Below are 72,089 nucleotides of genomic sequence, written 5' to 3'. Positions count from 1 at the left end.
TAAAAGTTGAGGTAATTTAAAAAAAAATCACATGGGTGTAGAATGTCACGGGTCAGAAGAGATATCAACTAAATATAAAAGTACTTCAACCAAGCTAACCGGGCTCCAAACTGTATCCAAGGTTCATAGGAGCATAGAGAGGCAACTGGTTTCACAAGTTGATCCGAATGGGCAATTGCTAGACTTCATGAAGTGTAAAGACACAATTGTTTTACAAATTTTTTCTTAATGGCTATTATGACTTGACTTGCCATAATTGGTACGTAGTAAAAGTAGTTTTAGTGTTGAATACTTGAATTAAAGTGAAATTGATGTTGTTCCAAATCATAACAAGTTATGTTATTCTGCTGAACTTTCCTTTCCTTGGAGTATGTTGCAGCTCCCAATCATAATGATTATATAAATATATATATATATATATATTTATATATATTATTTATTTATTTTAAAAAGAGAAATATTCAAAAGTAGAGATGAGACCCACCCTCCCAAGTAGAACTCTTCGCCTAAAACAACAGAAGCCATTAAAGCTACAAGTAAGGTCTGTACAGGTAGATACACCGAAACAAATACCGGTCCAGCCCGGTCAATAACCCATGTTTGTACTGCAAAGGACAATGCTGAAGCCACCAGTCCCTGCAACCACCAATATGCTATGTCATTCCATAGAGTTCGTTTGGAAAAAGGATAAAACTCACCAAATTTAAAGTTGCCACAAGGATTATGAAACATGCTATACAGGTTGCTTGTGTGTGTACATATATACATATATACATAAATATTAAATAAGATGAAAAATGAATTTCATTTTAAATGAAGAGTCTGCTATGGTTAAAATTTTATTTCTCGAATTTATCACATTATTTAAAATTTTAAATAACATGACATTGAACAAGACTTTTTAATGTTTGATATGAAGCATGAAATTGATTGATTTCCAATAATACCAATAATTCGGGGGAAGGAATGCCAGGATTTGTTAACTTTCACTTATTTATTGCTAGCTACAAACCTATGGTCAAGTAACCAGGTCTTTGATCCCACTTAACTAGCTTGTGATGATCTTGAATTGAATTAGATTATAATCTTATAGGACAGTGACAAAAAGTGATACTTCTTTCATGCAGAAATACGTGGATATCAGATTCACTTACCATATAAAAAATACTGAAGAGCTCACCATCAGAGTGAACCTGCCAGGCTTGCAAGTCTCTTTCATAACTTGCTGCAATTACCAGAAACTGCAAAGTACTAAAGAAACAAGAATACGAGGTGACTGAAAGCCGAGCTGGGTATTTCTGAAAGACGGGTGCCTGTACTATAGCCCAACCAGACCAACATAGGCAGTGAACAATGAGATAGATGCAACCCAAGGTCCAATTCTTCCCCTTGGCATCTCCTAATGAGACCAAAAAATGTGATTGGTGTAAATGTGATGAATTTGGTGCATAAATGGTTGGCCCCTTATAAAGGGTAATGACTGAAGCTCCAGCAACAGAAGCAAGAGTTCCGACTACCTTAGCAATACCATCTTTTCTGTTCAAGTGCACTTGCTCAATTCTGCAACCCAACCATAACAGTAGACCAACCGCCAATAGTTTTATGTTAGTAAATAATAACCTATTTAGCTTGAAGATTTAGAGTTTAGAGGATGAGTGATAATTGCTTGCCTGAGTACTACAGCCATGAGAAAGGTAACAGCAGGAACAATATTCTCTGTGGCAGAGGCAAAGGTTGGTGAAGTATTGTCCAAACCCAAAAGATACAATCCCTGATTACATGTTATCCTGTGAGTACCAAAATCCAGAACTGTAAGACATATTTTGGGAATCATATATTCAACAATATAACTTCTTTGTAAAAGATCTTACCCAACAAATCCGAGGAGAAAGAATTGTACCAAAAACTTAGTAGTTAATGGTGGCCTGTCTTTCCTATATACAAAATGTTAGAAATTAGGCTGGTTTTGGTCCAACCCATAAACCATGGCCCATGGGTTATCTGATAAGTGAGTTTAAATTTGAACTTAACAGATATTGATATGAGTTATCAATATCAGTAGTGGAGTAATTTAAATTTAAAATATGAGATCTTTTAGGGATCACATATAACTGATAGTAAATGAATCTCTACTAGTATTTAAATACTCCTACATTAGTCAGATAGTGGTTAGACACAGTGAGAAAACATACGTATAGTTTTGAGTGCTCTCTCAAAATAAGCCGTCTCTCTGGGACATCATCTACTATTCCCTAGAATTTGGAGTGTGGAAATTAGGAGAGACTCTAGTAGCCTTTCCTGCGACTTGGAGGTGTTCCACCAAGGAGATCGTGAGGAGTTCGTAAAGCAAGCAAAGTGAAAAATCTGGCAATTTGGTGATCTGCTTCACCAAAGGTATGTGTCTACATGACCTCTAGTAAAGTATATATTTATTCAACATTTGTATAAGAGTCCCACGTTGCTTTCACCAAAAAACCAAAAAAAAAAAAAAAGAAAGAAAGGAGCCCCACGTTGATGTTAGTGTGTTAGTTACACTAGAACACTATCCTTGTTTCATATACACACAAATATAAGGGCCTCACACTACTTTATTAGTTACACCTCGATAAAGATAATGTGCATATCACGTTGGTGTATCACATATTGTTGTTGTTTCCTTCAACAAGGAAACTGTGCAAGTGATAAGCCACATGCGAGTGGTTGTGTGGGTTTGTAATATTGTTTACAGACAGTGGGCTTTTAATTTATATATATATATATATATATATATATTTTTTTTTTTTAATTTATAGTAAAACTATATATATTCTTAATTTTGTTTAGACCACATTTTTTCTAATGTGACATATGTGTACTTGTAGTGGCAATTTTTTTTAACTGTGATGTTAAAATATAATTGTGATAACATGAGAAAATTGTGAAATTAATTTTCTAATTTTCTGTATAATTATGCATGGTTTCAATCTTTGAATTAATTTATGATGTCTTTTTAACATATTGTGATATGATTGAATTGATATTATATGAATGCATTATGTGATGAATATGTATCCAAAGGGTTTATGAAACTCTTTGGCTCATCTCTATAGTTAAAGATTGTATTGGTAATTTATGCAACATGTATATTTTTTTATTTATTGTTATTATGGATGGATAAGACAATTTGGAAATTATTTGGTAACGTGACATCCTCAATTTTTTAATTATAAATAGAATCTTTGTAGTAGGATACTTGAATATGTAATTTTTTGGACCAATGTTTTTTGGCAATTTTTTGGGCCATTGTTTTTGGCAATGTAATTTAAGGCTATGTAATTTAATTTTGGAAGCCATGTAAGGGGATGTGTTTCATGGTTACTTATAATTTTCAAATTTTGTCTTAGCATGTTGTATGAAATTACCAATAGGGCTTATAGTGGAGCCCATGCACAATGTGTTGTGCACAAAAATGTATGGACACATGTTATATTTATGATTTAATATGTGGATGGTGTGAGGTTTTATTCTTCACAAAATTTTATTTAAAAATCAATTAGATGTGTTATTCCAATTTACATAGTGAGAGATGATTATGAGCTTAGCGAAATTTTCGATCTTACTATGTAGAAAGGAATATCATGGTCTAGTTGGATTTTTTGGAAATAAAATCTAAAAATGTATGTGCTAATGTCAACTTGTGTAATGAATGTAGTGAACATGGCCACTAAGAATGTAGTTGCTGATCTAACTAAGGGTGAGAAACTAGATGGAACCAACTATGATATGTGGCATAGAAAAATTCAATATCTGCTTAATGAACAAAAGGTCCTTGAAACCCTAACCAATGTGATGATGCAACCTGAAAATGGGAATACTGCCCAACATCGCCGTGACTTAGAGGCCTATGAGTCTTGGGTTAAGAAAGATCGTTGTGCACGCTTCACTATGCTGAGTAGCATGCACAATGATCTTATTGGGGAGTTTGAGAACTACCCAAATGCCCAAGAGATGTGGAACCAGCTTAAGATTGCCTTTGGAGGGACTTCAGCAACTAGGTTGCGAGCTCTTACTTTGAAGTTTGAGCAATATGTTATGGATTCAAAACATAGCATAGCTGAACATCTAAGGACAATGTCAACATTGATCCGTGACCTAAAGGCTGCTGGTAATAATCTCTCTGATGAACAACAGGTCACAGCGGTGATACGTTCACTGCCTGAACCTATTTGGGGGCAAATGAAGCTTGTTTTGACACATAGTAAGAATATCAAGACTTTTGCTGATATTTCTCGTCATCTCGAGCTTGAGGCAAAGCGCATGGGGGCACACCAAAACACCCTCCTTGTCGCCCAATCTGGGCAGCGGAAGGCATTCAGGCCTAAACGCAAAGGACAAGAGAGGAATGCCAAAAAAGCTGGTAACCTTGGGCCTAAATAAGGCAAGATAGCAAAGCGCCAAAAGGGCAAGCATGCTAAGAAGGACAAGGCAAAGATCAAGTGCTACAACTGTGGTAAGAAGGGTCACTTCGCTCGTGAGTGCACTGAGCCGAAGAAGGTATCCATTCTTAACAACTCTGCTATTACTTATGTTTGTACACATGTTTTTGTTGCTCATACTATTCCTGGGTGAATTGTAGATTCAGGAGCAACCAAACATATAGCCAGAGGTAAAGTTGGGTGTGTGGATTACAAAAGGATACCAACAGGCACATAGTACGTTATTTTGGGTAACGGAGCTCAAGAAGAAGTCATAGGAATTGGAACCTACCAACTCAAATTGCGTCTGGGACGTACGTTACTTCTTCATGATGTGCTTCATGCACCTGGTGTCCAATGTAATCTATTTTTAGTACTTACTATGCTTAGACTTGGATTTAGTTTCCGTTTTGATGGTCCTCAGTTGGATTTTTATTTAAATAAAACCTTGTATGGACATGGTTATTTATCTAATAATTTCTTTATGTTGGATTTAGATCATTCCTCTTTTTCTTTCATTGCTCATAATGATGATATTTCTGATTCTGTAATATGGCATGCTAGACTTGGACACATAGGAAAAATTGGCTAGACTAGCTAGAGAAGGCCTATTGGGGTCTATCACTAATGTAAGCCTACCTATGTCTGAACCTTGTCTAGCTGGAAAGGCCTGTAGGAAGCCTTTTGGTAAGGCTCCAAGGGCAACTCATCCTTTGGAATTAGTCCATTCAGACATATGTGGACCTATGAATGTTAAGGCACGCCATGGCGCCTCTTATTTTCTCACATTTATAGATGACTATTCACGTTTTAGTTATGTCTATCTGATTTCTCATCGCTTTGAAGCATTAGATTGCTTTAAGCGCTTTGTGGCAGAGGTTGAGAATCAGAAAGAAAGGAACCTAAAGGTTTTTCGAACTGATAGGGGTCATGAATATTTGTCTAAACAGTTTCAGGAACTGTGTGAGGAAAAAGGGATACGTAGGCAATTGACAATTACTGGTACTCCACAACAAAATGGTGTTGCAGAGAGAAGGAATCGTACTCTATTAGAGATGGTTAGATCGATGATGGCGCAAGCCAACCTTCCAATTTCGTTTTGGGGGGATGCATTGATGACTACTGCCTACATCCTTAACTGTGTGCCTTCTAAGTCAGTTCCCACAACACCATATGAGTTATGGACTGGTGCAAAACCCAATTTGGAGAACTTGAGGCCTTGGGGTTGTGTAGGTTTTGTTCACAGTACTTCCCATAAGTATGGGAAATTGGGCCCTAGAGCAAGTAAGAAAATCTTTATAAGATATTCAAAAAGCTCAAAGGGGTATGTAATGTATGGTGAACATTCTGATGGTGGAATGACTGAGATAGAGTCTCGTGATGTCAACTTCATTGAAGATGATTTTCCAAGCATCAGTGTAGCAAAACAAGATCTTCAGTTTTATAAGCTGCAAGAACTTGAAGGTGTCATACCATCTTTGGGCGAGGGTGGAGAATCACAACTTCATCCTGAAATCGCCAAAGATAGTGGGAGTGATTTTGCTCCTAGTAGGAGCAAACCACTAGATAGTGACACACAAGGATCCAAGGTACGTAGAAGTGAATGTGGAACTATTCCCCGTCGTCATTTTGAGATTGAGGGGGAATCTTTTATATGTGATTCACTGGACCTTGATGAGCCTACTTCCTATGAGGAAGCATTAGCTTCACCTACTTCACATGAATGGATAGTTGCCATGAGGGATGAGATGGATTCTATGGCAAAGAATCAAGTTTGGGAGTTGGTTGACCTTCCGCCTAGGCGCAAGACCATTGGAAACAAGTGGGTCTTAAAAATAAAGTGCAAGGCAGATGGATCGATTGACAAATATAAGGCTCGTCTCGTGGCGAAAGGCTATACCCAAAGAGAAGGGATAGACTATGAAGAGACTTTCTCCCCAGTAGTGAGATTTGTCTCTATTCGCCTTATTCTGGCTATTGTTGCACATTTGGATTTGGAACTCTTCCAAATGGATGTAAAGACTGCATTTCTCAATGGAGAACTAGACGAGGAGATCTATATGGATCAACCTATTGGCTTTGAGGTCAAGGAACAAGGGCGCAAAGTGTGCCGCCTTAAACGTTCTATTTATGGCCTAAAGCAAGCGTCTAGACAATGGTATTTCAAATTTCATAAGGCTATTATTTCGATTGGTTTCGAAATGATAGAAGAAGACCATTGTGTGTATGTCAAACGATCAGGAAAGAGTTTACTTATCCTGTCTTTGTATGTGAACGACATTTTGTTGGCTGGAAATGACATGGAGATGATTGTCACCACCAAAATGTGGTTGTCCTCTATTTTTGAAATGAAGGACATGGGAGAGGCTAATTATGTGCTTGGAGTTAAGATCTTCAAGGATCGCTCAAAGAAGCTTCTTGGTTTGTCTCAAGAAACTTACATAAAGATGATCTTAGAGAGATTCCGTATGCATAATTCCAAACCCATAGACACTCCAATTGAGAAGGGACATACATTAAGCCTTGAAGATTGCCCTAAATCAGAAAAGGAAAAGAGAGAAATGGCAAGAGTTCCCTATGCAAGTGCAGTTGGAAGTTTGATGTATGCTATGTTGTGTACTCGACCAGACATTTGTTTTGCAGTTGGTATGGTTAGTCATTATCAAAGTAATCCAGGACCTGTTCATTGGCAAGCAGTTAAGAGGATTTTTCGATACCTTCGTGGGACATCGGATCTCATTCTTTGCTATCAGGGTGGAGATTTGAGATTGAGAGGATATTTTGATGCTAACTGGGCCAGTGATAGAGATGAGCGCAAGTCCACTACAGGTTATGCATTTCTACTTAGTGGTGCAGCTATCTCTTGGTGCAGTAAGAAACAGTCTTGCATTGCTTTATCCACAATGGAGTATGAATATATTGCTTGTTTAGCAGCAGCACAAGAAGCTATTTGGTTAAAGAGATTTTTCCAAAGCCTAAGGGTGACATCTCTTGCAGATGAAGCTATAAAGATGTATTGTGATAATATGGCAGCCTTGTCTCATGCTAAAGATCCTAAGTATCATAGCAAAAGCAAACACATACAGACTCGTTATAACTACATTCGTCTTGGTATTACACAAGGAAAGGTGATCCTCCAACATATCTCCACTAGCAGGATGGTGGTTGATCCACTTACTAAAGCCATTGCTAGAGATGTCTTTCAGGCTCATGTTAGGAGTTTGGGACTTTGTAGGATTTGATATGTTTTTTGGATACCTTATGGACATTTATGTTTATTCATACTTTATGCAATAATGATGATATTCATTTTGATTCATCTTGTGATGTAGTTGATATTGCATACTGAGCACACGTTATTTGAGAATATGTCACCAGGCTTAGATCGGTCTACTCACATAGACGATCACCCTAGCGCTTGAGTAGCGAGCAGGATGAGACATAGTGATCACTTTGTTTTTTCTGTAAATCAAGTAAGTGATCATCTTGACACTTAGGGAGGCGTGCAAGATAATATAATGAATGTCGCCTTAGCTAGGCTAAGATGAGACTTATGGGAGTCGCACTTGAAGTGTATCCACAACTTCATGAAGCCTGAATAAAGCCAAATGTGAGATCTTGGATAGGAACTTGATGTGTAACTGTGCTGAGAAACTCAGGTTGGTTGCTTTTGTGGCAATTGGACTAAGATTTGTACGGTGTTTGAGTGTGACAAGCCCAGTTGAGTGGGCGCTCCACCGTAGCATACAAATTATACTGTATGTGCTATAGCCGACCAATTAAGGGAGTGATTGGACAGATCCCTACTCCGTCACTATGTGAGCCCTAGTTGACCATTATATGGTCCATTTTGTGCCCTTTTTCGACCTAGAACTATGTCATGAAGTGAATGTTTGATGTCGCTACTTTAGCATGTCATCTCAGGGCCATGATATATACGGTCTCGCGGAGCATGTCTAGGAAAGCGGTCAAGTGTAAATGAATTGACATGAGTGTCTGGGGAAGATTATTTGGAACACACCATTTATTTTATGGCTCATAGTCCGGGCGATTATGAGGAATTTGTTTTTCAACATAATCATGAGCATATTATATGATATAGGATCAAGTGTTGCTTTGAGTTTTGAACTCATGAGGGATTAAAGAAACTTGATCGGGTGTGATCAAATAATCTGGGGCATAGACGAGATACAATTAGTGATGTACTATGTTAGTTTAGATGATGACTTAATATAGTACTCCTACCCTACACCTTCTCGTCAGGTCGCACACTCCATTTTTCTGTATAAAGAGAGGATTGGACAAAAGATTGAGAGGAGCTAGTTCTGACTGTAGTACCCAATGTGGACGAGTGGGAGATGTTAGAAATTGGGCTAGTTTTGGTCCAACCCATAAACCATGACCCATGGATTGTCCACATGGGTTATCTGATAAGTGAGTTTAAATTTGAACTTAACAGATATTGATATGAGTTATCAATATCAGTAGTGGAGTCATTTAAATTTAAAAGATGAGATCTTTTAGGGATCACATATAACTGATAGTAAGTGAATCTCTACTAGTATTTAAATACTCCTACATTAGTCAGATAGTGGTTAGACACAGTGAGAAAACATACGTATAGTTTTGAGTGCTCTCTCAAAATAAGCCGTCTCTCTGGGACATCATCTACTGTTCCCTAGAATTTGGAGCGTGGAAATTAGGAGAGACTCTAGTAGCCTTTCCTGCGACTTGGAGGTGTTCCACCAAGGAGATCGTGAGGAGTTCGTAAAGCAAGCAAAGTGAAAGATCTGGCAATTTGGTGATCTGCTTCACCAAAGGTATGTGTCTACATGACCTCTAGTAAAGTATATATTTATTCAACACAAAAAGTTCAGAAAATCCCAAGGAATTAGAACACAAAAAAGTTTTTTAACTTTCCCGTGCAATTGGAAAACTAACATGTACAATGAAATACTTCACAGAGGTGATATGTTAAAATAGAGCTCAACTGCTTACTTCTCTAGAAAATATGCAAAGGGAGCTAGTGCGAACAGCGCGATGATATTCCTATAAAGAGGGAAAACTAGCTTGCTTACACCTAGGGGTGGCAATTTTTATCCATATCCATGAACCCACCCATTACCCACCTTATTTGGATAAGTCTTAACCCAACCCATTTGAATATTTGGGTTAAATGGGTAAAGACTCATTTGGTTATTTAATTAGATGGGTCTAAATGGATAATCCTACTAATACCCACTAAACCCATCTAAAATTTAAATAAACAACATAAAATCTAAATTTCTAGAAAATGACTAAAATACCCCTGAAACTTAAAAAATGACCAAAATACTACCAAAACCCAAAAAATGACCAAAATACCCCCGAAACCTAAAAATGACCAAAATACCCCCCAAAACCTAAAAATTACCAAAATATCCCCAAAACCAAGAAAATGACCAAAATATCCCTGAAACCCAAAAAATGACCAAAATACCCACAAAATCCAAAAAATGACCAAAATACCCACAAAATCCAAAAAATGACCAAAATACCTCTGAAACCCAAAAAATGACCAAAATATCCCTAAAACCTAAAAATTACTAAAATACCACCAAAACCCAAAAAATTACCAAAATATCCCTAAAACCCAAAAAATGACCAAAATACCCCCAAAACCTAGCAAATGACCAAAATACCCACAAAATCCAAAAAATGACCAAAATACCTCTGAAACCCAAAAAATGACCAAAATACCCCTAAAACCTAAAAATTACTAAAATACCACCAAAACCCAAAAAATGACCAAAATACCTCCAAAACCCAAAAAATAACCAAAATACCCCTAAAACCCAAAAAATGACTAAAATACCCCTAAAACCCAAAAAATGACCAAAATACCCTCGAAACCTAAAAAAGACCAAAATACCCCCCAAAACCTAAAAATTACCAAAATACCCCCAAAACCAAGAAAATGAACAAAATATCCCTGAAACCCAAAAAATGACCAAAATACCCCCAAAACCCAGCAAATGACCAAAATACCCACAAAATCCAAAAAATGACCAAAATACCTTTGAAACCCAAAAAATGATCAAAATACCCCTAAAACCTAAAAATTACTAAAATACCAACAAAACCCAAAAAATGACCAAAATACCCCCGAAACCTAAAAATGACCAAAATACCTCCAAAATCCAAAAAATAACCAAAATACCCCTAAAACCCAAAAAATGACCAAAATACTCCCAAAACCCAAACAATAACCAAAATACCTCTAAAACCCCAAAAAAAGACCAAAACACCCCCAAAACCCACAAAATGAGAAAAATACCTCCAAAACCTCTAAAATGAGCAAAATACCCCCCCCCCAACCTCTAAAATGTCCAAAATATCCCCAAAACCCAAAAATGACCAAAATACCCTAAAAACCCAAAAAATGACCAAAATGCTTCCTAAACCTAAAAATTGACCAAAATACCCCCTAAACCTTAAAAATGACCAAAATACCTTTGAAACCTTAAAATTACCAAAAATATCCCCGAAACCTAAAAAATGACCAAAATACCTCTGAAACCTGTAAAATGATTAAAATACCCCAAGACCTAAAAAATGACTAAAATAACCCCAAAACTTAAAACAATGACCAAAATACCCCAAAAATCTAAAAAAAATGACCAAAATACCCCCAAAACCTAACAATTACCAAAATACACCCTAAACCTAAAAAATTACCAAAATACTCCCTAAACCTAAAAAATTACCAAAATACTCCATGAACCTAAAAAATGACTGAAATACCTCTAAAACCTAAAAAATAACTGAAATACCCCAAAAACCTAAAAAAAATACCAAAATACCCTGAAACCTAAAAAATAATCGAAATACCCCCAAAAATCTAAAAAAATGACCAAAATACCCCCAAAATCTAACAATTACCAAAATACCCCCAAAATCTAACAATTACCAAAATACACCCTAAACCTAAAAAATTACCAAAATACTTCCTAAACCTAAAAAATTACCAAAATACTCCATGAACCTAAAAAATGACCAAAATACCTCTAAAACGTAAAAAATAACTAAAATACCCCAGAAACCTAAAAAAAATTACCAAAATACCCTGAAACCTAAAAAAATGATCGAAATACCCCCAAAAACCTAAAAAAAAAATGACCAAAATAACCCCAAAACCTAAAAAAATGATCGATAAAAACCCCTGAAACCCAAATTATGACCAAAATGCCCCTAAACATGTAAGATGATCAAAATACACCTGAAACATCTAAAATTACCGAAATAGAGGTTTCAGGGTATTTTGGATGTTTCAAGGATATTTTTGACAAATTAAAGGTTCTAAGAGTCTTTCATTCATTTTATAGGTTTCGAGGGAATTTCGGTAATTTTTTAGGTTTCGGGGTTATTTTGATCATCTTTTAGATTCTAAGGGTATTTTAGCCATTTTTTAGGTTACGGGGGCATTTCTGTCATCTTTTAGTTTTAGGGTTATTTCGGTAAATTTCTAAGGTTCAGAAGTATTTTGGTAATTTTTAGGTTTTGGGGTATTTCGATAATTTTTTAGGTTTCGGTGGTATTTTGGTCATTTTTAGGTTTCGAGGGTATTTCGGTCATTTTTTGGGTTTCAAGGGTATTTGGTATTTTTTGAGTTTCGGGGGTATTTTGGTATTTTTTGAGGTTTTGGGGGGTATTTTGGTCATTTTTAGGTTTTGGGGGTATTTTGGTCATTTTTTGGGTTTCGAGGGTATTTTGGTAATTTTTAGGTTTTGGAGATATTTTGATCAGTTTTTGGGTTTTGGGGGTATTTTGGTAATTTTTTAGGTTTCGGGGTATTTTGGTCATTTTTTGGGTTTCGGGGGTATTTTGGTAATTTTTTGGGTTTCAAGGGTATTTTGGTCATTTTTTTGGGTTTTGGGGGTACTTTGGTCATTTTTTGGGTTTCGGAGGTATTTTGGTCATTTTTAGGTTTTGATGGTATTTTAGTCATTTTTTTGGGTTTTGAGGGTATTTTGGTCATTTTTTGGGTTTTGGGGGTATTTTGGTCATTTTTAGGTTTTGGAGGTATTTTGGTCATTTTTTAGGTTTTGAGGGGTATTTTGGTAATTTTTAGGTTTCGGGGGTATTTTGGTAATTTTTTGAGTTTTGGGGGTATTTTGGTCATTTTAGTGGTTTTTAAGCATATTTGGTGATTTTAGAGATATTAGGGGTATTCCGTATTTTGGTCATTTTAGAGGTTTCATGGGTATTTCACTAATTTTAGAGATTTTGGGGATAATTTTGGATGTCCAAGGGTATATTGGTAATTTTGGAAGATTAGGGGTATTTGCATCATTTAAGGTATTTATGGGTATTTTGGAGGTCAAGAGGGTATTCAAGTAGTTTTAGAGTTATTTGGGTCATATTGGGTTAAATGGGTGGGTTACTAATAAAATGGGTTGGGTTGGTAATGGATAATTAATTTATATATAAACGGGTCATAAATGGATAAATGGGTAACTATACACCCAACTCATCTATGACCCAACCCATTTATGACCCAACCCGCCCATTTGCCACCCCTACTTACACCCATATTAAGTGCAGCTCTCAAGATGATATGGTTCCCTGCATAAGCAAACTGCCAGAAAGTCATGACCAAGTGCAGCCTAGTACTTTCAGGCACCATAACCGTTCTCTTGGCAAGTGCTGAACCAAAATTCCAACAAAATATCTATGTAAAAAACATGCAAGCATAAGAACTGTGTGAGAAGTAGAGCTATTATAACTTTATTACTTTTGCTGCCTTGGCCCCTCGCCCCTTGAACTGAGAGAGTCAGAGAGACACAAGCTGCCAGTGAAACAACATTTTAGTCTTTCAGGCCTGTTAGTGCATTCACATCGATCTGGTTGGGCATCCTAACTTTTTAAGTAAAGTATGAAAACTATCATTTGATCATAAAATTTTAAGACAATTAAGAACTGATGAATTCAATTCTTTAACCATTATTCTAATTGTCATATAATCTTGTAGAACATTGTTCACTTGTATAACGATTTTAAAAAGATGAGGTTGCAATTTAAAATAAATAAATTATACTAGCCATGCGCCTCAGTTATATAAGACGAGTGGTATACATGGTTGGTTTTATCGATTATCATTTATTAGTGGTCTATTGAAGGAAATTTCTTCTAACCTAATTGGGAGGAAATCTTTATTTTTGACTAAGTAGTGAGTGATGACTAGGAATTCAATAGTTATTAAGAACATATCTGGCAGCCACGTTCAAACAAAATTATTTTTTTTTTTCGTTTGGTTTGATTGCTAGAAAGTGACAGTGAATAGAAAGCATCTTACTAATGATAATTTAATGTCAAGGATTACAATAATGAGGAGTGTTGCACGTGAGAGAGGACTCCGTGAGAGAAGACTCATGCACCCGATATCACACCAACACCAACCAGAGGCCTCTCTCACGTGAGAGAGGCCTTCAACATGAGGGTGAACTCCCACGTGAGAGAGGACTCATGCACTCGATGCATGATATACCTCATCCTCCCCCCACTCCGTGTAGGCTATAGAAGCCCTTGTAGCGAACAGAGCCAAGTGACTTTTGCTAAGGAAATCAGTGTGCACAGTCTTGAGTTTGAAGGTGACTCCCAATGCGTTATTTCTGCCTTGAAGAACAGCTGGCTACAAACTTTTGTAAAACAGTTGGTAACTAGAGCATTTTTCTTACTTTTATTATTGAGGAGAAAAAATATCTCTTTGCAATCGTTTACTTTTAATCATGATGATAAAAGAGAGGGCAATTTTTTGGCCCATGCATTTTGCAATGATTTTATTTTAAATCATTGCAATGTTTTACTTTTTTTTTCTTTTTTTTTTAAGGGAGTATAATTATCTCGCCCATGATCTTGCTAGAAGAACAATTATATCTATATTATATATAATATAAAAGGATTCCTCTCTTTCAACTAGACTTTTTTATGGTTCAAAAGTACCCTCATTAATGAAGGGTAACTTCATTTAGAAATAGGGTTATAAATGTTAAATAACAAATTTCATTTTTAATTCAAAAAGAGAATTCCTAAAATTTATGATTTTTTTTTTCCCTTTTACTACTTATCTCTTAAGTTTATCATTTTTATTTATTTGAAAAATAAAAAATATATATTTCTAAATTATAATAGATGCAAATTATTAACATTTACCCAAAAAAATAAAAGCGCCTCTAAGCCTCTGAGCACGCGAGTGAAAACGTGCTCAGAGGCTAGTATACACACACACACACACATGTATATGTGGGTTGGGTTAAAGTTACACTTGGTGTAACTTTAAGCAATATTACACCACTCAATATTTTTTAATTAGATACAAATTTTAACAAATTCATCATTAGATTATATTATCTTTGTATGTTCTCCATGCTTGCAAAATTTTAAGGCAATCAAAAATTAATAGTTATGTCATTAATCAATTATTTAAATTCAAGTTTTTGCAATTTAAAATAATACATAAAAGATGAATTTATGGATTAAATGGTAAATAATATCCAATTGACATGAATGTTAAGAACATATAGAACATGTAATTCAATAGTGGGATTTTCAAAATATGAATTCTATAATAAGTTATTAGGTGGTGTAATATTGCTTAGAGTTACACTAGGTGTAACTTAAACCTAACCTCATATATATATATATATATATATATATATATAACTGCATGCGTTATAATTAGCATAATGAGATCAAATAGAGTTATAGATTAATAATCACTCAACTCCTTTCTTGTGGGGTTTTTCCCCCTCTAAGAAAGATCGTCCTTATATATAGGGATGTACAAGTTGGTGAAATGGATTATTGAAGTTTGTGTAATAATTAGGACTATTGCACCATACAATATTTTTTCAATGGTTGAAGTAAAGTTAACATTTAGTGTGTATTTGGCAAAAATTAAAAAGTCAGCTTATTTTACTATTTGGCTTTTTTTTGCTACTATTCATGGGTCTCATTGCACTTTTGGTATTTCAACTAACTTTTACCTTTATCTATAGTACTTTCAGCAAAATGTTTTCAATTTCACCAAAATAAACAAATCCCAAACAAATCTTTAATCTTAACAATTGGATCTAAAAGGTTTTTTTTTTAAAGGTTAAAAGTTTTAAAAAAATTGAAACTTTTTATGAGCTATTTAGGGGTATTGCATGACACAATAGCCCTAGCTATTTGTCTAATGGTGTAGTTTTAGCATCATCTTTAGAAAAAATGAGAAATGTCCTAGTTTCAGTACCAACAAAATAAAAATTGTCAAAGGTTTCCTAAGAAATTGCAAAAACCTCAAAATCCCCTAATTTCACAACTAGGTTAACAAATTGGAAACACAACATACAATAAGCAACAACAACCAACTTGACATTTAGAATAAGGGTCTGTTTGGGAACAACTTATTTATTTGTAACTGAAATATTTTTCTAAAAGTGTACTAAAGTATGTTTGTACCTTGAAAAAATTTGAAAATATAAGAAAATGCGGGAAAAGAGAAGTTTTAAAAAATTGTACATAACAGTTAAAAAAAAATTAAAAGTTAAAAACTGGGCTTATAAGCTCATGTCAAACACACTCTAAATCAACCAACTGCCAACATTGTTAAAGTAGAGCGAATTGTATTGATTTCAACGTATAAAATGTACACATTAGAGCATTCACAGCAAAGCTCTTAAAAATTTTAGATTTTAACACCTCAAAAACCTACTTTATCTATTTTAACACTTCACTTTAAAATACACCCAACATCAAAAGTTCTATTCTTTTACCACTTCATTTAAATATACTTTCTTTATTATTTCTTTATTTCTTTTTAAAAAAAAAAAAATTCTTATTCTCTTCTCTTTCTCTATCTTCTTCTCCATGTCTTTGTCTTCTCTCCACTCACACCTACTGCATCTCTCTTCTCTGTTGTCGCTCACCCACTGCCACCAACTACCACCACTAGTTAAAATAAAAAATAAAAAATAAAAATCAAACAAGAACTCACAACCCACTGCCAGCCACCACCACCACCACCACCACTGCTGGAAAAAAAAAAAAAAAAAAAAAAAAAAAAAAAAAACTTTAACCATAAACAAGACCTACACCCCACTGACAACCACCACCGAAGGAAAAAATAAATAAATAAAAAAACCACAAAACCCATCACAACCACACCCACAATTGGCCACAAAATCCACCACATAAAAAATACAATCCAAACAAAACCAATCACAACCAAAGCCAATAAAATCCATCACCACCACACCCACAACCAGCCACAAAACCCATCACAACAACGCTCACAACTAGCCACAAAACTCATTACCACCACACCCACAACCGGCACAAAACCCATTACCACCACAAAAGAGAAAAAATTTTGAAAGAAAGAAAGAAAACAAGAAAAAAAAAGAGCAAGATACTTTCAGCCATAGATTAAGAAATTAAAAAAAAAAAAACAAAACAAAACAAAACAAAACAGAAAAAGGAAGAGGAGGTAGGCAAGAGATCTGGAGAAAAAGAGATGAGAAGAAGCTTGGAGAAAAAAGAGAGAAACGGATGGTCAGAGAAGAAAGAGAGGAAAGAGAAAAAAAAATTTAAGAGAAGAGGAGAGAGAAAGGTATAAAATAATTTTTTTTTAATAAGTTTGGAGCTACAGTGAGCTTCCATCTTTGGCAGCTTACTACAGCTAAGTTGCTATTTTTTTAAGTATAGCACCTTTGTTGTAGCTTGCATTTTGGTGTTTTAGTTGCTAAAATAATATTATAGCAATTATACGACCTTAGCTGTGAATGCTATTAGAACATACATATGGGTAGTGATTATTACACATAGTGTGTGCACACTTTGTATACAATAGGAATCACCCTATATAGAGAACTAAGCCTAATGCTAATCTAGTTGTAATAGGACTAGGGTTGCTTGCCTTATGGGTGGCAATTCATGTTTGCGGGTTAGGTTTGTGTCGTGCCAAGTCTTAAGTATTCGGCTATATGGGTTAACCCGAACCCAACCTGTTTAGTAAATGTATCAGAAATCCTTTACCCAAACACGACCTGTTTATTAAACAAGTCAACCTGACCCAACACATTTAACTCATTTAATCAACAAGTCATGTAAAAGTCAATACAAATGACCCGTTTAATAATCTATTTGCTTAATAGATCATACCTAACCTATATAATTTTTATAAATTTTCATAAATCTAAAATTAAAATACAATTACAACCATAAATATAGTAATAAACATATATAAAAATAATAAAAAATTAAGCAATAATATCAAAATCACTAATAACTTAATAAGATAAACAGGCTAAACCAGTCTGACGGGTTTGCATGTTAAACACGAACACGACCTGTTTATTAAACAGGCTAGCCATGTCAACCCAAGTATAACCCGAACTTGTTTAGGCTCAACCTATGACTTGTTTATAAACGGGTTAGTGGTGTTGGGTTTGTGGGTTGTGTCAAATTTTGCCACCCCTAGCTTGCCCTAAGAAGTATAGCTTTGGTTTGTATATTTTAACGTTTAAGTCCAATTAGCTTTAGTATACAGTGCTTCTCAAACTAAAGGGGACAAATCTAAGACAAACTTGAGTTTAGATAGAACAATAAAAAATGACTAGAAGAAAGGGACTTGGAGAATGTGTAAGCTAATTGATCCTCAAAAGAGTCAATAGAAGATGAAGAAGATCATGATAAATGAAATAACAATTAATCTCAATATGTTTGGTCCATTCACAAAAGAAATTATTGTAAACAATATAATAGTATTAAGTATTAACAATAGAGATGATTAACCAAATAGAACCTAAAAGTATACTCTTTCTTTTTTTAAGTGTCAATTAGTGGGTGCACTTTTTTACCATTTAGCATGCTTTTAGCAACTATTTCGTTAGTTGGCATGTTTTTGAAACATTTTAGTCAACTAGCATCTCGAGTCTTAAAGGCTTGAGTTCAATGAAGAAACTCAAATTTTAGAGACTCAAGTTTCAAACTGATGTGGAAGAAAAAATCCATGTGGAACTCAAGTCTTTAAGACTCGAGTTTCTCACACTAGTAAAACCAAATCCAACAAATTTTCCATCTCTGTGAACCTCTCACTTAGCCCCTGCCTTCATTTTTCTTAGAAATACCAGGAACCATTGCCTTTGTTCTTCACCCCAGCCATTGCCTTCGTTCTTCTCAAAAACCCCAAGAACCACTACCTTTGATCTTCTTATAAACCCTAGCCTTCGATCTTGTTTGGTTTCAATCTTCTAGGTATAGGATCTTTTTAGCCTTCAATCTTTGGGGCATGGGTGATGATGGTTGCTTGAGAAGAACAAAGCAGTGTGTGAGGCGTGGGTGTTGATGGCTGCTTGAAAAGAACAAAGCAGAAGAATGATAACACCTTTACATAACTTAAGTCTTTAAGGTTCGAGTTCCGCATGGATTACAATTCCACATCAACATTGCCAGGACATGGAACTTGAATTTCTTCATTGACCCCGAGCCTCTAAAATTTGAGATGCTAGTTTGTTAAAATGTTTCAAAAACATGTCAACTATTGAAATAGTTGCTAAATGGTTGTACGTGTAAGTTAGATTTGAGCTTATATAAAGGAATAAAATAAGTTATCTAACAGTACATCTACATGAAAAAGCTTCTAAGCGACAAAGATTCTAGTTTTGACATAACACACGTTAGAGAAGAAGAAAGTCATTGTAAGAATGTAAAAAGAGACACAAGATATGCGTGAAAAACTTTGGGAAAGGGATGAAAAATCACGGTTTGAGCAAGAATGGAATGTTCTTGCTCTGCTTAAATTTGTATTATATGAGGAAAAGAGACCATTCTTGTCAATAAGGATGTTCTTCCTTAAAGAGAGACCTTATTTTCTACCTTCCTATCTTATCAACTTTCTACTCTCTTCTCCAAATATCTACTTGGGTTCTTACCTTAAAATACAACTGCATGTTCCTCTTATAATTTGAGGAATATGGCTGAGTACAAAGATAGGTATCAAGTCATCATTTCCTTATTTTGGACATTTTCACAACTGTGCTATTATTTGTTGACTAGAAGATAGAAATTGCGCCAACGTGGCACTGGGGCCTGTGGGTAGGTGACTTTGCCACTGCTTGGGAAACAGCCCCTGGACATTGAGAAGGACATGAAGAGTACTGTAACTGATACATGTGTCTTTGAAGTGGTCCAACATACATTCAATAAATAAGGGGTATCCTTATAGTTGATGACCTTAGAAAGTCACTATCTCTCTTTTTGTGAGTGCTTGAATACCATGTTAAGTGCATATTTTACTTCCTTCCCAAGGCAGTCATGCCTTTAGCACGGACCAAGAATAGAATCTTTTAGTCAACACTTCCTCTTCCTTTGCTCACAGTTATTCCACGTGTAGAGTCTAGATTCAACCACATATGCATTCTCTCATGCCTTAATGGCGTAATGTACAATGGCAAAAAACCTCATAGTGGGTTGGATTAAGTTTTATTCAATTTATACAAAGCATGACTCTCTACTTGAGTGGGTTCAAGTTAAGCTCAATTAGTAAAGTCAATTATCACAAAGCCTATGTTATAATTTGAAATTCTATAGCTTCAATTTATTTACTTTATTTAAAATAAAATTTAAAAAAAAAAAAAAATCCTTTACTTTAACTAAACAAGCTAAACGCACCGTTTCTATTTCACTTGTCCGGTTGTCCCCCTCTACACTCCACTCTTCCGTTCACTCCGGCACCGGGACTCTCTCTCTCTCTTCTCTCGATTGGCAGCCATCTCCGGCTTCATTCAAACTCTACTTTTCACGCAATCAAGGTTAACAAGTTCACCACTTAATTTTGCTCTTTCTTTAGCTTTTATACTAAACTAATTTTCTAGGAAATGCTCCAAACCCCTAATCCTCGAAACTAATACGAATTCCAGTGACTCTTCACTCAAAGACTCCAAAAATGCGGCCCAAAGTAGAGAAAGAACCTGCCAAAGTCATTGAAGTTGATATCAGCGACGGTGAAGCCAATGACGGAGTCGGAGCAACACCAACCAACAACAAAACGGCGTCGCAATCCGTTGCACTCACGCCGGTCTCATCCAACAAAAACCTCGTCTCTCAAAGTTTCTGGAAAGCCGGGGCCTACGATGTGGGTCCCACCACAAGACCCCCTTTAGACCACGGTTGCGTTGCTTTTCAATTATCATATTGATGATGATATTCAATTCTTTCTTCTCTATTGTAACTTTTTGTATACTGAAAAAGCTGTAATGCAGGTCAATTGGAGCACGCCCGAGTTCACCCGAAGTTTCTTCATTCTAATGCCACTTCTCATAAATGGGCTTTTGGTGGTAAGCTTTAGGCTTTTGTTTTTAACATGAAAGTGCAATTCAATTGGTTTTTACTTGCGTAATTTATATAACTTGAAGTTGAGATTTAGCTTAATAAAATGCATGACAATGTATATAGAATCCGAAACTTGTGTTGGAATTGGGTGATTTTTAAAGTAATTTTAGTTGCTTTAGTTTATGCAATGACGATTTGTGCAACTTGACAATGTTGTTCTGAAATTTTAGCTCTTGTTTTTTTGAAATGATGAACAAATTGTGTATCACCGGAGAAGTAAAACAGTTCATATGGTTCTATTTTTTTTAGTTGTTATGAATTTCTATAGATAAGAGGCAAAGTTTGGAATAGCCAATGAGCTATAGCACAATTAAACCTTCCTCCTGTTATAATAATGGGGATGGAGGTGAGGTTTTGGGTTTAAAATCCACCGGTTGTGCGTGTAACCTAGCTTACTAATTAAAGAAATAATACAAAGAGACAAAAGTCTAGAATATTTGTATGTGAATGCTCAACATATGCAAATATTTATAACTTGATTTTTCTTGTTAATTGATTGATTGATTGATTGATTGATTTGTGGCAGCAATTGCTGAGCTCTTGGATAATGCTGTTGATGAGGTAACTCAAATATCATTTATGTTTTACTGTGTGACTGAAGTAGTAACTTGTAATTATCAACATCACACAATTGACTGTGTGTGAGTTGTTTTTAAAAATTGTCACAAAAGAGAAATTTTTCTTAGTTAAAATTTAGCTGTGCAAAAAGAAAAGTAAATAGTTCTTATATTGTGTCAATAAGTCTGTTGGCTAATGCTTTGCCAAAAATATAAAAAATAAAAGTCTGCTACCATGTGATTCTCTGGGATTCACAATTTGTATAAAAAATAAAAATCAGCCTTTGGTCGCCAATCTATAGTTCTCTATAAAAATCTTCATAGAATTGTACTATCGTGTCTTACTCATTCCTGTTTGTAAGCCAAGCGCCTTCCATGTCTAGCTCCATAAAATTTGACCTTCTGGGAATTAGCCAGCCATAAAAGAACCTGTTATTAACCCTCTCCCTTAGCCATACAACTTGGGACTTTTGATGCTAAAAAATCTCCTCTAATTGTTCAAGTTTTCCCAACTTAGCTTTTAATTCTCTTTGATTTCTTTACTCTTGGAATGGCCTTCACTTATCTCTTTGGTATCTATCCACTTGATATTGGTCAATATCCAGCTTTTTGGTTACTCCCACATCTCCAAATTCCTGCTTTGTCGACCTCTTCAAATCCTCCTTGAGTGCATTTAATTTATTGACTAACACAAAATGTAGGCATTCTTGGATAATAGAATCATAGCACCAACCTCTCAATATGGAACATGAAAGGACTGTTGGGGTTATTCAACCACATATAAGATCCTCCTTCCAATGAGAGGTCAATCAGAGTTTACTCCAAAATAAATTCCAAGTACTCCAACATGGCAGAAGAAATTCACCAACCTCTCACGAGGGAAATGAACTACATTGAAGTCCCCGATTATACACCACCCCACATTCCACTCTGAAACACACTAGAAAACTCCCCAAAGTACCTCTAAGATTGTCTTCATTTGGCCCATAAATGACCAAAAACATACATGCAAACGTTGCAGCAATTATCTATGTTTTCCAAAATAACCTTGTATGGAGGGAATTTGAGAGAGTAGTAGACAAGATGAGAAAGGGGTTACATCTTTATTAGTTAGATAGTATTAAATAAGGATATTATTACCATTTTAGAAAGAATAGAACATTACCTAGCTGTGAGAACATGGATATCCATGTTTTCATAAGAACCCATATTCCTACAAGGATGAGATTTGTTGGATCTGGATGCCTGTGAGCATCTAGATTCCCATGATTGGTTTGCAACTAAACAAGGAAAATGCCTAGGAATCCTATAGGAATTTTGAAACGTGAACCAAACGGTATGTTAAAGCCAATAATGAAAGAAAAAAAGTAATGGAGATTTTTAACTGGACAGAATTTCTCTCATGGTTGCCTCATCTACTATTGGCACACAAACATTTATTATTCTTTTTTAAACTGAATCCTCCATGCTTAAAAGGGATCAGTAATCTGGGTGGTATGTTTGAATTACTCAGCTGCTTAAGACTGTATTGTTTAAATTTTGATGGGAACTAACTGTTTTTTTTTTTTTTTTTTTTAATGTTTGGCTGTCTTTTCAGATTCACAATGGTGCGACTTTTGTGAAGGTTGATAAAATTGATATTATGAAGGATAACTCTCCAGCTTTGCTTTTCCAAGGTATGGCATCCATATGCCTACTTGTTGCTACTGTAATTATGTTCAGTGGTTTCATGCATGTGGTTTAATAACATATACAAATAGGAGATCTTTTGTCCTTTCAGATGATGGTGGTGGAATGGACCCCGCACGTATTCGGAAATGCATGAGCTTGGGTTATTCTTCTAAGAAGTCAAATACAACAATCGGACAGTGTAATCATTATGATCATCTTGTACCATTAATTCTAGCTTAATGGATTAATTTGCATAATTACATTGTCTAATATTTTTATGTTGAACTTCTGGTTCTTGTTTTTGATTGGTGTTAAGAAGCAATTTTTAGTGCCAGTGAGTTCTAGTTAAAATGAAACCTCCTTTCTTTGTAAGAGTAAGGTGGAGAGTTCATTAGTGATGCTGTGTAACTTACCCAAAAAAAGGAAAAAAATTTAGTGAGACTTTTGCATACATATATCATCAACAACAACAAGCCTTAATCCCAATTTTTTGGGGTCGGCTATGGATTCTCAATAGTTTAGTTGGGGTTGGCAACATGTATTCTTTTCCTCCATTCTATTAGACTTTTGAATACATATTCTGCCTTTATGTTTTTGCAAGTCACATAATCTTAAGTTTCTAATGGTATTGATTGCTTAAACACTATGGTCATTTTTGGATGTTTTTGAAAACATTTAGATTCGAGTGTTTTGACAAAATCCAAGTCTATTGCAGTGAGGGATCAATGTGGCAAAGTTGACTTTTGACATTGGTGAGCAAATTGGAATGCTATATTTTTTGAAGAAAGTGGCTTGTGAGTTTTGGAGAAGAAGGGGAGACATGGGAGTGTTGGGAAACTCTTCTAAACAGTAAACACTAAATAGACTTTGGCCTTTGGAGTGGTACTTTGTCTCTCTCTTGTTGGGTCAAAGATGTGCTTGTGGTGGATTTAGGTTTTGGAGAATTTTTGGATCGAGGGTTTAGAATTGTTGAAGAAATGGTTATGGGTTGTGATAGGACTTAAAATTTTGGTGAATTATTTGATGCCTGTTTGATAGAAGAAAGTATGTGGGTTTAGTGGTTTTGATTGGTAAAAGAAAGATGATTTGAGGTTTTAAGGAAGAAGAAAAAGAGAGGATTTTTATGGTGTTCAGGGGTTGTATGAATAGTACTTGTGAACAACACCACAAGAAAGAGAAGAAGAGAAAGGAAGAAAAGAACACACAAAGGCCGGGATGCCTCAATGTTCAAAACACTCAACAATTTCATTAATGAACTCCATCCCTTCTTATATAGAGGTTCTTTCCTATCCTATTAGCATTAGGAGTCCTACTTTGACTTATAAATATTTTTTTATTAAAAAAAAAAAAAAAAACTTGGACTGAAAGAAAATAAAATACTAACTTGGTTGGTTACGGTCTTTGCTGTCAATTCCTTCATTTTAAGGTCTGCTTGTTTCTATCAAGGAGGTTTTTTTTTTTGGCACTTTGTATGGTTGGTCTCTGTTGATAGGATTCTTTAAAAAAAAACAATTTTGAAGATTTTAAACTCTTTGTTTCTTTGTATTTTTAATCTTATATGTGGTCTTATGGGCCATTATATATATATACATACACACACACACACACACACGGCTAGGAGATGGCAGAGATTGAGGAGTCCTATGACAGTGGTAGCATGGTCCCTTTTTATTTCACCTGCTTGGTGCATTTTTTTTATTATTTCAAAGAAAACAATTTATGGAGTCTAGGGCTACGTGTGTACATTGTGATGTTAGGGTCTGTGGTTGAAATATACATCTTGTTTTTCCTTTTGCTTTCTAATGTATGTCTAGTGCATGTTTTTATGATTTCTGTGAATATAGTATTTTAATTGTCCTTTAAAACGAGAAGAAATTTTTTTTTCTTGGAGATCTAAGCATTATTTTATGATATTTTTATCCATAGAAGTTTACCTTGTGAAAAACTGGAGATTCAAAATTGCCTTCTTTTGATAAACCAAGCACCTTTGCAATCTTGTCCAGCATTTTCAGGCACATAAATAAGATATGAGGGAATAGGGTGCTCATATATAAATTCAGATGGTTAATACTAGTTGGCATTCCACCTACGGCTTGTTTGTGCACAAATCTTCTTCCACAATGCCTAATGTTGTATGAACTATTTCCCAATGTTTCCAAAAAGAAATGTTGTATGAACTATTTTCCAATGTGTTTAAAAGAATCCTCTAAATTTTTTCCACCTCTGAAACCATTATTATTATTATTTTTTCCTGTAAAATGATGTTCCAGCAAAGGAAAGTGACATGAATTTTATATAGACTGTTCCTCTGAACAGCTCTGGGGCACATATGTTTATCAACTTAATGTCTCTAAACCCTTGCTGAGCTCCAGAAGCAAATTGAGTAACATTGCAGCTAAATCTTTGTTTTTCAGATTTTTACTATAGTTTTGTTTATTTTCCTTTTTTTTTTATAACAAGTAATTTTTTTTTTTTTTTTACTTGCGTTCAACTTCAAGATCATTGTATGTTTTTCTTATTTTTGAACCAAAGGTTATGCGTTTGTTTTCAGATGGTAATGGATTCAAGACTAGTACCATGCGACTTGGTGCTGATGTTATCGTTCTCAGTCGTGCAACTAGTGCAAGGTATTTTTAAGCTTTTCCCCCTGTTTTGGCTCCTGCGTTATGCTTTAAATTCATTGAATTTTGGTCACAGGTTGTATGCTCGGAATTTTCTTTAATTGCATTCCATTATATATTGTAGTTAATTATATCACTCCAGTGGAAGGTTCAGTGAAATATTCATTCTTTCTAAACACTTTTTTATCTTGACTTGACATATTTATGTGTTTGTTCATGTGAGTGGATGTGTATGTAAGTCTGTATATTACTATTGAGAAGATATCTGCACTATCAATCCAACCTTGTATTTGTGGATTGAATTTTTGGGGATTATGGGCAACTGTATTAACCACAATACTTCACTCAATGAATCCTACTTGAGTAGCATCTATTTGAGAAAATACAATTATGCTATGTGAGATGCATTTGATGTTCTGGTTTTATGAGTGTGAAGGTAACCTCAAATCTCTATACATTAAGGTCATGTCTTTGTATGAGCTTATCTTCCTTTAAATGTGTGCTGCCTTGCTGTCAATACCATCACTTCTAGATGGTAGTATCATATGTGATTTAGCCTCTTTTTTTTTTTTGGTCATTAAGAAAATTCTTTGCTGATTGCTGGAATTAAGTTTTATTCTGCTGTATTCTATGATATTTTTCTTTTTGCATGTGTTTTAGTCGAGCAACTCAGAGTGTTGGTTTATTATCCTATACCTTTTTGCGGAGAACTGGGCAGGATGACGTAATTGTTCCAATGGTGATTCCTTCTATCCTTTATGTTCAAAATTTTTAGCCTTAGCAATTAACTTCTGTTTTTAGACTTCATTTCTTTGGCCTCACTATGGTTGCAGATAGATTATGATGTTTCTGGAAATTGGGCTGAACCAATTATATATGGCTCCCAAGATGATTGGTCTGCTAACTTGAAAATCATCCTCGAATGGTCTCCCTTTCCATCAAAGGAGGAGCTCATGCTTCAGGTTCATTTTACTACATTAAGTTTTGTTAAATTCAGACTGTATAAATAGGTTTTGTTGGACTTATTCCCAGGGAAACTAACGTTTTGTAGCATCATACCTGATTTTTATATTACATCCACAATGAGCGTCCGGCTCGCCTTTGGCTACCATGGCTGATGCTACCAGTGAAGTTGGAATAAAATATTCTCTGAGCTGTTAAATGTTGCTTATTTCTACTTATTGCACGTGTGCTATGTGCTTTCTTCGCTGACTCACTTGTTTCCCATTTTTCAGTTTGAGGATATCGGACCACATGGAACAAAAATAATAATATACAATTTGTGGCTGAATGATGAAGGCATTTATGAATTGAGTTTTGATGATGACGATGAGGTATGCTGCATTTATGCAGTGTTCTGTTATGTAATATGAGTTTTTTCTTATGGATCTGCATTAACTAGATGTTTTTAGGCAATCTGAATGGCATGAAAAGATTTAGAGTGCCTATTTGTTCTGATTTTTTTATTATAGTCAACTCTAGATGCAACTCTTGGAGGGTGTTTTTTTTTTTTTTTAATATGTAACTCTTGAAGGGTATTTATTTTTGTTTTATGGAACTTGTTCCTGTGGAATGTATTATGGATTAATAAAAATTTTATTTTTTGAACTCTTTATTTTAACTCTTGGCTTTGCTTGTTGAAGAACTCATTAATTCTCAAGTGTACAAAATCAAAAGATTAGGCAATTATTTTCTTGTGTTAGACAACCCCCCCCCCCCCTTCCCCCTCTCTCCCTTTGTTTGACCCAAATTTCAGTTGATTCCTTTATTATTATTTTTAGGTAGTTTCAATTGATTGCATGATTAGCCCTTACCAAGTTATGGAACAAGTTTTGATTGGGATTGATGCAATTAAGAATTTGATCTTAATCTTGTGAAAATTTCTAAAACATATGCATTTGAATCTGAATGGTCATAAATACAAACTTTTATCTACTTCTAATCACTGGACCATACTGAAAATTTATAAAATCGTAGGGGTTGATTGTTTCAAATGTACTGTGGGGCCATATTAAAACTTGGATTGAATAAGGACTGGGCAAAGAGTGTGATTTAACTACCGCTGTCCCACTGTGGTTTCTAATGTCAAGCATGCAATTTTCCATGGTATAAATATATTGATAAGTAAGTTTTGACCCCAAGGGGAGGGGGAAGGAAAATTTTTATTTATTTGTTTCAACTAGTTATCTCCGCTTCATGAGTTATGGTCCCCAGCCAATTGTGCTACCCCTTGGGGTCATGTATATTGGTTAGTTATAATATTTCTTAATGAGAAGTAGTATATTAATTCAATGGGTTTAGTAGAATAGTTGTAGGAAAAATTTTCCTGTTAATTTCTGTTCAAAAATTGAAGGGACTACAAATTTCAATTGATGTGGTCTATAATGAGTGTTAATATTTCCTTCTCTTACCATCTTTTATATCATTTGTTTTTCAAGGTTAATTCTTCATAACCGTGATATTATTATATATGGCTGTTGATTCAAAAGGATGATGAAGGAGCCCAAGTACCTTTTTACATGCTGCTCTAATCCTAGTTTGATTAACAATTTGATTTTATCGTTTTTATAATCCTACGAGCTTGAGAAAATACTACTAGACTGCCAATTATAGGACAACTTGGATCATTTGTAAAAACTGGGATTGTAGAATCAAGAAAAAAAAGAAAAAGAAATCTTTTGATCCTGATTGCTGTTTTATCAGCCATGGTTTTGGGTGGGGTCTATGCATGTGTGTATGTGTATTTCAATATGCTGGTTGTTTTCTTATTGTTGATTTGTTGTGGTTAATGATGTAGGGTGTTCTCATTTTGATATGTTAAATAAATTTAATTACAAAAGCAAGCATGGTCCTCATTTGATATTTGATGCAGGATATAAGGCTGCGAGATGAAGCCAGCCGTGGAAGCCTGACAAAATTAAACAAAAAAGCAGTGGAGCTTCAATCCCATATATCTTACCGCATCCGTTATTCCTTAAGGGTAACCTTTTATATTGTACTTTTTGTGTTTGGTCTCTCTCTCTCCCCTTTTGCCAGTGTCACTTGTTAGATTTCTTTCATAATTGTTGCTTACATATTTATTTGGCTAAAATGCAAATTACACCCTTTAAGTTTGACTGAATATTCGTTTTAGTCCTTTAACCTTAATTTCATTCAATTTAGTACTCTAAGTATCCGTTTGGGTACAGCTGAAACAGACTCAGCGTCTACATTTTGGTGTTTCCTTTTTTTTTTTAGAACGTGCACTGGCCTTTTTTTTGCTTTTCTAGTGGGTTTTGTGCACTGTTCACGGGACCCATAAATCTCTTTTTTCAACAAAAATTTCATTAAAAATGGGTCCCACGGCATTATTTACACATTTAAAAATTATTTTGCTATGTTGTTTTCAGTTTTCAGCAAAATAAGCGGTATCCAAACACACCATAAGTTTCAAATTTATTCAATTCAGGCATTTCATCCAATTCCATTAAAAAATTGCCAATAAGTATGCAATTAACCAATGAAAAAGATTTTTTGAAAAAAAAAATTCTCACATAAAAAATCTATAAATATTTTTCGTGTGAAAAATATTTTTTTAATGGCAATTTTTTAACAAAATTGGACGAAATTCCTGAATTGAATAAATTTGAAACTTAGTGGATTCAATTGAATGAAAGTAAACTTAGAGGACTGAAATGAATTTCAGTCAAACTTAGAGGATGCAATTTGCATTTTAGCCTATATATTTTCTATTTGTTTGTATCACTTGTTTGATTCCTTCAAATTTTCTAATTTATTTATATATCTCTGCACAGGATTACGTTTCCATTTTGTACCTAAGAAAATTTAAAAACTTCAGTATTGTATTAAGGGGGAAACCTGTGCATCAGTTAAATATTGCTGATGAGTTGCAACATTCAAATGTGGTGAGTTACAAGCCCCAGCTAGGCCTGGGAACAAAAGAGGTAAGAGTTGATGATACTTAGAAGTTTTTGCTTTAAGAAAGTTTGTTACTAATCAAAAAAAAAAAAAAAAAAGCCAAAAGAGGTGCAATGATTATGGTGGTAGATGTAGACAATATAAACATGGTTATTATTTAATAATTCTGGTCTCTATATGTTCCTTAATGGATAACTATCATAAGATGAGGACCCAGCCTTAAAGGAGCATCAAAATGGCATTTTAAATTTTTGGAATTCCTGATAGTTCTCCATAAAGATTTCTTAGAACTCTTGAAAATTTCATCAGAATGTCCTTTCATTAAGACAAAGAAGTGAAATAAAAATACAATATAGTAGGGTTTTTGCATCTTATTGTTATAGAATCTAATACTGTACCTTATTTGTCATGTGATGCTCTTCCCTATATTGAAATGTGTGGACAAGTGCAAGTCATAACTTGATAATTGTTTAAGCAGTCATCCATTACATATGTTATGTCAAAGTTTTAACAAATAAAATTGGAAGTGATAACTTCACCACTTATTCATTTTGGGGCGGTGTATTTTGTGACCCTTTCTGGTGTTATGGTTGCTTTGATAAGAATGGATGTTCACTTCTGTAATATACTTGGAAAGAAAAAATCTCTTATAGGTTCTATCAGTGGGAATTATTAGTCTTATCAAAAAAGAAGAATATGATAATAATGAAAAGGGCATTACAGTTTATACTCGTACTTTGTTACCTTTATTCACTATTCATGTTTGATGTTCCTTCCATCCCACAATGTATTCTCAAATATGCAACCTTACTTGTCTATAATGTTTGTCCTGGTCCAAGTATCAAACCATAAATTTTCTAAATTTCCCCTCAATACTCTTCACTCATACTTTTCCACCACATTCTCAATTTTTAAGAGGGTAAACTTGGAAAGTAGTTTTGAAGATTTGAGATGATTAAGAATTGATTGTCTTCTTAAAAATGTATGCATTTGACAACTAGGATATGTTTTTTTATTTTTTATTTTTTTTATTGAGATCTCAAAAATAGAGGCACCCAGGTATACCGGGCGTATACAACTTGGATATTATGGGATGACTAGATTTTTATGTTTCTCACTATTCATGTTTGATGTTCCTTCCATCCCACAATGTATGCTCAAATTTGCAACCTTACTTGTCTATAATGTTTGTCTTGGTCCAAGTATCAAACCATAAATTTTCTAAATTTCCCCACAATACTCTTCACTCATACTTTTCCACCACATCCTCATTTTTTAAGAGGGTAAACTTGGAAAGTAGTTTTGAAGATTGGAGATGATTAAGAATTGATTGTCTTCTTAAAAATGTATGCATTTGACAACTTGGATATGTTTTTTTATTTTTTATTTTTTTATTGAGATCTCAAAAATAGAGCATCCAGGTATACCGGGTGTATACAACTCGGATATTATGGGATGACTAGATTTTTATGTTTCTCAAGGATTTTTAAACTTCAACCTTGTGTCAAATTTTGGCCCCTCTAAAGGCACTATTAATTTGTGGAAGTTCATATTAGATACAATTATGTTGAAGTTGAAAATTTGATTAGTCTGTTTGGTTTAGGTTACAGTGGAAACAACTGTTGGATTTGCAAAGGAGTTTCCTTCAATCCCTGTTTGTGGATTCAATGTGTACCATAAAAATCGCCTCATCAGGGTAAGTTTTGGTAAAGCTGAAGTAACCCCTCCATGTAATCCGATATGCTTGTGTGCATGTGTGTATGTGTTTTTTTTTTTTTCTTTTGCTTCGTTTTTGTGTATTCCTATTTTTGTTTATCTCTATGTATGTACTTATATTTATATTTGAGGTTTTAACTTTTGGATTGGTTTAAACCTGGAACATTGTTTTGTGTGAGATGCTGTGTCAAACTTGGCTGTATAATACCCTGTTGACTTAGGAAGTTGAATAAATTCATGGAAGTTCTGCTAACTTTTATGCTGTTTATATGATAAGTGGAATGTGTTTCATGCTATAGTGGGACTGTTGAGATACAAGTTGATGTTACTGACTTGGTTAGTTCTTCATATTTTTTTTAGCCTTTCTGGAAAGTCTCTGCTGATGGTTCTTCAAAAGGGAGCGGTGTTATTGGTACCCTCTTTCCCTTGATTTCTTGTGTCAAACACTTCCATTAAATTTTCATTTATTCATTGTTTTTTCCTTTTATATTGTAGGAGTTCTTGAAGCAAATTTTATAGAGCCAGCACATGACAAGCAGGATTTTGAGCGATCATCGCTGTTTATCAGGCTAGAAGCTAGGCTGAAACAGATACTGAATGATTACTGGTTTGTTAACATGTGTCTTAATTACAAATTCTTCTAAATGGTCTTTTTTTTTTTTTTTTTTTTTTGGTTGATAAGTAAGAATATTTTATCAAAGAAAGAGGACACCACCTAGTACCCAAGATGTGTGCTTATATAGCGTCAAAACTCAAAAAAAGTTACAACAGTGTACAAATTCTAACACAGTGCAGTAAGAAAGGCAAGGAAAAACAGCCATGCAATCAAACAACGCTTGTTAAAGGATCATCTTTAGATCCATCATGGTCCTTTCCAAACCTTCAAACTCTCTATTATTATGCTCCCACCAAATAGTCCACATAAGACATAGAGATACCACATTCGAAATGTCACTATTCTCATGTTTAGAAAATTTCCCCTTTCAACATGCTAACAAATCAAGAACTCTATGAGGCATAATCCACTGTACCTCAAACAAACATAGCACTAGAGACCACAACTCTTAAGTGTATTCACAATGTGGCAACAAGTGATTTACATTCTCCCCATCCTTCTTACACATATAACACCATTCTACTACAAACATCAAAGTCGGTGTAAGTTATTTAACGTAAGAATTTTACCTAACAGATTAGTCCATGTAAAGAAAGCTACCTTAAGCAGACTTTAGCCTTCCAAATACTCTTCAAAGTGAAAGAGCCCACGTCTCCAATGTAAAGCACTTTACAAAAAGGTTTGACCTCAAATAACCCATTCTTGACAGGCCTTCAACCAAGTTGGTCTTCTATATCCCTCCTAATTTTTGTTGAATAGATGAGGTCCATAAAAGTGGTCTGTTAGAAGTATGTGATTAAATGATTAAATTTACCATATCCCAATAGTTTAAGCTTTTGGGACAACTGGTAATTTAACATGGTATCAGAGCAGGAGGTCCTGAGTTCAATCCCTGTCTTTTCCACTCTACCTCCCATTAAAATTCTCACATGTTGGGCCTCACCTATTAAAAGGTAGTTTCGGCCCACACGTGAGGGGGAGTGTTAGAACTTAGAAGTATGTGTTTAAATGATTAAATTTACCATATCCCAATAGCTTGAGCTTTTGGGACAATCGGTAATTTAACATGGTCAGACATATCCATCTCCCAATCATGAATAGCTCCCATGACAGTAATTTCCCAGTGCATAGATTCATAGAACCTACATTCCCAACATAAATAGTCTGCCACAGCAGCCTCCTTATCCTGAGCAGTACTATACAACTTTGGATATGCATTCTTCAGAGTACCTTCCCTGCACCACCAATCATGCCAAAAGCAAACCTTAGTTCCATGACCAATTGAGAATCTAATGCACCTGGAAAATTGACTCCACCCTAATCTAATATACTTCCATAAGCAAACACCATACCCACCCCCACCCTCCTTTGAACACCAACCACCCCATTCACTACCATACTTGCACTCGCTACTTTTGTCTAGAAAGCTCCTCTCTCTAGCAAAACACCATAGCCACTTGCCAAGCAGTGACTAATTGAATGACACCACATTTCTAACTCCCAATTCCCCTGTTGAATTGGAGAACATAGATGCTTCCAATTAAAAAGATGAAATTTAAATCCATCACCCATATCACCCCAAAGGAAATCCCTCTGCACCTTTTCAATGCGCTTAGCAATGTTGTAGGGAATGGGAAAAAGGGAAAGGAAATAAGTTGGCAAACTTGGGAGGTTACTCTTACTTAGTGTGAGTCAACCCCTTTTAGACAAATAGAGTTTCTTCCACCCTGTTAACCTCTTCTCCCTAGATTTAAATTTTGCACCCAATGGCAGCCCCAAATACTTAATAAGTGGATTGGAAACCTTACAGCCAAGGATATGGGCTAAAGTGCTCCACTTCTGGTACAGCAATAGGAACTAGTCTCACGCTTCCCAATTTTTTTAACCCCCAAAAAAGCCTCAAAACACAGCAAAAAATACTTCTTATGATGAATTTGTCTGGGGTCATTAACATAAAAGATCAAGGTGTCATATGCGAATAATAGATGTGAAATCATCATTAGATCAGTAGTGTTACTTGGCACAGTAAACCTCCAAGAATTAACAATACAATCCCAAATCTTATCCTTAGTGTCCCAAGTCCACTCCGCATTGGATAATTTGGCAATAAAGTTATTTCTCTAATAACAAGATGATGGAAAAACTTTATGTTTTTATCCCTTTCTTTAATCACGAGGCTCTTTATTTCTGTCACCAAGAGATTTCCTTTAAAACATAGTTTTCTTCAACTTCGCCAAAGTACCAACTCTCCTTGTTCTATCCTCCAAAGATGAGGGCCTGATTTCCTCCCTTTCAAAAACTGAATCTCTATTAATAACATTTTTTTTTTAAAAATCCCCACATCACCAAAGAACACATTGTTCCATTTCTTTAGATCCTCCTTGAACACTCTTAACTTGCTTGCCAAAACAAAGCTCAGAGGTTAAATTTGATAGCCCTTCCACCATGTCCACACCTTGTCTACAATGTCAGCCAGTTGTAACCACATGTTTTCGAACTTAAAATGAGATTTCCAGGAATGAAACCTTCCACTATGACGCACAAATGGAAAATGATCTGAAAGTATCTGAGGCAACACATTATGGATTAGATCATAAAAATGCTCTTCCTACTCCATGGAATAAAAATATGTTTAACCTAGACTTAGACGGAGGCTCTTGAATACTGGACTTGATGAATTTACCCCTATCAGTGGCAAATCCAACCAATCCAATTCTGAACTGAAATTTGATAACTCCCACATAGCTGTTATATGTCTTCCCTTGCCCAGTCTCTCACTAGGGCAACGAGCCACATTAAAATCGCTTTCGATACACCATGGCACTCGTCACCAACTAACACCCCCGCTAATTCTTCCCATAGACATTTTTTATTAGCATCTACATTAGGGCCATACACACCAGAAACTGCGTCCATAAACTGGCCTTTGACACTCTTAACTTTACAAGAGATTGGATACTAACCTTTGAAACAATCCAGAAGTTCAACCACTTGTTTATCTCAAAGTATTAACACTCCTCCTGTGACCTCATTTGCTTCCAGATACTCCCGGTCAACAAACCTATTACCCCAAAAACTTCTCACCACCTCTCTGTGGATTACCTCTAGTTTAGTTTCCAAGCCTTCCACATCTTGAGAGCATTTCTATGTTGCAACCTCTTCTCCTTGTTATTTAGACCTCTGACATTCCATAAGATAATTTTTAGATTCATTAAGTCAACACTAAACCCCTTGGTCTACGGCCATTCACCAACTGATTAGAGCCTTGTTGGTCATAGTTCACCAATGATAATAGGGTCTTTAGTTCTCTGAGCCCCATAATTGTTGGTTTTGAAATTTGCTTTGGACACATCCCATTACTACCCCTCTGTTGCCATTTGGCCATTATAACCTAAAAAATTGTCATCACCTTGTCTTTTAAACCTTCAAAAGACACCCCCAGGACTCTATTAAATCCTTGACTTGCTTTAGAAACTAGTCCAAGGGCTTGTTGCAATCCAGCTTTTGGTAACTAGTGTTGCCCCCAAGGGAACTTAGTGGGGGTGACCTTGAGGGCATCATTGCAATGAGGCACTGACAAGTGTTTCTGTGAGGGATCATACCTATTTCAGCTCCTGGCTCAGGGGATTCCTTATACACTACAATGGCTCGATCATCCAACTTCAGCATCATCTCTCCCTCCTTTGTCACCACTGTGATAAACCCTAGCTCCTTCGGCACACCCTCCAAAAGCCAGACCCCTGAGTCTGCCTTTTGGCTGTAAATTGCTACAGGTTGCTCCCTATCAACCTTGGTAGTGTTAGGCTGAAGGTATAGGGAATGTTAGATGATCACCCCTCCCCACAGTTCCTGTGATGAGATTCAATCCTCCTCACACGATCGACATCTTAATGGCCATTATCCCCTTATCTTGTAGAAAAGCAATGAGTGTTTTCTCCTTTGGCATGATGGTTGGATTTTTTTTCTTGTCTGTGTGTGTTTTGTTTTTATTTTAGGTTGTGGAGGGGTGGTGGTGGGGGGGGGAGGAGGGGGTTGCTAGTTGTTTGGTATTTAGAATCTTATTGTGTTCCTCTTCAAAATTTGAGGTTAAGGTTGTCTACCGTCAATCAGCTATAGCCCAGTTGGACTTCCTCCTTCTATGCTAATGGGATGGAGGGGGTGTGTAATTTAACAATAACTGGGAAAAAAAATGGGGTGAGGCTGCCTACCAACCACTTCAGAATCTTATCATGTGCTATATGTTTTGTTTTTTTGTCTTTTGTTTCTTAAATTCCTCTTTATTATCAATTGTGAGTTTTTAGGAGGGTTGGGTTTTGTATGTATGAAGCTTGACTATTATGCAGTGCTGTACAATTTCCTTCACCAATAATGTTTTATTTATGTCAATGTTGTTAGTTATAATAGATTATATCTTGCACTTATATTAACTATTTAGTTTAAATGGTCTTTTTTGAATGTCTTTGTCATCTTTAGAGTTATGAATTTGGACATTGTTTTAACTTGGTGAAATTTGTTTGGGCAAAACAGGAAAGGCCACTGTCACCTAATGGGATATCAGCCTCCAAATTTCAGATCACATCATGCGCAAAAGGAACCCCTTGTTCAACCTCTTATTGGACTTGCTGCTAATGTGGGGCAGGAGGTTGTACAGCCTATTGTTAGTCTTCCAGCTAACATAGGGCAGGGTTTGAGTAATGGACACGCTGTAAGTGGCCGCAAAACTATTTTGGAACAGGATTTACCTGCTGTACACTATTGTTAGATGCCCAACTATGAATGATTTAGATTATTATTTATTTATTTTTAGTTTTTTTTGGTTGAATCTCTGCATCATTTAACCCCCAAAATTTTGATGTGAATGTGCTCCACACTTCTTATTTGTTACCCTAAAAATGGTAGGCCCGGTGAGATTGTGCAAAAATTTGAGGGAATCTTTTGGTACACGGGATGATTACCTGTTGCTGTGGACATATCTGATACTGTGTGCTGGGTACATCTCGTGTGGACATGGCCCAGGCTCTCACACTATTCTTAAACCAATTAATTGTCATGGATAAATCTGCTGCCATGGTTTGCCTGAGTGAACCTTCCTTAGTGATGGTTCCACTGGGCCTAGATGCATGCTTTTCTGCTCACTCTCTGTACAGTTTGTATACATAATATTTTTAACATGGTATGTGCAATAGATTTTTTACCTAGCAAAAAAAAAGGTATGTGTTGCAATTTACAAACTAGTATTTATTAAAAAGGAAATTGTTGCAATTTTCTGTGGAAGCGGCAGCCAAAATTAATTGTCATGGATAAATCTGATGCCATGTTTTGCCGGAGTGAACCTTCCTTAGTGATGGCTCCACTGGGCCTAGATGCATGCTTTTATGCTCACTCTTTGTACAATTTGTATACATGATATTTTAAATATGGTATGTTTTAAAGATTTTTTACCTATAAAAAGAAGGGTAAATTGCAAAATATACTTGAAGTTTGGGGTTGTTTGGATTTTACACTCCGAAATTTTAGAAATTTGATTTTACGCCTTGAAGTTTGGTTATGTTAGCATTCGTCCCCTCTAGTTAGTTTCTGTTGTTAAGTGACACATCATCACACTGACGTGTTTTGCTTTTGCCAAATCAGCCCCAAGCGATGCTGTTTTGCCAAAGTGAAAACACAAAACTCAAGTTTAATTATAAGACACTGTTTTAGCCAAATTCCAAAGCTGCCAAACTCAAAAATAAATAATAAAAAAAACCCGATGGTTACCTATTGATATAGGGTTGCTGGATTGCTGGTGTAACTGCAGCGGCATGGTACTAGTCAAGTAAGGGTAATGGTGGTGGTGGCTCTTGCGGCGGCGGCGTCAATGGGATTTCAATGGTGGCAATTCTTGTAATCTGGGAGCTTCGGTTTACTGGTGGCGTGGGTTTGGGATTTTCATTTGGGGGTGATTTGGCAAAAACAAAACATGTCAGTGCAATGATGTGTCACTTAATAGCAGATACTAATTGGAGGGGGCGAATTGCTAATGGAACCAAATTTCAATGTGTAAAATCAAATTTCTGAAACTTTGGGGTGTAAAGTCCAAACAATCCCAAACTTCAGGGGTGTATTTTGCAATTTACCAAAAAAAAAAAGAAAATGGTATGTGTTGCAATTTGCAAACTAATATTTATAAAAAAGGAAGTTGTTGCAATTTGCTGTGGAAGCAGCTGCCAAAATTTGACGGTTGACCCCTCTTATTCATTCTAATAGTGTACCAATCAAACAGATGCAGTACTATCACATAATTCGCATGAAATCATGCATTTTCATTTTTCACATCTGTTCATATGACAGGTCTCTCTCTCTCTCTCTCTCTCTCTCTCTCTCTCTCTCTGTGTATGTGCATGAGTGTGTGGTTGTGGGTGTGTTAAATTTCAATTACTTAACATGTTTGCTTGATCTTTACCCATACCTATCTGTTATGTCAATTCTTATCCATGTGTATATATTTATAAATTTTATGTGGATGGATGGGCAATCATGCACCTCTGTTTCTGAGTAAAATTACCATTCATATTGCATTCTGTGGTTGGTAAAATACAATATTTAATTGTGAGTCCTTGTCGAATGTCTACATATTGCAGGGTTCCTATGATCAATTAGCATCTATGGATGGTTCAGCGCCTATTTCAGTTGATCAAATATGTGAAGAGAACATACAACTCTTCATGAGGTAAATGATTCCATATTTTATGATCTAAACGTTCAGAGGATCAGTAACATAGATATGGCCTGGCCTGTAATGTATGGTTAAGTTTTTCAGTCTTTCTAGTATTTATATTTCAAAAAGAAAAAGATGGGGACAGAAGGGGAGTGGGGGAAGTAAAAGCAGCATTTAGCTGAGGCTTGCTACTGGAGGTCCATACTTGCACTAATGGACAATGAGGTTTTCACCCTGCACTGTGTGCTTTTTTTGTTCTTTCTAATCTTTCTTCATACATCCCTTACCAGTATATGGACAGCTATCTTTCAAGTACTGGTTTATGTGTTTGATTTCTTTTGAGGCTTTAGGCTAATTGCTATTTGGCTCCTATGCTTTTGTTCTTAAACTGAAACCTGGAAACTCTTTTCTGCAGGTGTGAGGAACACATGCAGAAGGAGAATGAATTGAAACAGACGGTAGGTAAAATTTGCACTCATAGAATGCTTGTGGTTTAGAGTTGGAGGGGATGATTAATTTTTGTAAATATGAATAGATAATGTAATAGGGAATTTTGTTTGTGTTGCTGAAATGGAACAGATCGAGGGCTTGGAGAAGGAGTTGAAGGAAGCCAAAATGAAGCGTGATCAACTTTCTTTGTACCTGGAGACTAGGAAGAAGCAAAAGATTGTAGACCCACAAACTGGAGAAGTTTGAGAAATTACTTTCTGAAGCACTGAGCGCACTATAAAAATACCTTACTAACAGCCTCCCCTGAATATTGTTACGTTGCCTACGTAGTTTATCAGATTATGTACAGTATACTTTTTCATGTGTAAATAGTCAAGTCTTAAGAATGAACTAGGAAACCATTTTTTGTGATGTGGCTAGCTTCTTTGAGATTAGGCTTACTTGATCGAATTGTAAAGTTTATTTCTGTTGTCTGCTCTTTCATATGGGCACAGGATTGGTGCATGAAATACATGTGGTTTGTAGTGGGGTCTGTATAATTTGTAGTAATGAAATTGCACGGTAGGATAATTTTGACCCTGCGACTTGATGACCTTGTAAAGATTTTTTTTTTTTTGACAAATGACGGTGTCCAAACCTCTTTGGACCTCGTAAAGATTGAAATGCTGACAAAATGGACTCCAAGGTTCTTGCATTAATTTGCTCAAAGAGCGAAATGTACCATTTTCATCATAGATTCATAACACATGATGGATCAAATGATCTTGCAAGCTTCATTACTTAGTAGATTATTTCCTAATTCAATACTTAAAGTAGTAGCATTCTCTCATCTCACATGAATGACGGATCATGGATCTAAGAAATGAAGTGAACCGAATGGACCAAAATGGATAGAATGGACTGAATTGGATCGAAATGCTATGATAATGTAACTCGATAGGAATATAGCAACAATAAATGCTAAATTTTAATTTTTAGATATTATATAGATATATTGATATTGATATAGATTAGTGAGACCAATCATTCATTCGAGAGGAGTGAGTACTACATTGTATTGTATTGTAATAAGCAATGATATATTAAGTGCCAAAAAAAAAAAAAGTAATGATATATTATATTAGAGAATAAGACTTCATTTGTTAAAATATATTTTTATATTCTAACCCAAAGTTGAAATTCATTTTGTACCATTTGGAATGGCCATAATTTTTCTTATAATTGCATAAATCAGTATAACTAACCTATTTATTTTGTCTTGGTCAAAATTTTGACCTGTAAGGCAATGTACTAATCAATTCCACGAAACTCATATCATTTTGAGTTGTATAGATTAAATTTTGACGAAATTTTGGGTTGTACATATATATGAGATTTTATGAACTTTTGTATTTCTTATACCTTTTTAACATTATAAACTTTTTAATGAATTTTTGGTTGTTGATGAGATCTCAAAAACAATGAACTTCTTATAAAGTTATTGTTTCATATATATATATATATATAGAGAGAGAGAGAGAGAGAGAGAGAGAGAGAGAGAGAGAGAGAGAGAGAGAGAGAGAGAGAGAGAGAGAGAGAGAGAGAGAGAGAGAGAGAGTAATTCCAAAATGATACTATGGGATACAGAAATTTAATAAGGTAATAATACCACGTGTCATACTCAAGGTCGAGGAAGCCAATACAGTTCCGAGGAGTCCATACACCAGGACGGTAAAGTCGAAGAGGCAAGTTATGGCCACGTCAATAGCACATTACCAGAGAGGGCCACACTATAGAGAAAGAACTTCAGAGAGGGGGTTAGCCTTGACATGATTGGAGGGATGGTAGTTGCCACCACATTTAATGCACCCTACCAAACTCCCTGGTAGTATTTATATGGAGAAGACTCTTCAACAGTCCTGTCTTGGTTGCCGCAACTCACAGAAGACTTGAAAGAGTATCTGATGGGACAAGCACTTGAGTAGTGGCCTACATAATCAACAAATGGAGGGCCAAGATCAGGCAAAAAAGGCTATATAATGTGAGAGATCCTCTAGGGATGGGGAGGAGGTTCATTTGAGAATTGAAAAGAAAGTACTGTAGCATTAAGAACTGAAATTGTATTCAAGTTTCAAAGGAATATAATCAAGAACTACCATCCTCGAACTTTAACTGAGGAAGAATTTCTTTACATAAAGCTTGCTTGTTTTTGTCTTCTTATCATCTTTCCCATTATAAGTGTTGTCCCGGTCATTGAAGTCTAGTTTTCAGCCCATTTTCTACAAAAATTCATTACATGGCCTCTTTTGGCCTGAATCCATTTCCCTTTTGGGCTTAAGATTCAAAACCTGCCCTTACAGGTACATTGATAAAATATTTGTTAAACCGAAATGGCCCCTAAAATTCATCAAAGGGATTTATTTATTTTTGTTACGTGACACCAACGAGTAATATACTAATATTAGGAAAGAAGGAAAAAAAAAAATCATTTATTAATTTAAATTTGACATCATTTTTATTATATATTAATTAATATCCATTAGAAAATGATATATTAATTTCTCTAATAACATCTTCTATGTCAGGAAGAAGTTTTGGTTTTTTGATTTAATTTGTTGACAAATAACAGAATAAGGAGAAAACGAACATCCTAGACTGGTTGGCGAGTTTGGGCAGCCCGAACTGGTAGAGCTCACATCACACACAACACAGAGAGTGCATCACTCTCTCCCTAGATTGATTGAAGACTAGCTTTTACCAACTGCAGCTGAGTCCTGAGAGATAGAGGGAGAGACTCAAAAAATTGAATCAGTATGAGGAAGCGAGATTTAGCCATTCTCATGCTCGCCGCTTTCGCCATCTTCTTCTCTCTTCAGGTACCAATTTCAACTTCACTTCCAATAATTCTCTGTGCAAAACCCTAACTAAACCATTTCATTTTCTTTCAGCACGAAGGCGATTTCTCATTCCGAGAGGCGTGGATGCATCTCTCCGATGAATACCCTATCAAATTCGAATCCGAGCGCCTCCCTCCTCCAATCGTCACCGACCTCAACGGCGACGGCAAGAAAGAAGTCCTCGTCGCCACTCCCGACGCCAAAATTCAGGTCCAATTTCAAATTTTAATATGTGTTATCATGATCATTTGCAATTTGATAAATATTAATTTGATGAATTTTTTTTTTATTTGTGTGATGTGTGTGGGGGGTTTTAGGTTTTAGAACCACACTCGAGGCGTGTGGACGAAGGGTTCAGCGATGCGCGTGTGCTCGCGGAGGTGAGCCTCTTGCCTGAAAAAGTACGCATTTCGTCTGGGAGGCGTGCTGTGGCTATGGCTGCGGGCGTTGTTGACCGAGAAAGGCCTGGACAGAAGTTGAAACAGGTCCTGGTTGTTGTTACCGCGGGTTGGTCCGTGATGTGCTTTGATCATAACCTCAAAAAGCTGTGGGAACACAATTTGCAGGTTTGTGGTTGTGGTTGACTGGTTTCCATTAAATTATTTGTAGTGGGCTTAACTGGTACTAATGGGTCTATTGTGAGTTCTGATTCTTGTTACTCATTGGCAGAATGATTTCCCGCATAGTACTCACCACAGGGAGATAGCAATATCGATTAGCAGTTATACCCTTAGGCATGGCGATGCTGGATTAGTGATTGTTGGTGGAAGAATGGAATTGCAACCTCATGTATGTTTTTTTTTTTTCTTCTTCTTCTTTTGTAATGTAGCGCACAGAAAAGTCAGTAGATCAACTCATTGAAGTTATCTTTACTCTGTTTACTGTTAGAAATAGATAATGTTTTACATGGTCTAAGGAAATGGACCCAATCTAATCGGCCTGTGATTTTTCATATGATTAAAGATTTAGAAAAATTAGAAAAACAGAGTGAAGAAGCAACAAATAATACATATAGTCATGTATGGCCTCATTAATATGCCTAGCTGAGAAGATTGTGTCCTACCTTAGGAAAACCATTGTTTTTTGCCCATCCCTTCAAAAGAATCAATAAAAAAATTTGATTAGCGGATACAGTTTTCTTTTAACTTATACATCCTAGACACCAAGGTATTGCCTGATCTTACTCAAGTCTTTATTTATTTATTTCTTTTTATAAGTAACGGAAAAAATTATTAGAAAAAAAAAAAAGAAAAAAAAGAAAGAAGAAAACCTAGATTAAATTAAGCTTGTACATGCCAATCGGATTTTAGATTGCTGTTCCTGTAGTCCTTGTTTTGAGAAATCATTTCTTTGAGGAAATGAAAGCCAAACTCCTTTTCATGTTAATCTACTGACTTCTCAGCATTAACTATCTTTGGTATGGAACTTTATCTATGTGCAAAATTGAAGACTTGCAGTATCATTGATCTTCAATGCACTTGCAAATATCTTTGTTACTGTTTCAGATTTTCATGGATCCTTTTGAAGAAATTGGGATGGCAGAAAAAATTGCTGAGCAACATAGAAGAAGTGCTACTGAAAAGGAGGTATAGCATGTTTTTCTCACCTAAGGCTTTGTATGAATTCTCCTTGAGAAGTACAGTCTACAAATCCTGTCAGGCATAGTAAGAAAGATGGCAATAGGAGAACAATTAGTTTAATTGGACTCAAGCCAAATTTTTTCCTCAATTGGTTACCACTCACTAGTTCAACCTCAGGTCATATGCCTAAGTCTAAACATCATCCAATTATTTTATCAAAATTGAAATGTTTTTTTAGCCTTGTGGTTTTCCACTATTTATTTCATCAATTTTAGACACTTCTCAGATAATTATCTTTATGGGCAAAGTTTTGAGAATCAGACTGTTTAATAATTGGTGGAAGCTTCCACGTCCTGAAGTTTGGAAAGCAGAATAAGGAAAGAACTAGTGCCTCTTCAGGCAATTTTTAAACGGTGAAATGAGAAAATGTATTCTTTGTAGTGTACTTACCTCTCGATATATTAGCGTCCATGCTTTCTTTCCCAATTTCGAGCTACTCAATTCAATGTTCTAATTTTTGACGTATGGCGTATTCAATACCAGAAATAAAATGGTTTAAGTGACACCAATGAGCTCTAAATTAAATGACATCTCTCCTTGTAAGAACAAGGTGGAAGGTGAGGTCATGGGTTCAAGACCCCCCCCCCCCCCAAAAACTAGAGTGTGTAATTACCGATATATGTTTTTTTTGTGACAGTTCTCTTTATTTTCAGTAGTGAAGAAGATATATTGATACTTTGTGTTTTGTTTGTCCTACTTAGGCTCCTGAGAACGCTGGAACCGTGGATTTACGCCATTTTGCATTTTATGCATATGCTGGTCGGTCTGGTATACTTCGATGGGATAGAAAGAATGAGGTGATCTCTTTTGTAATTTCTTTTATCTTATATCTTGTTTGGGAATTTGTAGGCCATTTTTTTGGGGAAAATGATATCCTATGCATTATCATATCTTAGAGTGGGAAGTAGTGGGAAGGGGATGGGAGGGTTTAATGAGCCTTGTTTGGTTTTTTCATTTTTTAAATGGGGAGGTGGAATGGTTTGATGGGATATGGGGTTATCTTATTCCTCCAAACCCCTCATTTTTAATTCCTCCAAATTGAGGGAATTTGGAAGGGGGAGGGTTCCACTTATATTAAAGACAATTTTCAATTTTGCCATTGATGTCAATTATATCTATTTATTTAAAAATAGCAAATGACACTCATAATTGTCAATTTATGTGACTATTCCCCCTCCTCTTTCCTCCCCTACTTAATTTTTAAAAATCCAAATGAAGGGGAGGGATATCTTTTCTCCTTCCTCCTATTCAATTTTTTTTAAAACATCTAAATAAGGGTAAGGGTAGCCATTCCCCTCCTCTCTCCTCTCCTTCCCCCCCTTACTCTCTACTCTCCTCTCCCTTCAAACTTTGAAACACACGGTTAAAGTAACTCTTCTTTGAAAAACAGTTATGCTGATTACAACTCCTTGATTTTGTCAATGAGCTCTAGAGAAAATTGCGCTTCTCCCTCTCTTGTAATGAGATGGAGGGTGAGGTCATAAATTCAAGATCCACAGAGTGCAAGTGTAACTTACTAAATTTTTTTTTAATAAAAAATAAATAAATAAAAAACCCAAATTTTATTCACTTGAAATTATGTGCCATTCACTTTTGTTGCAAATTCTTGAGATCTAGCTGAAATGATAATTCCTCTTGCCACAAGAGTGGGCGAAGGGTGAGGCTATGGGTTTAAAATCCATTGGGTGTGTGTAACTCACTGCTAAAAAATGTTGCAAAAAATACTTGCATGTTCAAATTTTAGTTTACTTTATATGTGGCTCGTTTGACTATGTTGTTGTCATGCTGGCATCTAATTAATTAGTAGTGCCTTCATACTTCCATATATGTATATATAATTTTTTTTTGCCTTATCTAATTACTGATTTCATCTTTCGGTGGCTTAGAATATTGAAGCACAATCTTCCGATGCGTCACAGTTAATTCCACAGCACAACTACAGGCTTGATGTTCATGCTATGAATAGTCGTCGTCCTGGAGAGGTAATCATTGAAGCTGTTCAGTGTGCATATGTTCTATGCATTGTGGTTACTTAATATTCTGATTTGCAGTTACTTTATTTTAGCCTTTTAAATACAAAAATTGTGTTTCTGGCCTGAAATCTGACTGAAACAGCTTCCATGAGAGAATCTCTCTCTCTCTCTCTCTCACACACACACACACACACACACATTTTTGCATTTAATTTAAATTATGTAAGGATACTGCTTTTCTTCTTTGTGGTTTTGACATCTTGTAAGATTTATTGTTGGATGGCAGTAATTTTTCTAGGTTAAGGACATCTTCCTAATAATAGTGTCATATTGTAGTTTGAATGCAGGGAATTCAGAGAATCAATCCTTGGAGTAATGCCACATCACTGGGTAAGTATTTGAGTGATAAAAATTATCGTTGTTTTTTTATTATGATAGAGAGTGATGACATCATACATATTATTTTAATCAGGATAGGAGAGAAGATACTTTGTTGAAGCTGGGACACTTCAGGCGGCACAAAAGGAAAACCACAAAGAAAACAGCTGGAAAGTCCACAAACTACCCTTTTCACAAGCCTGAGGAAAACCATCCTCCAGGGAAAGACTCAACTAAAAAAATTTCAAACCTGATTGGACAGGCTGCAAATTATGCAAATTCAGCAAAGACTAAGAAGGTAAGATTTGCCATTTATCAATATATAGTCATTAAAATCACCATTAGAGGTTGGCTCATTAGAGGATTTTCTAGATTGATGTCATCTTGACTGATTGTCTATTGTATCCTAAGCACACAGCCAGTGCCTGTGTTCTTAGGCCTTTGGTTTTTTCAACATTAATGAAGTGTTATTACTTACCCCAAAAAAAAAAAACTCCCTACCATTAGAGGTTGCCTCATGCTTATATTGTGTGCGTAAGAAAATGCCATCAACAAAAGATGCATGAGTTGCCAAGTTGGTTCATTGTAGAAAATCCAAATAATATGTAGCAGTATGTTCCTTAGATTCTTTTCAATGGGTATCTAACAATATTTTTCATCTACTTTACCAATGAGCTGTAGCTCAAATGGCACATCCTCCACCAACTAGGAGGTGGAGGCTAAGATCATGGGTTCAAGACTTAGTGCAAATATAACTTACCCACAAAAAAATTATTTGTCGTTGTCTTTCTGTGTGTTGGCTAATATATAGACTGGTCACCTTTGCCTTTTAATTTATATAGTCTATGTTGTATGATTTATATTTTTGATCTGGCGATAATGTTCATCTTCATTTTCATCATCCTACCCCTTTCCCAGTGCAACCACATTACATAAAATACCAGGATGCATCATTCTTTGTAAATAGAAGCATGGCTCCCTAGTCCTATAGGGAATTACCCCATGGCCGCATGACTCATCTCATTTATAATTTGATTCCATTCTCGTAACATGTATCACTTTCTAGTCATGATTATACTAGATTTTTTTTTGGTGGGTACATGAATAAGGTGAAGGTACTAGTTTAATATTAGGATGCATTATTTCAATAAAATTAAATATAAAAAATTATATCCCCCTCTATATATTAGTCAATATAAGTGAGCCACATACCCACCGCCTTGTTACTTGAAATAGTGAAGAGCATTCGATTGCAGATATGATAGGCTCTTTGTTTTAGAACCTAATTTTCCTTGTTTGTAATTCTTTAGGAAAGCTTGCGTATCCTTCTGTATGCTTAAACCTTTTATTTATTTATTTTTTTTTTTTTATGATAATTTGATATTTTGGGGGTGGGGGGATTTGAACCCTTGATGTTTCCGTTGGAAACACCAAGAGGTGCCATTTGAGCTACAAGACTCTTGGTGTATTCTTAAAGTCTTTTCTCTAAACATGGGGGCTTGGATATTAGAAGCATGATATATTCAACCAAGTGTTGTTGGAAAAATTGCAATGTCATTAAGTAGTGGAGAGAGATGCACTAAGATATTCGATAAAAAGCATGGTAGTGAGTTTTAGGGGAAGGGGGTGTTCAGGGATGGTGAGTGGTCCATATGGTGTAAGCCTAAGGAAGCACATTAGAGGTGGTTGGGGGAGTTTTTTTTCTAGATTTATTAGATTTGAGGTGGGAAATGGCACTCGTATTAACTATAAAGCACGAACATGGCCAATTGGGTGACTTACCTCTGTATGACACATATTGGACATTGATACTGTGCAGACATGCCAGCCAACGTGTCCTGTTGTATCCAGATAATTTTTTTTTTTAAATCCAGATACTTAATTAAAAAAAAAAAAAAGGATACGGCCCAGACACAGTGGCAACACAGAATGATAGACACAGCAATGAAGGGGAAAAAATCCACACGGAGATCTCTCTCTCTCTCAATCTGGAGCCATCACCTCTTGCTCCTCTTTTTCTCTCCCTCTCTCGCTGTTGATCAGTGACTTTGGAACTTGATCTCAAATCCCTCCATCCATATTTTACGTTAAGTGCCCATAAGCTTGCCACGTGTGTTTAGTTCTTCTAATAAAAAGTTGCCACATTATTTTTATCATGCCATCTGGCATCATTTTATTGGATGAATTAAACACATGTGGCAAGCTTATGTGGCATTTAACAAAAAATATGGACGAAGGGGCTATTGATACAAATAAAATATAACTTTAGGAGGTATATTCAAATTCTGAAACTGCAGGGTATAAAATTCAAATACACCTAAACTTCAGGGGTGTGTTTTGCACTTTAGCCTAACTTTTATGCTACAACTTTTGTCACAATTCTGATGTGGCAGACTATGAGTGATTGTATGTCACTTTTACATGAACTCATCACTCAACCATATCCACATCAAAGTTGTGACAAAATTTGTAGGTTGTGGCACAAAAGTTTTGTCCACACATGTTCTCTTTTTTATATAATGAACACTATTAGTATTAGCACTCTTTTTTTTGAGTTACTATGTTTATTGTAGTTATTTTTTCTCTTGGCTTGTACTTTTAACATTATTTTGTAGGTCTCAATGTATTTCTTTACTATTTACTATTGCTTTTAAATGAAATCTAGATAGTTTTTTTTTATTCTTATTGATGGCTAATACTTAATTTTAAAACTAAAATAAACATAAATTATGTCCAAAAATATATATAATAAATATTAATTAATTATTGCCGTATTGTATCCTAATTTTTTCAAGAAATGCCATGTTGCCGTATCCTGTATCATGTCATAACCCATATCATGTTGTTTGCTTTTGGCATGATTTATGGTGCGGGTAAAATGTTCTAAATGAGGCTTTCCCAGAATTCTATTGAAGTGTGTGGTCTAAAATGTCTTATGTGGTAGGGTGAGCTGGAACAGTGTCAGTTTTCATAGGGATTTTACCTTCACTAGAGTTTTAGATGATTAAGTGTTGAAAGTTTTTTCTTCTTTTCTTGATATAATCTGTTCTTTTAAGATAAGGAGTGCAGGTGAAGGCAGGAAATGATGGACACCATACAGAAGCCAAGTTTTTAAATTTTTATTTTTTATAGGCAAAATTTTTCTACAATGTTCTACATGCCAGTAGTGATTCATCCTTCCTTTGGAAAAATATTTGGAGGGTCATGGTCCTCAAAAGAGTGGCATTTTTCACATGGACAGCAGCATTAGGAAAGATCTAGTGAGGGACAACGTAAGGAAGATGAATATAGTTTTTGTGGATTGGTGTTACATTTTCAAGAAGAGTGGGGAAACCATAGGTCATGTACTATTTCATATTGATATTACTTGAGGATTGTGGTCGATGCTGTTTTGTCCATTTGGGATCTATTGGCTTATGCCTAATAGGGTGTTGGATTTTTAACTTGTTGGAAGGGATGATTTGGCTGGCATTGGAATATAGATATTGGGAATGCCATCCATTGTGGCGTGGTGTACTTGGAGAGAAAGAAATGCTCATACATTTGAAGAGAATTAGAGGTCAATTTTGGACTTGAAAATGCTCTTTTTGCACTGGTAAGAAAGAGTGAATTGATCCAAGTGGAGGGAATGAAAAAAGTTAGGAAGACCAAAAATCACATTAGTAGAAGTATTAAAAAAGGGCATGTCAATCAAGGAAGTAACAGAGATTATGGCTTTAGATATAATAGAATGGAGGAAAAGAATACATGTAACCGACCCCAACTAATCTATTGAGGATCCAGAGCCTACCCCAAAATTTTGGGACTAAAGCTTTGTTTTTTTTGTTGCTGTATTGTTGGATGAGTACCTTGACTGGTCATTCCTTCTCAGTTTGAATTTCATGATTTGTTTAGTTTTAGCTGATATCTTTCAGGTGTATCTCTTCCTAGGAAGCACGGGTGTGCTGATTGGGCCAGCACACCCGAGTCGGATATGCATGGATGCACAGTGCGGCTGTGGACGTGGCTGCACGCACTTCCGTGGCTGGATTTTTTTTTTCATGCCGATACTGTCCGATTCGGTCCATAATGGGCTGAAACAGGCCCCTAATCAGTCCGAAATGAGCCGAAATAATTGTTTTTTAAAAAAAAAAGGTAAAATATTTCATCAAAACATAACGTTTTGACAATCTACTTTAAAGAAATAACCCTAAAATCATCTCAAAGCCTCTCTTGTTCTCTCAGTCTCCTTTCTCTCTCTCTAGCCTATGGCTCCAGCAGTCCAGCTCTCCCTTAGACTCCGTCCATCTCTCATTTTATTATCTACTAATGCTCTTAAATTGGTATATGTTTACCATTATATGAAGAAAAAAAAATTCTTAGCAATATATAGAAAATTTAAATAAAAATATATTTAATAATTTATTAATAAATGTATCCTGCCGCACCTATATCTTATTTTTTCAAAAATTTCCGTGTCGCCGCCCCACACCCACACCTGAACCCAAATCCACACTTGTGCTTCCTAGATCTCTTCTCTTGTATACTTCCCGAATACTTGGGTTCTACCCCTGTTTAGTGCTTTTTAAATAAATTGACATAAATTACAGAAATTTTTGATAATATTATTTTACAAGATAACACTATACAGCCCTGTTAAAGTATTGGGTTCATGTTGATGTAATGGCCTAATAGGCCCAGTTATCTTATTAGTCCATATTGGGCTAACCCTAGCTTCTAGTCTCTATATATACCCTATTAAGGGTTCACTGTAATTGATGACTTGAGTATGTAGTAAAGATGTAGCCGCTAAGGTTTTATTTTGTGGATGTAGGCCGTTGACCTAACCACATAATCCTTGTGTTCTTCTCTATTTCTTGCTTCCGTTTCTCTATATTATTTTATTCTCATCTTTAACTCCTCAAAAGGAAAGTCTTTAGCTCCCGCACTGGCCTAATGAGCCATTGCATGTATGCCTTGAAGACACTGGAATGCTTTTTATGAGAGTCTAACATCATTAAGTCTCATTTTGGACTTGAGTTGAAAGTTAATGACTTGGTAAGTTAAAATGAATTGGGGGAAGCTTAAGAAAGTTTCTAAACCAGTGTTTCCCAGATTGCTTTCGCTTGTTGTATCCACATGGGATTTTGAGCTTCATATTTGTGATAGTATTGATCACCAAGTCTTCCTCTGGCTTGGTCACCTTATAAATGTATATCTTGCTTATTCACAACTAAAAGAAGAGACTTATATTTTACAATTCCCTTTTTATATCCTGTTTTACTTTGCTGGTGCAGCCAGGACCTTATATTCCTACCATAACAAACTACACAAAGATTTGGTGGGTTCCTAATGTTGTTGTGGCTCATCAAAAGGAAGGGATAGAAGTCCTTCATTTGGCATCGGGTCGCACTGCTTGTAAGGTAATTAGCACAGACAGACACACATTCCATCAAGGGTTTTTTTTTTTTTTTTTTTTTTTTTTTTTTTTTTTTTTTTTTATAATATTTAGAAACTCAATCCATAGATTAAAAAAAATTGCATTAACAAGATATGCATTTTTTCCCCTCAGCCTCTTGGCTTAAGATCAAGTATGGAACAATTATGTTGTTGCTGATGTGAAGTCCTCTCCAGAGCTGTTAAACTTATTACATTATGTGTACATGGTGCAATTAGAACTCTAAAATGGCCAACTATTCATATTTGTCAAGTAAAGCACCCTGTTTATTAAAACAGCACTTCAATAGTCTAATATGTAGATCTTATGCATATATATGATATTTAACACCTTCCTGTTAACAAGTGCCATTTTGGCTTCATTACATTTGAGTTCTGTCATTTTGTTGTCATATTATCTTTAACAATTCCAAGGTTTTATGTGAAATTCATTGATTTCCACAGCTTCATCTTCAAGAAGGTGGCCTTCATGCGGATATTAATGGTGATGGAGTCCTAGATCATGTCCAGGTGAACTTTTGTTTCTTCTCTATCTCTAGTCTCATCTCAATTTCAGTAGGTTCTACAAAACTTTGAAATCATTAGTTGGTGTTTGAAATTAATGCCTCTTGCAGTGAGTCATATCTTGTTCAAGTTCTCTTCTTTAAGGTACTTATGCATTAATACTAGCCAAATAATTTCACGTTCTATCCTTAGGATGTGGTTAGTCTTGTCCCCAAATTACTGAATTCATCTAAATTTTCTGTGAGAGGGTGTACATTGATCAGTAACAGCGCTGACAACAATAAAAGATGACCACCATTTATTACAAACTGTTGGCTAGATATCTCGGTAATAAATGTCAAATCTATCATCTCTTCAGGCTGTTGGAGGAAATGGTGCTGAGCAGACTGTTGTTAGTGGATCCATGGATGTGCTGCGACCATGTTGGGCTGTTGCAACCTCTGGTGTGCCAGTACGAGAACAACTCTTCAATGCTTCAATTTGTCATCATTCCCCCTTTAACTTTTTACAACATGGAGAATTTTCGAGATACTATGGCCGAACAGCAGATGTGACTTCTTTAGAGGTAGCAACACCCATTCTCATCCCAAGAAGTGATGGTCATAGGCATCGTAAGGGAAGCCATGGTGATGTTATCTTCCTGACAAATCGTGGGGAGGTATGCTGCTAATCCTGATACATTGCCTTCTATTGTTCTCCCTACTTTGAAATTGGATCAAGGGGTTTCTGTTCTGGCACCAAATCAAAGTAAACTTTTCTGTTTCTACCAAATTATACTTTCACCTGGTGGGTCCTGAACCCACAACCTCATCCTCCACCTTAGGAAGGAGGTGCCATTTGAGCCAATGCACTTTGTTCTGTTTCAATTATAATATAGCATTTGGAGGCAGAAATATGGCCTTTATGGCAAGAGAGGTTGCCCCTAAAAGCTGATTGAATCTAATAGCATACAATTGGTGCATTTTTATTTTTTGTGCAATTTTATAAATTATGCTCAATTAGAAAAAATATGCTCATCACGATTAATGGAATGGGATTATTGTGTACTGTATACTAGTTGAACACCTCCTGTGGCATTACCCTGCATTACCGTTTCTCTGAATTGGAAACTCCAATATTCTATTCCTTTCAGGTAACATCATACTCCCCTGGCTTGCATGGCCATGGTGCTGATTGGCAATGGCAGCTCTCAACTGGTGCTACATGGTCAAATCTTCCATCTCCATCGGGTATGATGGAAGCTGGTACGGTGGTCCCCACACTGAAGGCATTTCCCTTGCGTGTGCATGATAATCAAGAACTGATTCTTGCAGCAGGAGATCAAGAAGCTGTAGTGATATCCCCTGGAGGAAGTACCTTAACAACAGTTGATCTTCCTGGAACACCAACACATGCCCTTATCTGCGAGGACTTCTCAAATGATGGACTCACTGATCTTATTGTTGTAACCCCTAGTGGGGTATATGGCTTTGTCCAAACCAGGCAACCAGGTGCCCTGTTCTTCAGCACACTGGTTGGTTGCCTTATACTTGTGATGGGAGTCATATTTGTCACCCAACACTTGAATTCCATTAAGGGGAAACCTCGTCCTTCATCTGGTCCTCGGTGAAACAAGTGTTACACTAATTGAAAATTGACAGCAGCTGGTAAGAGAAGCAAACATAATGGTAGAAATATTGAGTGAAAGTTCTCTTCTAAACCTGGGGAGTAGTGTGGGATAAAGGAGATTTGGGAAGAGAAAGAAGGTGCAGTGGTGTCTGAGTTTCTGGTGACATTTTGCTTCCCTTCGTACAACTTGTTTCTACTGTGGTGGTTCATTTACTTTGTAGGAGAAGTTGCTTTACAATATATAAATCTTATGTTGTCAGGGACTTAACAAATCGAGGTTTTCATGTAGCTTAAGAAATGTCCATGCATATAGAAAATTTTGGGATATAATTTTAAAATATATTTGTTTCCCTTGTATACTGTTTCTTATTCCAAAATTGCTGATCTCATCCTTGGAACCTACCATTTGTGGAAAACTTTATTGCTGTGATTAGTGGTTTTGGATGCCTTGTCTGCGGCAGTACCTACGATGCACTTGAATTAGAAAAGGCGGTATGTTGTGAAAGGGTTGACCTTATTTTCCGTATTTTTTTTTTTAAGGAACTTATTTTTGTTTTAACGAGAGAATGTTACATTACCTACTAACTAATGCAAATGTGGAGATTAAGGTCTTGTTTGGTTTGTCATTCGCTCATATCTCAACACTCATAACTCAGATTTCCTCACTTAAACTCATATCCCAATATATCATAGCTCTAAATAAAACCTCTAACTTACTCTAACGCTCGTTTAGTTGAAGATTTTCACAGTTTTCTCAAATTCAAAAATCCATCTTTCCGTAACTCAGTGGGTCCCACATAGCATTGATTGCACTGCAAAAGCACTACAACGACAACAGACTTTCCGCATTTAATACCTCTCTCCTCTTCACGCCCTTCCCACAAAATCTCATTAGCTTCTCTCTCCATTCTTTCCACAACTCCCACAATACATGATTATAAATACTAAGACATTGTTCATAATTCCATGGTTCTAACAAAGGAATAAGACAGAGAAACTTTTAAAATAAAAACATAAAAAGAGGCATAAACATAAAGAGTAAACACGAAGGGTATTCAAGAGTAAACAAGCATTCACAACCAACGCAGAGAGTAAACACAAAGCAACCAAAAAAAAAAAAAAAAATTGCTATAATGAGACATTGTTCTTAACCAAGCATTCATAGTGAAGAAATGGAGGGGAAAAAAAAAAATCAAGGCAAAACCCAGCAGCTTTGGGCATGTAAACAGATGGAGGGGGAGCGTTTGGGTCTCACCTGAAAATGGAATCGGTGAATGGAGTTTCGTTGGAGTTGGGCCTTGTGTTGATTAACGGAACTGGAGCAAAAGATTTTCTGATGGATTATAAGAATGCTTGTGGATCGGGTTGTGCTTCTGCTGTGGGTTTGGGAGAAGGGAAAAGGGAAAGTGATGAAGAAGAGTATGGTCTGGTGGTTGGGAAAGTAATGAGGAAAAATATTCGTTGCTCACAAAAGCCTGCAATGATGGGACGAGACATTGCTAAGGGACTCGAGTTTGCTGAAAATTTACAAAACTACCACTGATAACTCAAAACTCACTTGAAAACAGCCTCACTGTGTTTCTAAAACTGCTCACCCATCACTCAAGATTATGAGATATTATCACTAAGTTAATAGTTTGGAAATTCATCCAAACAAACATGCTACCCGTGGGCCCCACCGATTTTGGGTTATGAGTTAACAAAACTAGAATTTGTTAACTCAATTCAGGGAAATCCAAACAAAGTGTAAAACTCACTATCACTTGCCATCGTATATTTAAAATAAAAGGATATATCCAGTTTAAAAAGTACTGGAAGTAAGTTAAACTTGTTGTAAGATTGGGTGTAGACTTAAGAGTGTTTGCAAATATTTAAGTTTTGTGTCCTTCCAAAATGGCCTAAAGGCAAAAGGAGATAATTTTTTTTTTTTTTGGTGATAAACGAAAATATGGTTATTAGTGCAAAAAACGTTATTAGCACAGAAAACACAAGTCAATAGAAATATTTTTTGTGGTCAACGAAAATAAACTTATTAGAGCAAAAAACGTTATTATCCTTTTAAGAGTGGACACATTTTCAATGCATTATATATTTAACAGATTGTCGAAATTAAACTCTGCAAAAAACGTTTTCAATAGTAACTTTGACATATTTTTATTTCTTTTACTTTGACATATTTTTATTTCGTGTAGAATTTGAATATGAACGACACACATTATGAGTGAATGACGTGGCAGACGTGCTATCAGTGCGACCAAGACGTTGTCTTGCACTTTTGAGACAATGGACCCAATTCACTTACAACACACGTTTTGATCTTTCTCAAGAGTGGGTTGGACTTATGGTTAAGGACACCATACAATGATGGTCACGCCCCAACGGTTTGTTGTTATTGGGAACCAGAGATATAGGGTCATAGGCTATATCAAAATGGAGTACATCTATAATAACAATACAACTATAATTTTGGCTTATTCTGCATTAAAAAGTGGAAATTAGAATGATAAATAAGAAGAATTTAGGTATAACATTTTTGGTGATGCCCTTTTTAGAAATGTCGACATTATTATTTATATTTCATGCATTGTCACTTCTTTCTTCATTTTGGATTGTTACCTAGTTGAGCCCTATGTCCTTTCGTTTAATTTGTTGGTTAACTATAAACCGATTGATCAACTAATGGTTGATTGCCACATAATAAAGACATGCCTTAAAATTTTAATTTACCTATGTTATTGGCACACTCGTTATGTCTCATACCACACATGTCATTTAGCAATTGGCCAATGTTAGAATTTCTCATAAACACAAGTAATATATGTATGAAAAATGCTAAAGATATTACAACATTTAGTACATAAATTTTACAGATTGATATGATAAGGGAAGTCATTTGTGAAACTCAACAACATGAAAAATGAATATTTGAATCACTTTTATTATGATTGGTGACACATCAATTTATAAAAATTTCTTATAGTATGTTATAATTGTGAATCAATTTTATTTTATTCAATGATGAAACTATTCAAGGGAATATTTTTACATAGGCAGACACAGAAATGTAACACAGCACGTGAGTGCAGAGTCTTGTACAAATATAAGTGCATGCCCTACAAATGATATAAATGCAAGATAAATAAAATATGATAGGCCTAAAGTTCGTTGGGCTTATACACTAACATGGTAAAATTTAGGGTAAAATACACTCAACGGTCTTGAGATTTAAGTTAATCTTAATATTAGTCCAGTTCAACATACTTCAAAACTGATTAACCTCGCCCCTAAACTCGACTTAGTTTTTAAACCATTGCTCATTTTTATTGTCTTTGTCACAGTGATTAAGAATCATATTGGTCACTTTAAAATGTTTCAAACTTGACTGATATTAGCTCAGACAATAAAAGTGTTGGCTATATTTTATCCTAAAATTTATAATACCAGTAACATCAATTATCACTTAATATAATAATGTATCGTGATTGATTGTGAGCTCTTGATAATATTGACGTGGCTCATGGTTTCCTTTTCCAATTCGAATTCTCTCATTGTCATGTTATCTTTGTACGTCACATCCAGATAATATTCGCTGTAAGGGAAATGATGAAAGTATCTTTGTCTCTAGAAAATCCCACTCGTATTGACTGAAAGCCGTGTTGGGACGTCATGATTCAAAGTCCAAACCAAGATCATATATTTATATTCCCTTTTAGCATTACATTACCACAAAACACCATCAATATAAAGAGAATTCTAGCCCCCCACTAATATCGTCTCCTCCAAACCCATAAAGCTCCAACGCTAGCTTCTACATTTTCTTGCTTCTTCAATCTGATTTACTTGGTCATCAATAATATAATGGGACTTTGTTTACATGGAGACAGGAGATTGGCTTCATAGGTAAGAAATTCTACTATGGAATTTTTGCTTCCTGGGTTTTGATACCACTTTTTCTTTTCTTTTTTCCCTATTTTTATCTCTTACTTTAAAGAATGTGTCTGATCATAGCCATTTAAAATTCAACTTCTACTCTGATCATGAAGATTTATGCTTACTGTTTAAAAGGTTTAACAGGCTGATGTTAATAGCAAACCATTATTCAGATTATATAAGACAATGAAGCTTCAGAAACTTGAGCTGAAAGCCTTCAAAAAAGTTAATTAAATATGGAGATATCTCTGATTGTTCCCGAAAAAGATAATAAAAGAACAAAGAGAGTGATAATTCTGATAGAGTTAAAGCTGCAAAGAAGATTTGATTTAGATAGGGCTAGAAGGTTCTGTTAGATAATCCTAGTAATAGTAAAATTATTCAATGGGAGAAAATTTATCTTAGCCATTATGTTAAGCTAAATTGGCTGCTTGGTTCTGATTTCTCCCTCTCTTTTTTCCACTCATATCGAATAAAACATATTGAGTAAAATCTTCTTCATGTAAAAGCAATTTGGGGGTTCCTTTTTTCTTTTTTTATTCGGATGTTCCTTAAGGAACCACTTGTTATTTCTTTGAAGTTGTGAAGATTAGAAAGGCTACTAATACATATTTATATTCTATTGATGACACGAAATTGAAAAGTTACACTATTATTAAAGATGAAGTTATTGATTTTCACCAAATACTATTAGGTTCTTCTTCTCAAATCTCAAGCAAATTGTTACACGGTAAACTATCAAATTATTGAAGCAAGGAAAATTTTTCTTCACAAGCCAGATACTCAGATGAAGTGAAGAATACTCTTAAGTTTGCATAGTGGAAAAGCCCTAGAACCTTATGGGCATACCCCTCACTTCCACAACAAAGTCTAGGACATAGGTGATGATGATTCCACTTAATTATACTCTAATTGTATCTTTAAACAAGGTTTTACTCTAATTAGGGTTGCAAATTAACCAAGTCGAGTCAAATATTAAAAGTTTAAGATTATTTATTTTATTTTATTTCAAATATGAGTCCAACTTGAACTCATTAACAAATTAAATTATATGTTTAAGCTTAATTCATTTTCCCCTCAAACAAACTCGAACTTATTCATAAGCTACTTAATTGATTTATTATTTTTCCATGTATAGTAAACACTATTACTAAAAAAAAAAAAAAAAAACTTCAAAGATCAAGGTTAATAATTAATAATTAAATTATAGTTGAAATTATATTATTCAATTTAACTAAATAGAATAATTTTTACTTATAAACTTATAAAAATTATCAATTGATCTTGTATTGTTAAATATAATTTTCACTAATTACAAATTAGACTATTTATATTATCCATTAATTACAAATATTAATTTAATGTCTTTTGAATTTGTTTACAAACTTACATAATATCAAGTCTATATAAGTGCTAATAGTCTTATAACTTAATTAGCACTCTTTGTTTCTAATGGAAGCATTTATGGTTCAAATCTCTCTATTTCGACTATTAAATTATAAAAAATAAAAATAATTTACATAAGTATATTTTTATATATGTATACATATGGTAAAAATATATTATTTTTACATACTTAAATCAAATCTTATACTTATGAGTTTGTTCACAAACATATTATCATATTTGAATTTAAAATAGTCAAAATCAAACTTAAGCTTGAACTTTGCTCGTTTATTAAAAAAATAAATATAAACAAACATAGTTTTAGCTGAACTCTAACCATTCATAAATAGCTAAGATAATTGACAATCCTAACTCTAGTGCATAAATTTTAAGTACCCTTTCTGAATGGGTGACTTTATACCTATTTCTTGCTGTAACACTAGGTATTAGTGCATCCCCAAGTTGATGGCTAATGGATTAAATGCTTCTCTTTTAGATTTTAAAAGCACTAATCAATTTGTAATTTTGCATTCATTCAAGCAAGTAGAATAGTTAGAAATTTCTCTCAAAAGATGGTTAGGAAATTTGTATTATTTTAAACGCTCTGATCAAGTGGCTAGATGTAAATAAATTTGATTTGATGAAAGCTTAAAACTGTATTAATTGGAGTTTTATAGTGAATATTTTCGAAGCTAATCAATAGTATTCTAGAGGTGTTCAAAATTTTTTTGGTAGAATCAATTCGTGGACACCTAAAAGCTTCTGATAATTTTCTGGCAGAATTCAATATGTTTAATTTTTTTTTTTGGATAATCGTTTAATTTGTATTGAATACAAGAATAGTAAACTATCATGTGTTTATTTTCCCAAAAAAGGTTATTAATGAACTTTCAAAAAATCAATGCCTATGTTTGGAAGGAAACAACAGATTAAGCTAGAGTGGCACACGTAAGCTGACCGACAATAATTTAGTATTTACTGCTAAAGCAAAGAAAGTTTTGCAATTTGCCAATTAGGAGGTTAGATGATTGGGAATAGTAAAGCTTCTTTGGATTCTTTTCTAGTGGGATCTTGGTTGCTTCAGATAAAAGGCAGTATTTTCTTAGAGACAACAGTACAATAAAAAAATAATAATAAACCTAATAGTTGTTCACGGGGCTTGAGAAAGATTCTCAAACTTGAAAATTTTAGCACTACTTTTTCTTAAGCATCACATTTGATTTGGTCATTGGAGTTTTTTGCTGAGGATCCATGCTGTGTCAGTGAAACTAGGCCTTGGTTACATGGTGATGGATGCATTATCCCAGGGTTCTCCTATAAACACTGTCATATCCATGCTGGGGTGTTGTTTTTTCATTCTTCTAATTCAGCTTTGCTCTAGCATCACGTATTTATAGCCTATAACAACTTTGGCTGTGATTTTAAGTTCATTCCCTTTTTCTGATACCATTAAGTTCATTCCCTTGAGTTCTTACACTGTGTCATGTAGGTTTCTAGGATTCGTTTAAAAAACCATTATTACAGCTAACAAATATAGTTGGTTTTCTTTTGCAGGTTGAGAGGACAAGGCAAGGTTTCAGCAGGTACTGATTTTTCTGTTTACGTACGTGAGCTTTCTTTTATAAATATAGCACAGTTCTGCATTTGATTATTTTGAGCTTTTATATCAAAAGGAATAACTTCTTCATTTGATCAACAGTAGAAGTTGTTGTAGGTTAAGATGTTGATTGATTTGAGGGAAAACATTTAATTTGAAACTGAAAACCTTTTGTTTTGTTATTTATATTTACATTTTCCAGTTAAATGCTATGTTGGTATTTGGAATGTAGGGGTTGAGAATGATTTATTTGTTGAATATTCATGTGTGAGTGGTGTTGTTAGTTAAATAGTAAAGTCTCACATTAAGAAATAATGATGATAGTGAGTGATTAATTTAACATAATTGAGTTCAAAACTATTGACTTAACTTTTGTGTTAAATGGTATCCATATACTTTATATTAATGTCTTAATTGGAGTCTCCTCAATTTCTAATCTCCCCCACAATCTTCATTTTGAAAACCAATTAGTACATTTGGAGGTAGTGTGATATTTACTTTGTCCTTTTGGTTGGGCTCTAATTTGGGATTGGCATTATATTTGGGTGAATTTGGTGCTTATTAGCTTATTTGGAGGTAATTTTAGGTATTATGCACTTTGTTCTTTTGGTTGGGCTCTAATTTAGATTTGGTACTTAGAGACATTCGTGTCTTGAGAGAAATCTCACTAAGGTGGAGATTTGTTAAGAATTTGTATTTATTGGCTCAATTCTTTCCATGGATACGAGGAATTTCATGAACTTTGGTTCTTTGCAAATTTTGCCAAGGTGGAGAAATGTTGTTTAGTTTAGTTCAAGTTGTGACTCTTGTTTATGTATTAAGGTGAAATTCCTACTTTGACTTGGTTTGAAAGATTGCTTGGTGGAATTTATATAGCATTTTATTCAAATACTACCAATTTGTTGCGATATAAAAAACCTCAAGAAAGCAACTTTCACTCTAGATTGACAATGAAAAATACTGGGAACCAAGAAAGTTGAAAGAAAAATAGCACACACAAGAAAATATCAAGAATTTATGTGGTTAAGTTTTTGGCCTATGTCCATGTACTTTCATAAGGGGAAAATTTCATTAACAAAAATATGGAGATTATAATTAAAGGAAGATAAAATTACTCAAAAAAATCCAAACCCCAAATAAACTCAAAAGATTATCACTCATAAATACTAAAGAATAGAAAAATAAACATAGTATAAATTTGTGGCACACACTCAAGCCTAGTCACTAGAGAAACCTTTTTTACAAGCCTTCTTATGGCATATTTGGATTGAGGGGGGAGGGAGAACAAGGGGAAGTAAAATAGAGTTGGCCGGAAGTTAGGTTAATTTCTAGCCAATTCTACTTTACTCCCTCTCTCTCTCTCTCCCCCTCAATCCAAATAGACCACTAAGTAAAGTCAATCAAATCCTAGTTTAGTGAAGCAAACAAACATGTGAAAGATCCTCTTGAGTGAGAGTTTTTTTTTTTTTTGATAAATTCTTGAGGGAGTGTGTGACAAGCTGCTCAAGCAGCTCATTAAATCCAACTTAAGTGGAACATATGGCTAGCTTGAGCAGACCTTAGGTAGAAAGTTTTCGACAAAATTTTACAGAATACAATCTTTGTTGTCTCAAACGGCAGTAAGTGTCTTGTAACGTATTTTGGTGTTCGAATCAACTAAGGAGATTTTTAAAAGGTGCCTCTTGAAGGGCCACACCCCATTGTCTATATATAGTGTTTCAATATTCAGTTTTTTACGGAACTTTTCTATCATTACAAAGAAATCATATGAATTCTCCAAGGTTGCTACTTACTGAATTCTTGACTTAGTTATATCTTGATGACAAATTGACAATAACCCTTTAGCAAACATTGTGCTGGGGGCAAATATTACTTAGGACAACGTTGACTTGTGCCTCCAAGTCGTTGTCTTTTGTTTGATTCATTCTTTACCCCTTTGATCCCCAACACAAACACCTGTCAAGTCAAAGCAATGCTTAAACGTGTACAAAGGAGTTGGTATGTAGTCATCACTTCAGCTGGATTGCTTGTAGTCCCAAACTTTTGAAGAAGAATATCTCTCTCATCAACAATTTCACAAACAAAGTGAAAGCATACATCAATCAATGTGCTTAGTTTGAGAGCAGTGAACTTGGTTTTTCACTAAATGAATTGCACTCTAGATATCACAAAATACACAAATATGCTACTAACCCCTAAGTATTCAATCAACCATATAGTTAAATAGCCTCCTTAATAGCTTCAATCACAGACATTTATTCAACCTCAGTGATTGAATGGAACAATAGATTGCCGTGTTGATCTCCAATTCATCAGTGCTTTGGCTTTGGCAAATGTAAACAAGCAGTTTGTAGAATAACAAAACTTATCTCTATCATCAACATTGTCTAAACAACAAAAACAACCGTCTTATCTCCCTCAAATTTCAAACCCGAATCAATGGTTCCCAAAATGCATCTCAAAATCCATTTAGCAACTTGCCAATAACCTTTCTCTGGATCATGCATATAATGACTAATCATACTGACCACATGTGAAATTTTGGACCGAGTACATACCATTATATGCAGTTCACTAGTCCATAACCCTTGCTGTGGTTTTTTTTTTTTTTTTTAATTATTCCCTTTCTTTCTTTAATTAATTAGTATTTGGTTAGATTCAATTGTTTTTAAATTTCATGTGGGTTTTATGGCATGAATAATGGCTCATATATATTCCATTTATGGTCATAGAATTACATATAGCTCAGCCAGTTCTATGCAAGCTGAAGTATCTAGTGTACGTCATCCCACAAGGCAGTTTGAGACGGCTTATAGTCAGGTCTAAGGTTCTTATTCTTTTCTATATATATATAGGAAAGTTCTATTCATAGTTCATATATACAGTACATTTCCAGAAATTTTAGGTTCCCAAGAAGATTTTTTGTCACTTGAAACTTTTTTGTTATATGGCTAATTGCGTTCCAGGGGTTCATCTAAACGAACGCAATTAGCCATTTATTAGGGGTACCGACCAGTGGTAAATTCGTGGATCTTAATTGAGTTATCTAAACGATGCCCATCTTCAATTTCATATGTTTTTTTCCCTTTCATTTAGGTGTTCGTTTTTCGTTTTTCAAGTATATGATTATTGCTACAGGTATGTGTAGTCCCTCTTTCCGTAAACATCAGATAACTAAATGAAAAAATTTCTTGGGACTGACCCCAAGATATTAATCTAAAGTTTTTTCAAGACTTTATAGATATCATAAGATCTTAGAAATTACTAGACTAACCCCTTTAAATTACTTTTATATGGCTAGTTATTCATAATAGGCTTATTACTAGAGATAGGCCAAGGTCTTAAATACCAAAAATGTTGATCATTTCAAAACGGAGATTTCACTGAGATCAAGGTCGAAATTTTGGTAGTAACTGATTTTAATACTTTATTAGTATGATATTTCATTATATTTTCTCACAATACTTCAAGATTGTAACCTAATATATTTCAAATTTTCTATTTTTAAGATTTTAGGTAAAATTTAGATAAAGTACCTTAAGTGCAATACATTAGATTACCTAATTGAATTCAAACATTTAATTTGTATGAATTTAATTATTCTTGAAAAAGGTAATACTATTTTTATCTTATTGGTCAAATACATCCAAGTGTTTGAATTTAATTAGAAAATTTAATATATTGTTTTACTTGTAGTATGGAATATTGAGACTTTTTTTTTCTTTTTCTTTTTTTTTTTTCTTTTTTTTTGGAGATACGAGACTTCTTTTTTATGATGTGGCTTTTTTCATGAGAATTTGAAGTTAATTATTCAACCTACTCTTGACTGGTAGGTAGATTGGACACACAGCATTTCAATTATAGACTAGCAGTGGATATTAATCATCACATAGGGCCCAAGTGCCTTTAGACTACTATTATTGAAATAGCTCATATAGCTCTTATATATACATCTTGTTCGAAGAAATATATTCTTGAGTTTATTCACCAAATGCTTTTTTGATACATTTTTAAGTGGGAGTGAGGGGTTTGAACCATATATATCCCTGTGTTATAAACATCTTTGTTATAAATGTTAGAAAATGTCATTTGACCTAAAGGAGTGGATTAGTTGTGCTCATACCAAATTCTCAAAACTTCATGTCAAGTTATTATTTTAAATCCTAATCCAGTAAGACATAATAAAAACTTGATAGTTTTAATTAAAGAAATTCTGTTTTAAGACAACCCCGAAAAGAGAGATGGGAGTACAAAGAAGAAAAGGTCTTTTTATCTAGGTAGATGGTTTCTCTTTCGATTCTGTTGTCTTCTCAATTTCAACTTTACATCATCCTTATTTTCTATTTAGAATTTGCTTTTGTTTAGTGTGTCAAAGTGGAATCTTAACCACAACGTTCCTCGTGAAACATGCAACAGAATGAACGTCTCACAGCACAGCTCCTGCAACCAAAGAGTTATGCTGGCCCAATTGAAGAGACAATTCAGTATTTCAATCAGAGAACAAGCTCGGACCTTCAAAGCGAGCCTCAAAGACAAACCTCAAATATCACACTTTGCAGCCTTCTTTTGCTCACACACACTGCAATTTCGTGGAACAAAAAATTTAAGTATTTGCGACAAGGATATTCACACAGGCTGTCTCCTACTTTCTCAGAAGCAAATAGGGTTTTCTCTAACAGCAAATGAGCTAAGCAACCTTTTACAGCAGAAAAGCCTGAGACATTAACCAGACGAGTTGTTGGGACCACAGACAGAACCACATTATGGTGCATTAGACTCCTATCTTTATGGGCTCACTCTATACCACCCAAAGCTGAAAATGCCAACCATCTATATTGCCCTAATACCATAACAAGCCCTACTATTCTCTCGAATGGCTTTATTTGTGCCATGGCTTACAAGGAAATCCGCGTGAGATGCTTAATTATTACCGTATGGCTCTCTCTCTCTCTCTCTCTCTCTCTCTCTCTTTCACACACACACACACACGACTGTAAATTGGCTTTATGTGTATTTATACCTTTTATACCTAGAATACCGAGGACCCCATTTTCAAAAAATGGTGAAGTGGTGGTAAAGAAAATGTTGTGGGTTTATGTAAAAAGTAATGTGCAGAAAGTGTCCACCACTTATAATTGATCACTTTAATATATTGAGAAATTTAATTGAATCTAATGCACAAAACTCTTACTTTTATGAAGTCTGAGAAAGGTGTCTTGAACCCACGATCTGTCGCTTTTGACTGAAGGCACTTGCTAACTCACCAAGCTCCACCTCCATGTTGTGAAATTTGTGTTTCACTAAATTTATTGTTAGCACTTAAAAAAATTAATAATAAAGGAAAAACTGCCAAATAGATACTGCCAAACATTACCAGTAAGGCAGTGCCATATCACAGTTCTGGAGTATATGATTGCCCAAACAACCCACCCACCCCCCAAAAAGAAAAGGAAAAAAAGATGAAGCTAACAGCTAGTATCTGGTGGCAGGATTTGAGCATGGAAATACGTCAGGACAGGTGCCTTAATTAAGACCACGATACAAATGGAGGTGTTGGGCTTTGGACTTATGAGCTCTCCTAAAGACCAGAGATTTGTATATAGCAAAAGGAGACTACCATCGAGGTGGGTATATTTCCCCTTATAAATTCGTATACAATTATGTTATATAGTTCATATTTTTTTGCTGAGAAATACTTTCATGTTTTTTATTAACCAAAAACAAAATTCATCCAAGAAAGAAGAGTAACCAATTGAGCGTGCACTGAAATGTCTATATGATATAGGAAGCTTGGATATATAGTAAGTTTTGGAACGTGAAATAATATATAATTAGGGTTTTGGATAAAAAGATTCTCTACGATTTTGGAAGGACAAGTACCACAGAAAGTACATGACAAAACAATTTGATTCCTACTGTTTCCTTCAACGAATTTTTAGCAGTAAATGATCTCCCACACCGTAAATGGAGAATTCGATAAAGGGTTAGAATACTGGCGAGTTAAAATTTGCTGTCCAAGTTGTAGCAGCAAGGAATATCCTTTCTTTGTCAAGTACAGAGTTACAGAGCTCTTTAGCTGGTAAAAAATAAATGAGAATCTTGAAAAAAAGCAAAGATTTTGAGCAACAAAAGATCATCACTTCTGTGAGCTACAAATTATATACATTTGCATTAGAAAATGGAGATTATATATATATATATATATATATATGAATTTTACTAATATGTACTCTAAAAACACATAATATTAAACTAATTTTAAAAACAGTTTATCAGAAATTAAAAAAATTTTGATAACTTTTTTAATTCCTAATAAAACTTTTTCAAAAATAAATTTGTTAACCCTCTATATATATATACTACCTTCACGTCACATACTTCCTAGGGCTCCATTTCTTACAAAGCAAGTCTTTCCAGAAAAGTAAAACAGAAGTTGATCACTTGGTAAAATGTGAAATTTTTGTTTTTGAGGTTAATTTGGATATGTTTCCAATAAAGTAAGGCTTTGGTGAGTTTATCAGATAGGCCAGAATTGCATAGTCTAATGAAACGTGTTTTCCAGCTTTATGTCAGGAAGAGACATGCACTAAAATAAAAGAAACGAATAGTGAAGTGGATAAAGACAAAAAGTAATGACAAAGAATAAGATTGCACTGGAGTTGCTGAACTATGGCATAATAAAATATCACACACAACCCAATTCTACACATTCAGATAGGCATTGCACTCTTCTAGCCCAAATGCTACGGTTAGGATTCCTCATATATATAAGGGATCATTGAGGAACCCACTTCTTTCACATAAAAGTCATGTTAAAGTGTATGCAAGGTGGAGATTCCCTTTCTGGCTAAGAAAACTCCGAACCAATTACCAACCAGTGCTATTTTCTGGAATATTTCCATGCCGCACTAAATTCAAAATTGTCTCTGATATATCAATGATTTCAAATTGATATTATTCTATATATATATATATATAAAGGAATATGTTATCATATTCATTTCTGATTAATGATTTCAATCAAATGCAATGCAGAAAGAAGATCAAATCAAATCCTATATAAGAACAAATATTATTCTATTTATGCAACTCTATACAACTCAACTCATAATCTAGTTCTATCATTCTTGACCCCATCCTGATGAGTGATGGCTTTAATGCTGACTTTAGTTTTGTTTTCATGCTCAAGTAACATTATTGCTTCAACAGTCCCAAATCAGTTACCTAGATTAAACATATACAACTCTGCTTGAAGTATTCACAAGCAATCAAAATCTGATGGTAATAAACTATGGGCAGACAGGCCAGGAATGACTTATAGAGGAAATTGCTTGTGGAAAATTCACATATGTACTTTCATCACATTATGATATTAGGCATTATTTTTAGTGATCTTTCCTCCTTGTCCATTATTTCCTTTGTTCTTGTATAAAGCTTCTCATAAAGCAATTCATCTACTTATTAAAAAAGATAGAGACATGTTAAAAAAAAAAAAAAAAAAAAACTTACCAAAATAGGGACATGTAAGAAATTTATTACCATTGGAATATGAGAAAACATAAAAAGAACATTCTTTTTTATTCTCATGTTGCATGAAAGACGCGATTTTGCTACTATCTAAGTTTAAAACTAATTATTCCTTACAGATATAAATAATTACATGTGTATCTAAAATATCATAATTGAATCAACTCAATTAAGCCTTAAAACAGAACCACAGAGATTATTTGTCACCATTCAGCTTTGCTTGAGCCATATCATCTGCCAGTACATAAGGACCAAAAGTAAAATAGGAAAAACATGCCTTTTTCTTGTATTCTTATTACCATTCTTAACCCTTTCAATTGTTAGAAATAAACTTATCTCTACCATCATTTTTTGACTTCTTATCTCTACCATCATTGAAGATTGCTTTATCATGTAGAGTCCTATGTTATAGAATTAATCAACCTTAAAAATTGTTCAAAGTAAAACAGAAGGATTCTTGCCAGTGCACCACAATTAAATTTTCCTATAAAGCTGTTCATTGTTCATGTATCTTAGAATCAAATTCTCAACATCATCATCCAAAATAGTTTTAGGCAATCTATAATGTAGAGAAGACTTACCTTAAGAACCTTATTCATCCACATACATAGAGGCACCTGTGTACAAATGTGTTCAAACCCATAACACACCAAAATGTTGAGGAAATGGACATGTTATAATGTGCATACCTTCCTAAATATGAAGAATTATTGAAATGGTTGTATTGATTTGCTGTGGTAAGATTTAAGATTATTACATGTAAAGTTTTATTATCCATTTCCAAATTTACTTTCAAAACAAAACCAGAGAGATGGACCAAGATAATTTTAAAAATTTATACATATATGTATTCTTTTTTAATGAAACAGTTTTCTTTAAATCTCTTTTTCTCTTAAAACTGATGTCTATGGTGTATATATATATCAATCCAATCTTATCTTATACCAAGGAGATCAACAAGAAATCATACATATATATATACACTTGCACTTAATCTTGATTCCAACTAACATGACACAATACTTGATATATTTCAAATACATTCCTTATACTACTCATCATTACTTTTACCTAAATTCTTGCTAAAGAAGGTTAGTTCTATAGGGGATCAACTCATTTTATGAAAATACACTGATAGGATAATTATCCATAATATACAATAACCCTGCAGACTAAATTGGAGGCTCACTGAATTCCCAAATCTAACATATAATTTTAGTGATAGTAAAAAAAGAAATATCTCAAGAACAAGTAATTAGTCAGATAAAGCCACACACATATATCCAATCTTTTCTTCGAACTTGGGAGTGTAAGACCCTCCACTCTTCTTAAGGCTCAAATTGGAGTGACTAAGAGCTCATTTAGAGGATCGTTTAAAACCACACTTCCACACTTTTTCAAACTACAATATTCACACACACACACACACACACACACACATCCATTTTTTTCTTCTAACTTGGGAGTGTATGACCCTCTTCTCTCTTCAAGGCTCAAATTTGAGTGACTAAGGCCAGTTTAGAGGGTCGTTTAAAACCACACTTATTCAAACTACAGTACACACACACAGAGATATATATATATATATATATATATAATTTTTTCTTCTTCTAACTTGGAAGTGTAAGACACTTCACTCTCTTTAAGGCTCAATTTGGATTAACCAAGGGCCCGTTTAAAACCACACCTTTTCAAACTACAAATTTTTAAAATCATATACCCTATACACCACTTTTCCAAGTAGCCCATTTTCAAAGAGTTGAAAATAAGTTGTATTAAACAAGGCTATATGTTATGGTGCCTTCATTAATGCCTAAGTCAAATCTATTGACAAATGCACAATTATAATTTAAACAGTATTGACAAACCAATATTAAAAATGTTTTAAAAATTAATAAAAGAACGCAAGTGGACAAGGTCAGATTGGGCTTGTCTGGCTATGTTTTCATAAAATTATTTTTGAAATTTTGTTTTCAGATAACCAATAGAAAACTCATTTAAGATTTTCAATAGTTTTGTTTTCCTTAAAACGAAAAATAGTTTCAGGAAACACCATTTTTTGATCTCAAGAAACAAACATTTTGAATTAATTGATATACACGTGGCTTTCAATATTGGTGTGCTTTTTTCTTTTTCTTTTCTTTTTTTTTTCCGATGACTAATATTGGTGTACTTATATTAATAAGACTAAGAAGAGAACTATGATTTGCAGTTAAGAAATTCAGCAAAAAAAAGATTTGAAGTTAAGAAAGAGAGATTTTGATTTGACAGCAACTTTCATTTTTATCGAGTTAAAATCTTTGTTTATGTTGCTTGCAGCCTCTAAATTCAATCCCAATGGAACATACTTCATCTAGCTAGTAACGTCCCACTCTGAAATCAGTAAGGGTAAGCTGCAAAGATGACTACAATGGTCAAAGCTAGAATGCAATAAGTTGATTATCAGACATCAATAAGTTTAAAAATATAACAAATTTCATAACATCTTTCATAGTTATTATGGATGATGGCAGATTGCAGTTGGTGTACAGTAAAAGAAACTTTTGTAGTTATTTGAGTGAAAATTATGTTACTTTAATTATAATTTGCCACCTCAACGAATTGTGAAAAAAAAAAAAAAAAATTATCTTCTCTAACATTGTTTTTTTTTTTTTTTTTTTGAGAAGAAATCTCTAACATTGTTGATTAGACATTCTACACAAATTTACACTTAATTAAGCAACATATTGGTCATGCTTTATCTTAGTTAAAATAATGTGTATTTTATGATATAATTATTTATTAGCTTAAGGGTAATACCTCACCTTCTTGAAATACATGGTAAGGGTTATTATAGATTCACATTGACTAGTAATGTAAATCTTACATTGTAGACTAAATAAATATGTACAACATTGTACACATTTATTTAATCTACAATGTGAATCTTACATTGCAAATATAATGTAAACTAAATAGAAGAGCGTGTAAGGATTTCAAACAAAAAATTAAAAAAAATCAAAAATCAAAAAATCAAACAAACAAACAAATATAAAAATAGAAAGCAAAAGAAAATATGCAATCAGTTTCATGATCTGACAGCATACATTTACAAAAGAAAGTCTAAATTTTCATATAAATATTTTTTATATATTAAATAAATAAAACTACTATAACTTTTTATTTATTTTTTTTACTTAATAAAGTACTATAGGGAAGTGAGACATTTTCATTTTCTTTTGAGGCCATTAATGATAAAAAATGAGATCACATTACGCGTCTGCAGATAGCTTGTAAAAGGCCATTTCAGAGAAAATTTAAGTATGTAACCAGTCTCCATTTTAAAGTCTCGTCAATTTCACTGATGGAGAAACAGTCTCATTTTATATACTGTATACTAGTATATATCAACATATATACACAAAATATCTCTACCTAAATAGTAACAAATCTGCACCATGTGTATACGTTCCCACTAGTAGGTGCATTAAACAGGAGCAAAATGATAAAACGATAAACTCATTTATCATCAAAGTCACATCATGCATGCTTATTTAAGCAACATAAAACAACGCACTCACGTGCGTACGTGCATGCACAGATACAAGTATGTATGTATGTATGTATGACTATCACATTAATGTATGTATGTATGTATGAGCATATCACATGAATGTGCGTAAGAGAGAGAGAAAAGGAAATTTCCTTCGCCTTTTGAACTTAAATGCTCATGCATGGCTGGACCGCCATAGCGAAATGAAAAGATGTTTTTCCTTGTAGTTTGTCCAACCAAATATGAAACTAAATTCGTTCCCATTTCAAACCGGCAAACATACGGGTAAACAGGAAAAAAGCAGCTTCAAAGTTCAAAACTAGCCAGAAACGCGTAATGAAAAAATTCAAACCCAGTTAGAGAAAATTTTTAAAAAATAGAAACAAAATAACCGACAGACACACTAAGATCTCGGACTTGGACAGAATTTTAAGGAAGTAAATGAAAGAACAATAATGGCAATAATTAAAAAAAAAAATTTAAAAAAAAACTTGCATTGAAATTGCACAAAACAAACGACTTCGGCATCGGCATTTCCTCTTGTTTCACTTCTTTTTTTTCTTTTTCTTTTTTTAACTTCAATGGTTGT

General features: G+C 34.6%; 4 protein-coding genes across 5 annotated transcripts in view; 2 read left to right on the top strand and 2 right to left on the bottom strand.

Moving 5' to 3' along the window:
• LOC115950168 (protein WALLS ARE THIN 1-like) overlaps window positions 1-13,134 on the bottom strand; it is a 13,690-nt gene extending 556 nt beyond the window's left edge. The window contains exons 1-6 of the mRNA XM_031067410.1: window positions 13,023-13,134; window positions 9,453-9,534; window positions 1,872-1,934; window positions 1,671-1,787; window positions 1,155-1,560; window positions 485-636 (exon numbers count right to left, since the gene is read on the bottom strand). Of these exons, the coding sequence (XP_030923270.1) occupies window positions 485-636; window positions 1,155-1,560; window positions 1,671-1,787; window positions 1,872-1,934; window positions 9,453-9,534; window positions 13,023-13,119 (917 nt within the window). The 5' untranslated portion in view covers window positions 13,120-13,134. The remainder of the gene's footprint in view (window positions 1-484; window positions 637-1,154; window positions 1,561-1,670; window positions 1,788-1,871; window positions 1,935-9,452; window positions 9,535-13,022) is intronic.
• Window positions 13,135-20,167: 7,033 nt separating this feature from the next.
• On the top strand, window positions 20,168-39,699 carry LOC115950642 (protein MICRORCHIDIA 2-like). Its single transcript, XM_031067865.1, has 19 exons — window positions 20,168-20,287; window positions 20,396-20,644; window positions 20,738-20,812; window positions 21,394-21,428; window positions 23,022-23,100; window positions 23,205-23,294; window positions 25,647-25,722; window positions 26,377-26,455; window positions 26,550-26,678; window positions 26,952-27,050; window positions 28,589-28,696; window positions 29,511-29,660; window positions 31,238-31,330; window positions 31,711-31,762; window positions 31,846-31,957; window positions 36,494-36,671; window positions 38,587-38,675; window positions 39,079-39,121; window positions 39,243-39,699. Exons 2-19 carry the CDS (start codon window positions 20,422-20,424, stop codon window positions 39,357-39,359), a joined length of 1,827 nt encoding a protein of 608 aa, XP_030923725.1. The 5' UTR covers window positions 20,168-20,287; window positions 20,396-20,421; the 3' UTR covers window positions 39,360-39,699.
• Window positions 39,700-41,643: 1,944 nt separating this feature from the next.
• On the top strand, window positions 41,644-54,033 carry LOC115994456. Its single transcript, XM_031118623.1, has 13 exons — window positions 41,644-41,968; window positions 42,041-42,199; window positions 42,307-42,555; window positions 42,659-42,778; window positions 43,495-43,575; window positions 44,331-44,426; window positions 45,516-45,611; window positions 45,939-45,992; window positions 46,075-46,278; window positions 51,257-51,382; window positions 51,861-51,926; window positions 52,279-52,578; window positions 53,053-54,033. Exons 1-13 carry the CDS (start codon window positions 41,906-41,908, stop codon window positions 53,527-53,529), a joined length of 2,091 nt encoding a protein of 696 aa, XP_030974483.1. The 5' UTR covers window positions 41,644-41,905; the 3' UTR covers window positions 53,530-54,033.
• Window positions 54,034-71,901: 17,868 nt separating this feature from the next.
• Window positions 71,902-72,089, bottom strand: part of LOC115995274 (protein SHI RELATED SEQUENCE 1) — a 2,534-nt gene continuing 2,346 nt past the window's right edge. For both annotated transcript variants that reach the window (XM_031119779.1, XM_031119778.1), the window contains exon 2: window positions 71,902-72,089. This exon is cut by the window's right edge and continues 488 nt beyond it. The gene's annotated coding sequence lies outside the window, so the exon portion shown is untranslated.

The sequence above is a fragment of the Quercus lobata genome, chromosome 6 (genome assembly GCF_001633185.2).
Source record: "Quercus lobata isolate SW786 chromosome 6, ValleyOak3.0 Primary Assembly, whole genome shotgun sequence".
In the NCBI taxonomy this organism is placed as follows: Eukaryota; Viridiplantae; Streptophyta; class Magnoliopsida; order Fagales; family Fagaceae; genus Quercus; species Quercus lobata.
The sequence above is the reverse complement of the archived record's forward strand: the minus strand, read 5'-3'. Positions and strand labels throughout refer to the sequence as shown.

Bases quoted from the DNA above. Each gene is read 5' to 3' on its own strand.
- LOC115950642 (XM_031067865.1), top strand. From the start codon at position 20,422: ATGCGGCCCAAAGTAGAGAAAGAACCTGCCAAAGTCATTGAAGTTGAT. The intron at 26,456-26,549 runs GTGATTCCTTCT...CTATGGTTGCAG, and splicing joins ATGACGTAATTGTTCCAATG to ATAGATTATGATGTTTCTGG. The intron at 36,672-38,586 runs GTAAGTGGCCGC...TACATATTGCAG, and splicing joins GTTTGAGTAATGGACACGCT to GGTTCCTATGATCAATTAGC.
- LOC115994456 (XM_031118623.1), top strand. From the start codon at position 41,906: ATGAGGAAGCGAGATTTAGCCATTCTCATGCTCGCCGCTTTCGCCATC. The intron at 42,556-42,658 runs GTTTGTGGTTGT...ACTCATTGGCAG, and splicing joins TGTGGGAACACAATTTGCAG to AATGATTTCCCGCATAGTAC. The intron at 46,279-51,256 runs GTAAGATTTGCC...TTGCTGGTGCAG, and splicing joins ATTCAGCAAAGACTAAGAAG to CCAGGACCTTATATTCCTAC.